Here is a 72,089-nt window from a genome sequence, read left to right as displayed (position 1 = left end):
TGAATAATGAATGAAATGGAGGAATGAAGAAAGTGGGAGGAAACGGGAGAACCCCGAGGAAACCCACGCACACGGTGTTTGTCCACCACAAAGTTCACTTGGCGGGGATTGGAATCGAACCAGGGACCTCAAGCACCTACCACTGAGCCACCGCGGCCCCATACACCGCTGAAAACTCAGGAATAAGCTTAATCTATGTTACGGCACTGGATATATGCTTATATAATACATTACGACCTTATAAACTTGTATAAGAAACAGAATGTACTTAAAGTGAGACGCGAACTATACGAAACATAAAACTTTGAATCTAACTTGTTTGGTGATCCAACCCGAGACCACAGATAGCAAAGATAAGTGCAGTAGCTCGCACCATAAGGTTAAGGAAGTGCCTGTTTTAAAGTGTCAATTAAACACTTACTAGGGATGATTCCATACCGGGACCAAGTACTTAGATAAAACCATATATCGTCTGAAAGTTCTTGCCATGAGAAGTACGAAACCGTTTACAAATCACGGGCAAACCCACAACCTAATCTTATAAGGAGCCAGTTTGTTGGTGTTTGCGACCCTATCTATGTATGACATATTCGACAGAAGTAAAAATGGATGTTACGATGCATCACGAGTAAGTGCCTGAGTGCATCACGATCCTTTTTAACTCATTACTAGAACAGACTCTGGCAAGAGTTTGGTAATATCGTTCTGCACCCAGACGTACCCATTTGGTCAGTGTTGCCAACAAATTGTGAATATAATGTGGTAAATGGTTTCTCTACTACTGGATGTATATCCATGTAACGTGGCATAAACAACATTCGTCACTAGAGAAAATTTACTGTGGACGTATTCCTCTCTCAACGATCCTAGTTTGTCAGTGTTGCCTACCAACTGTAAAAATGAGAAGGTGTAAAACAGGTTCTGTACGATAAGACGTTTACACAAAAAGCTTGACGAAATATCACACGATACTATAGCACAATGACGTTGAGTGTGACCATCTCCCAAACATTCTAGGCTGTCAGTGTTGCCAAACAAGTGTAAACATCACAATGTTGCAAATGGCGTGCGTGAAATGGAACGAATATAAAACGAATGTGACAGAAGCAGCAATGGATAATGGAAAACATAATGTGAGTGTCCCTGCCTCCCAAGCACCCCAGTTTAGTAGTGTTGCCAACTAATGCGAACATTCAAAATTATTGCATGAAGTCTACAGCATTGGCAAACATAATTAGACTGTGACCCATCTAGGTTTTCCATTGTCCAATGTTGCTTATGTCACATTTGTTATACAAGGCTCACTACGAAAGTTTTGAGATAGGCATTGTTGTGGCACAGTATTTGAATTCCAACAATTGCGTTCGGTAGTGGTATCCAGAGCGAAAAAGCGAAGCAAGTTTCAACTCGCCTCGCTTATCGGCGTAGCCGTATCGCCTAAACTTGTTGTTGATGTGAGCAGTATTCGGCTGTCTAGAATGGAGCTCGAAAGAGAACATTTTCGGGCAATGATCCTTTACGATTTCAAAAGTGGTTTGAACGAGACGCAAAGCCTTGACCGTTTGCAGGGGGCATTTGGGGACCTTGCTCCTTCCCGTGCTACAATATTTCGGTGGTTTGGTGAATTCAGAAGAGGCCGGACATCGCTTAAAGATGAAGAGAGAGCTGGACGTCCGGTAACAGCTGTGTCAGATGAAAACATTGCCGCTGTGAAACAAATGATTCGAGAAAATCCTCGAACAACTTTCAAGGACAATGTATGTACAGTGAACATTGGATCGCCACCAGCAACAAAAATTCTTCATGATCATCTTCGGCTCAGGAAGGTTTCATCTCGTTGGGTGCCTCACAGTTTGACTGAATAGCAGAAGCGCATGCATGTAGAATGGTGTGAAGAAATGCTTGCAAGATTTGATGCAGGCAATTCTCGACGCGTCTCTGACATTGTTACTGGTGATGATACTTCAATCTATCAATTTGACCCTGAAAATAAACGCCAGTCTACTGTTTGGATCTTTCCAGACAAAAATCCACCCACGGAAGTGAAGCGACCGCGAAGTGTGGAGAAGAGATTGTCGCAACTTTCTTCTTTAAATCTGGCCATGTTGTAACTGTTCCACTTGAAGAACAAAGGACTGTTACTGCTCAATGGTACACCAAAAATGATACAAAAGTGCTCCAGAAGCTTCGGGAACGGCGTCCAAGAACAGGATTGCGTGGGATCCTGCTTCATCACGACAACGCATCCGCACACACGGCCAACATCACAATTCAGTTTTTAGAATCTACAGAGGTCAAAATTATGACTCATCCTCCCTATAGCCCTGACCTGGCCCCGTGTGTTTTTTCTGTTCCCCAGGATCAAAGATCGCATGCGTGGGAAGAGATTTAGCAACCCTGAAGAAGCTGTAGTGGCTTACGAGAATGAACTGAAGAACTGAAGAAAGACTGGCAACACTTGAAGAAAAAGACTGGCAACACTGCTTCCAAAAGTAGTTTTCGAGGATGCAAAAGTGTGTACACTGTAATACTGAATACTTTGAGAAAATGTAAGTGTTAAATTGAGTTTAAGTATGTAAGTTATTTCACTTTCGTAGTATCCCTCGTATATTGGTTCAATTGAAAGCACATCATTTGCAACATCGTGATATAAACATTTGGTTGGCAACACTGACAACCTAGAACGATTCGGAAATGGTCACACTCAATGTCTCTTTGCTATATGATGTGATGTTTTGTGTGATCTTGTGATGTTTCTACCAAGGTTGGTGTATAAATTTCTCATCATACGAACCTGTTTTACACCTTTTCATTTTTACAATTGGTTGGCAACACACACATACTGAGGTCCTTGAGAAAGGAATACGTCCACAAAATATTTTCTCTAGTGACGAATGATGTTTATTGCACGTTACATGGATATACGTCCAGTGGTAGAGGAACCATTTACCACCTTATATTTACAATTCGTTGGCAACACTGACCAAATGGGTGCAAAGTGATATTACCAAACCCTTGCCGGAGCCATGTTCTAACAACGAGCCAAAAAGGAACATAATGGGTTCAGATGCTTACGTGTTATGGGTCGTAACATTCAGTTTTACTTCTGTCGAATATATCGTACATAGGGTCACAAACACCAACAAACTGGTCCCTTGTAGGGTGAAGTTGTGGGTTTGCCCGTGACTTGAAAACGGTTTTGTACTTCTCATGGCAAGAGCTTTCAGACGATCTATAGGTTGTATCCAGGTACTTGGTCCCGATATGGAATCATCCCTAGAGAGATGTGAAACGGTAACAAACGAATTGATCAATTTGAAACAAAATATATGGTTGTAATAATTTACTCTATTTGTTAAGATAATGAACGTTATATTCTGTTTTTAAAATGACAATCAAAGCAGAGTATTTTGGATAATAACTGAGAAATTGTAAAATTTCAATTTCGGTACGATTAAATACATTCGTACTGCTATGTGTTGCGTTATCCGTTAGGAGGTATTGAACAATTCTGATTCAAAGGAAATAAATAAACTACTGTATAGTACTGGAGTTAATTTAATAGAGTTTAATTGTATAGGCAGTACTGAGGCTACTTGAGACAAAGTCTATTGCTGAAAATGAAATATGGGTTACCATTATGGTTTTATCCCAAGTATGTTATACCCACTGATGATTGAACACGGAACACACGCATGGAAAGCATTAGCGCTAGCAAATAAGCTACGAAGAAGTACATCATATCATAATTCTGTCAAGAATGAAGGCAAAAAGTAAGAACCGGAAACGACAGACTGTACGATAATAATACTTTCACAAATTCAATTTCATGCTATTTATTTCGAGACTTTCTAGACTAGATCCGAGACGAGACCGAGACATGGCCTTCGAGATCGAGACAAGCATCTGTTGACCCAGACGAAAACGAGACGGCGATTTTTGACTCGAGACAAGATGGAGACCGAGAAGGCGATTTTTGACTCGAGACGAGATCGAGACTGAGACCGCTACTTATCAACCGAGACGAGACCGAGACTGTACAAAGTCTCGTCTCGTCTCGATACCACCCCTAGTTTTTGGACTTAACGTACAGCAGACGTATAACTGAAAACGTATGTTTTATAATAATTTCTGTATAAATGTTCCATCTATAAGTACTTTTCGTAGGAAACAATGTTTACATACAACTGGACGTATATAACATATAGCTGACGAAGATAACATAAATATATGTATGTGATATACGGAAAACTGTTAGATGTGAGACATCCTGCAACGGCATGATGTAACTTCTAAGGGCAGTGCCTATTTAGCATATGGACAACGTATGTTCCGTATCTGACATACTGACAAGCGAGGGGACTCACTATAAATAAGCACGCCGAATAGTGAGAGGTGTAGATATGCACTTTAATTAAGCATCTCGTTAAAATAAGTACAGAAAGGTATTTCAAATCGTTCTGCAACCTTCTCGCAGTAACCCCTGCCAACTATAAATGTTCTTGGCTAATTGCAGACCACTTCAAACCAGAAGACTTTTGTAATTGTAAGCACCATACTGGATCTGCCATTTTGAATTTTCAGTTTCTGTCTATGCTTAAAGATCACCCCTAACATTCAAAGGGTTGTTTCTACTTTTAAACCCACACCATTACCGGAATAAAAAATAAGTGTCGATTATTTTACGATGTTCTACAAGTCTACAAACTTTTATTCAAAACGGTAAGTTTCACTTCTGTAAGTCTCCTTGTGAGATAAACATCTTAACCATAAATGTTTAATCTGTCTCTGGAATTAACTTTTTAGATTAACATTTATCTAAAACATGCATTTTATATAATGTTTGATATAACGCTTTTCTCAATATTCACTATCTCTTCCGTGCTCTAGAAAAAATAAGTTGTTTAACGTAATCTCTTGTTGTGCGGAACGTACATGGACATCTCATGTGCCTCTGCAGCTTGATTGTTTGGTTGGTTCGGATTTTAACATGCCTTTTGAGCACTGAATCATTTGAGACGAACTTCTGGCTTACCATCATGTCCAAACCCCTTCAATTCCCACCGGGAATGTTGTTGGTTTCAGTTGAGTGTCCCTATATGAGACGTGGACTTACTGATTAACATGGCAATCGAATCATATAAGCTTCCGCCGGGAATCAAACCCGCGTCTTGCGCCGAACGTGCATATGCCTACTATATAACAATATGGGAAGTGTGTGTATATGCAGCGTTTCTCTTGGAAAATTGTGAGGTGAAAGTGGTCGAATCAGAGTCACATTCTAAATCGGTTTTTGAATTTGTATCCGAGATCTGGAATTGAATCTAAATTGGAGATATAGTTCTTTTGATTCAGCGTGTTAGTAGAGAATTAATTTCCCTCTCTTTCCTGCATTTGAATCATATCAATATTGGTAAATGAAAAGTATAGGTAACATAGCGAAATAGAATATTTATATTTCGTCACAGGTAATTTCAGTGAAATTAGGGTTGCCATCCTTTCGGCGTTTGCCGAGCATGTCCGACATTTTATGATTTTTCAATGTCCAGACGTCATTTCAATTATTTTTGAACAGTCTAACATTTAATCATATTTCTATTTGTTCAATATTTTGCTTTAAAAATTAGTATTTCTCAATTGCGTTAGGAAACTGTCCTTCATTGGTTTTTAATCAAATCTTTATTAAAATTGATACTCGAAAATGTGTCGAAGTCCAAACTTCAAATTTGATCTCCTCTAACTCGGGAACTAAAAGCCTGCACATCATAGTATTTCATATGAGTACAATGTTGTCAAGATTTACAATCTTGCCAAGTTTGATTCAGATCAATTAGTTGGTTTGAAATCGTACTGTATAACTCCCCTTGATCTTTCAGAAAGTAATCAATCAAAGACGAAACCATAAATGATAGAAGTTTTTAAACGGTTTGCATTATGTAAGTAGTTAAGCATATAGCCTAGGCCTAATAACTCATTATGTGTCCCTTATTTATATGAGTTCTAGTTTAGAATGAAAATTTATCTCTTGCTGAAGTGCTGATGGACATTTTTTAGAAGTAACAATAGCATTGAAATTTCCAGTCAACTTTATCAACTTTATTTTGTGATTTTAGCAGTACTGAAATGCTGCGAGTAAAGAGTGTTTTCTCTAATCAATGCTTAGTGAAAAAAAGGCTCATTGATACAGTCAATTACGGGATCGGTCATTGTACCAAAATGTACGTAGTTTCATACACATGAATTATGAAGCATTTTACAAATACTTGTTGCAACAGCATAATACATCATACTTCGGTCAAAAAATGCTGGCTGGGGCAACTACAATTCTGATCCAAGAACAATGCAGATTCAACATCATCCACACAATTATACGGTAAAATGTTTTCAAATTTACATTTAAAAATGTTCAGCTTTTTAATAAGAAGTCAGCTATTTTCTGAAAGAATGTCCACTGTTCGACGACTTCGATGTAATAATCTTACAAACTCAAAGAAGAAAGAATGAAATGAGAACAAATATTGACCAGTTGGTAACTGTATTTATATCCTTTAGCCCAATCAAAACATCAAATGCAGACTTCACTATCACATCAGTACAACAAATATCATATTAATAAATCACAGTATGAGGGTAGATAATAAGTAACAAGAATTGAAAACTTTGGGGCAAAACCCCGTCAAGCCCAAAACGTAAAAGTGTAAAGGATATGATAGCTTTACAAGGGTTTCTCATGATCAGATTTTCTTCAAACGTGGCACCTATATACTAGACCGAAAATAAACCGACACGTATTCTTTTTCTTTTTGTCAGAAAATAGGTTAAGGGGAGCAAAGGTCCCCGTAATTAAAATGGGCACAATAAAGAAACGAAACTCTGCCGATGGAACGATGACTTCAAAGTAGGAAATACGGGTTTTGTCGGTTTTGCGAGAAAAGGGTTACGGGTGGCAACGGGCCCCTTCGAAATCACCAAGGACTCCGCAGGACATTCCTTATGGAAATTGGATTTCGGTGGAATTGCTTGAAACCGTGATATGTTGTAGATATGGTGTTCCTGAGAAAAAGGCTCAGTGAGCACAACCACAAATCAATGACCATTTGTCTATTGCAGGGCCATTTTTTTGAAAATAGCCGAAGAGAACGACGTTTTGGATTCCGGTAAAAATGATTAAAACCGTGCTATGTTGTACCTATTGTGATTCTGAGAAAAAGTCTTAATGGGCACAACCACCAATCACTGATAGTTCGGCCATACGAGGCCATTTTTTCGAAAGCAGCCGAAGATAGTGATATTTTGGATATCGATGAAAATGACTGAAACTGTGATATGTTGTAGATATTGTGGTTAGGGATGCGCACGAGTCGAGTCGAGTCGAGATGTAAGGCTGTCTCGACTCGTCTCGAGAACACATTGTCTCGACTTGAAAATGTTTGTCTCGACTCGTGTCTTGACAGTTTCTGTCTCGACTCGACCCTGAATTCGAAACGAGACGTCTCGAATTTCAACTCGAGACAAAATATACGAGTTAAAATATACGCACACATCGGCCAGAACACTATGACTACCTACCTAATTGTCAGTATGTCTACCTTTGGCACGGATAACAACGGCGACGCGTCTTGGCATGGACGCAATGATCCTTGTAGGTCGCTGGAGAGAGTTGGTACCATATGTGCACAGACAGGTCACCTAATTCCCGGAAATTCTGGGGAGGGAGCGATGCGCTCTGACGTCACGTTAAATTACATCCCAGATGTGTTCGATTGGGTTCAGATCCGGCTAGTTGGGAGGCCAAGCATACAGGCCCGTATCCACGGCAGGCTATTGAGTCCGGGCTCCCTCTAAACTTTGGCTAGCCCCCTAAAAGTTTCACGGTAGGCTTGCAAATGAACTATAATATGGTGATAAAGTATAATATGATTGGATCAGCCCCCGTACCTTCTATCCCCCCTAAATTTTGGGCCTGGCTATGAGCCTGCAAGCACATCACTTGGAGCTCGCCCTTGTGTTTCTCGAACCACTCCATCACACTCCTGACCTTGTGACATGGTGCATTATTTTGTCAAAAAATGCCAATGCAGTTGGGAAACATGGTCGTCATGAAGAGGTGTACGTATTTTGCAATCAGTGTGCGATACGCCTCGGCCGTCACGGTGCCTTGCTCGAGCTCCACTAGAGCGTGGATGCTCATGTGAATGTTCCCTAGAGCATAATTAAGCCCCCGCTAGCTTGTCTCCGTCCCGCAGTACAGGTGTCAAGGTGCTGTTCCCTTGGAACAGAGCGGATTCGCACCCTCCCATCGTCATAATGAAGGTATCGGAATCATCTAACAATGCAACACTGCCACTGCGCCAAGGTCCAGTGGCGATGGTCACGTGTTCATTTCAGTCGTAGCTGCCTATGTCATGGTGTTAACATTCGCTCCTGGATGGATCGTCGGCTGAGGCCCATTGTTAGGAGTATTCGATGCACTGTGTGTTCAGACACACTTGTACTTTGCCCAATATTGAAGTTTTGTGTTAGTTCCACCACAGTTCGCTGCCTGTCCTTTTTTACCAGTCTGCTCAGCCTACGACATCCGACATTTGTAATTAGGTGGGGGCGCCCAACCCCTCGTCCTTTGGACGTCATTTCTTCTTGGTTTCGCCACTTGTTGATAGCACTCACCACAGCACTCCTCGAAAATTCGACAAGTCCAGCAGTTTCCGAAATTCTCGTGCCGAGTCTTCGGGTCATTACAACCTGCCCTCGGTCAAACTCAGATAGATCGCGCGCTTTCCCCATTCAACACACGATCAGCACTCTCACTGATACTACATGCACCGTACCTGTGTCTGACTAGCAGGCATTCCTCGGCAGGTGACTCTGCTATCGCCTGGACGGGTTTATATGGATAGTAGGTAGGTGATCATAATGTTGTTTCTGATCGACTCGAATTCGAAATTATAGAAAGATTTCCAAGACATTCGAGTATAGTCGAGATTTTTACAAGCAGTTTCGACTCGACTCGAAAATTCGAGTCTTTATCTCGACTCGTCTCGAATTTGACAAAGTGTGTCTCGACTTGAATCTCAGTCGAATTCAAGTAGAGATTCGAGACACGTCTCGACTCGTGCGCATCCCTAATTGTGATCCTGAGGGAAAGCACAATCACCAATCATTGACCGTTTGGCCACTACAGGGCATTTTTTTAGAACAGCAGAAGGTAACGTTATTCTGGATTTCGGTGTAATTGCTTGAAACCGTCATATGTTGTAGATCATGAGAAAAAGTTTCAATTTGCACAACCATCCAGCACTGACCGTTTGGCCACTACATGATCACTTGTTTTCTTTTTTAAAAAAGAAAAAAGCTGAAGGTAACGGCATTCTGCATTTTGCTGGAATTGCTTGAAACCGTCATATGTTGTAGATATGGTAATTCTAAAAAAAAAAAAAAAGTCTCAACAGGCTAAGCCACCAATCAGTAACCGTTTGGCCACTACAGGGCCACTTAAAAAACAGAAGGTAACGGTATTCTGGATTTCGGTTTAATTGATGAAACTGCCATATGTTGTAGACATTGTGATCCTGCGAAATAGTCTCAATGGACACAACCACCAATCAGTGACTATTTGGCAACTACGGGGCCACATTTTTTAAAAACAGCAGAAGGTAAGGATACTCTGGAATTTTGGTAGAATTGTCTGAAACTCTGAAATGTCCTATCCGACAGCCTGGAAAAGGAATGAGTAGAGTAGCGGCCAACATAATTAAAGCATAGACAACATTCAGATGTTGATCTAGAAAAAAAGGAAAACCCTGGAAAGCCTAGACAATTTTTCAAAGGTTCACTACATCTACAATGTATCACAGTTTCATTAATTTACACCGACATCAAAAATATTGTTATACCCGGCTGTTTTAAAAAGTCTGGACCTGAAGTGGCCAAACGGTCATAACTCGATAATTTGATGGTTGTGTTCATTAAGACTTTTTCTCATGATGAGAAGATCTTCAACACATCTTAGTTTTACTCAATCGTACCGAAATCCAGAACATCATTGTACTCGGCTGTTTTTAAGAAAGTAGCCATGTAGTGACCAAACGATTAGTGATTTGAGGTTGTGTTCATTGAGATGTTTTCTCAGGATGACAATATCTACAACATATCACGGTTTCTGTCATTTTGACGGAAATCCAGAATATCAGTATTTACGGCTCGGCTGCATTCGAAAAAGTTGCCTCATAGGGACCAAAAGGTCAGTGATTAGTGGCTGTGCTCATTAACAACTTTTCTCAGGATCACAATATCTACAACATATCACAGTTTCAGTCATATTCACCGAAATCGAAAACATCATTATTTTCGGTTGCTTTCAAAAAAAGTGACCTCGTAGTAGCTAAACGGTCTGTGAGCAGTACTTGTGTCCTTTAAGACTTTTCTTCAGGATCATAATATCTACAACATATCACTCTTTCAAGCAATTACACCGAATTCCAGAATACCATTATCTTCTGTTTTTTTTTAAGTGGCCCTGTAGTGGCCAAACGGTCATTGGTTGGTGGCTGCACCTGTTGAGAATTTTTTTCAGAATTATTGCAATATCTGCAAAAAATCACGGTTTCAACAATTCCACCGAAATCCAGAATACCGTTACCTTCAGCTTTTTTCTTTAAAGTGGTCGTATAGTGGCCAAACGGTCAGAGATGGATGGTTGTGCAAATTGAGACTTTTACTCAGGATCAGAATATCTAAAAGATATCACGGTTTCAAGCAATTCCATGGAAATCCAGAATAACGTCACTTTCAGCTGTTTTCAAAAATGTGGCCCTGTAGTGGCCAAACAGTCAGTGATTGGTAGTTGTGCTTATTAAAACTTTTCTCAGTATCACAGCATCTACAACAAATCACAGTTTCAATCATTTTCATCGAAATCCAGAATATCTCTATCTTCGGCTGCTTTCAAAAAAGCGGCCTCGTAGTGGCTAAATGATCAGTGATTGGTGATTATGCCCATTAAGACTTTCTCTCAGAATCACAATAGCTACAACATATCACGGCTTCAGTCATTTTACCGAAATCTAGAATTTCGTTATCTTCGGCTGTTTTCAAAAAAAAGTGGCCCTGTAGTGGTCAAACGGTCAGTGATGGCTGGCTGGTTGTGCCCATTGGGTCTTTTTCTTAGAAACACAATATCTACAACATATCATTTGGTCTGAGTTTTTGTGACCGACCAAATCGTCACAGACAGCATTGATCGAGATTTTTTGTGAGTCGGTGTAGAGTTTCATCGCAAGTTCTTCTGCACGTGCTATCGTCTCATTCACATTACCAGATCCTATGTTACTTAGCAAGTATGACTTTTTACAATATACATTCCATGCTTTCTGTTTCCCAATGTCTGGGAACTGACTATTGGTGATTTGGCGGATATTTTTGTAAAATGTGTGATAAAGTTTCTAAACAGGGCGTGCAAACGAATTTGACTATTACAGTCCATGTTCTATTAAAGGAGATACAAGATTTATACGAACAGCAAGTATTTACTGATGACAAATCAGGAGAAATAATGAAGGTCGAGATTGGTCCTATTCCTCAACATTGGAAATGTTTTATTGATTTGCCTGAAAACAAATCTGACCTAGCAGCATTTCTTTTTTTTTTTTTTAGAGCTGATTAGGTCCTGTAGTCAAACAGTTAGTTATCACATCGGGTGGATTTACAGACTTACTTTCATCACAGGGAGAAGTCCTACCGTTTCTGAAATATAATCAAGAATAGGATGATACGAGGATAATACATCGCGCATACCATACTTTCAGCTGCGGTTATAAGCAGCTGCTCATTGACTCCAAAGACACCGATGTTCTTGTTCTCCTTATACATTTTTTAAAACAATTAAGTCGGAGGAATATGTGTGTCTATTATAACAGCAATAAAGTCACAATTTATTCCAATGCACACAATTGTGAATGAGCCCAACGATGCCATTCCTTGCCGGCATTCCTTGTACTGATTGGAAGCGACACCACCAGTCAGTTCGCAGGAATTGAAAAATAAACTTGGAATGTATATTGTAAAAAAATCATACTTGCTAATAGGATCTGGTAATGTGGATGAGGCGATAGTACGTGCAGAAGAATTTGCGATGAAACTCTACACCGACTCACAAAAAATCTCGATCATTGCTGTCTGTGACGATTTGGTCGGTTACAAAAACTCAGACCAACTTCCAATGAAGGATGTTCTAATGCCCAACATCAAGTGAGCACACCTTCAAACATACAGTTAGCGATACGTCAGCGACTCGAATATTGATTTCCTTAAAGTCGTACTTTTGGGTTGGCAAACTACGAATGGAAAATTGGAGTCCAAATGGACCATTCAGGAGTCTATGGCTAAAAGTTGCCCAGAATTAGTCTTGTACATGTAAACATGCATTGGACATAAATAATTGCAAGTGTGTGCAGGCTTCAGTGGAGTGCATGAAAACCTGTAGTTGTAATGGTAACAAGTGTTATAACTTACTTATAAACACTTATGTACCAGAAAATGATTCATCTGATGAGGATTTAAAAAACTAAAGAAACATGTAATTTTGCGCAGATTTGATACGATAATGTAGAATATTTTAATAGTTTTGCTTGTTTCTAGTAATTAGTAAGTATTTAACGAAGTTCGATGTAATATTCTCATAAATTACATACAAATAGAGTTATTGAGGTTTCTGCAAAAACATTTTTTTAGTGACCATTGAGAAAATACAGATCATTCTTGATTTTAGAAATACCCTTTAGGTGTAGAACGATGTTATCAATCACCCTATATATCACCTGTAAATGGTGTTTGCCCTCACTTAAGACATCTTTACATATGTTCTTACCTTATATTTTCTGCTTTTTTCATTATGGTAAGATAAACAATTTTGTTAAACAAATAAGGAATTATTTTCAAAGACCGGTGGAAATACTGCACACAAATAAAGTTGAAAAATCTGAATCAACCTGAATATGAGCTGTAAATGGATTTTAACACTATAAAAGATATCTCTACTTACCTCAAAATCTTGTGATCCTTAACACACGGTCGTATCAAATGACCGGAGACCTAGAAACGATCATGAGAGTGCAGGAGAGCTCAAGGGAGAAGGGTTTGAACTGTTCTTCAAATATTGGGGAAAAATCAGCTTTTATCTCGGAAACAAAACCTTTATTGACTGACGTGAGGTGAAATTCAGTGGTGCCATTCGGAGCATCAGCATTCCAATCAAAGTGCACTGTCCTTCAAAATTACCTCGCTGTACGGCTGTTTTTGTAAGTAAACCTAACAATATAGGTACCGTTGGAAAGATTATTTAATGCTCTACACAGTTAATTAGGGATGTTTGTTTTCATACTACAACTCATTGGGGAGATACTGAGCAAGAAAGAAAATATTACAAAATATGTCAGTTTTTAATGTTTAAGTTATATTTTCCGAAAACCCGTTGGGTCTCTCCAATACATGAATAGACAAAAGCGTAATGCACACCTTAGAGATGAAACTGGAAAAAGAAATTCATTAATATCTTGATTAGTTTCGGAGATATGAGTTTTTTTTTGAAATGCTGAATTTTTTAGCTTCAGTAGAGGAGGGTAGGGGTATATGGGGGACCTTCCGCTCACATCAAGCGACCGACGGTCTAGAAATGATAAGGGTAGGGGACTTGATAATTTAGGACCACCGGTTGCTTTTACTCTCTCGGGTTGATTCAACTTCTTATTTTGGAGACTTTTCCAGAATCTTGATCGCGACTAATACGATTTATTAAATGGTATGTATTTGTAAAAACAAAAGGTGACAATTACCGTCTATGCCCTCCAAAAATGTCGTTGCTGGTGGTGAAGATTTTTGCCTTCTAAATCCACGATTTTTTGGACGAAGCTTAAATTTTAATGAAGTAACTTAAAATTTTGATACCGTTTATTATTACCTAATAGATACCGTTTATTATTATTTTCGTTTCATGTTATTAATGACTAGAGTAGCCTTCTAGCCTTCTAGAGTGTGTCTATACACTGTCATCAGCCCCAAAATGACGTCGCTTTACTGCTATTGAAGGAGCAGGAAACCTTCTCAAAGCAATGTAACTTGTCATTTGAAAAGAGCTATTATTCCGGTTTCAATATCGATCTCAATACAGGGAGAAAACCGTAAGAGATATCAAGAACCGGTTTTCTGGAATTGATTCGCCATCTCAAGAATCGGTCCCATTTCCTCTGTTAACGCTTTTCTGAAACCGGAAGTAGTAGAAATCAACATTTTACGGTTTTAACACTGATTACCATAGTAACAGATAGCGACAGGCAGTTTTCTAGAATTAATTGAGCATCTGAAGAAAGTATACCCACTTCACACTCTCTCTATTAAACCTTAAATGATAAAGAAATTACTACTGCTTTTAGTGTGAATATTGATCCCCATTGAGATAAAACTGAAAAATATTTATGAGAATTGGTTTTCTGTGATCGATTCAAGGTCCCAAGGATCCATCCCATCTTTGACCAATTTAAATAGGAAGTGGTCAAAGTAGAGAGTTTCTGATTTTAACGATAATCTCCAAAGAGCAAAAATGGATATAGATATATTTTTTAACTCTTATCTCGGCACTAAAAGCGAAAGTGGTAAAACCGGGTCTAGGAAAATTCGGTGTAGGAAAATTCGGTGTAAGAAAATTCGCTGTAAGAAAACTCGGTGTAGGAAAATTCGGTGTACAGAAAATTCGGTGTACGGAAAACTCGGTGTGGGGAAATTTTGGTGTAAGGTAGATTCGGTGTAATACATATTGAATATTACCACTTACGATAATTTACGACACTTCATATTGTGAAAACGAAAACCATATAATGTAACGAATAAAATGTTATTACCTATTTCAAGAAAAGCAAATTTATTTTTCTGCCTTGAGTCCAATACCTCTTGCATGTCTTTTGCAGGGTATTACTATAAATTACTTTTCATCACACAATGAAGCTAACACTTTTTGTCAGAAATAAAACAATTACAAGTATAAGTTCAGAGAATAGTTATAGGAACAACTAAAAACACCTTTCCTATAGTACATCATAGAACATATACAAGGTGATTATTTTAAAACTCATGGGTCTAGAATTTCTAACTGAAGTTCGATTTTCATGCGGTTTGTGGCAAATGATCAAGGAACGTTGGAAGATTCATGGAACTATGCTTACTGGTTTAAATTCATTTGGGGTAATATCGGCCACGCCTCTAGAAAAGGAGCAAATATTCTCCACTGTACCGAATTGGAATTAGGTGAGGTGCGGTGTGGAGATTTGAGTTTCTTCGTTAGACGACAACCTCGCGACGGTCAATAACAAACAAGAAACTGAACCGTTGTGTTGAGAATTATGCTGTGCTACTATACCAATATGATCAGGACACAGTTACAATAATGTACTCGTGGAGCAATGTGATTTTTATCGTTAAAAATATTTTGGAGGCCGGGATCTGTTGTTGCTACGCAAGGGGCAGTTACACGTAACTTTGCCTCACGTTCTGCCCCAAAGGGGAACATAATATGATCGCTAGTGAATAAATTGCAGGAAACAGGATCGCTTCTGAGTAAGGCAGGGAAGCATCGGACCCTGCTGGCGGATATTGTGGGACATAAAACTTAAAGATTTCATTACATTTCACTAGCACTTAATTTCTATTCTCACTAACACTTATTTTGTATTCTTCAATTTCGCTTCAAATATCCAATATCTCATTCGAACTGTAACGTACAATGGCGAATATTTGCTGTTTTTCTTGCGGCCTGCTCGATATTACCCCGGATGAATTTAAACCAATAAACATAGTCCCATAAATCTCCCATTCTCCCTTGATGATTTGCAACAAATCGCATGGAAACCGGACTTCAGTTAGAAATTCTAGAGCCAATGAATCCGTGTGTTTTGAAAGAATCACTCTACATATACATATGTAAGATGCAAAAATATATTGATCAAAAAAGTCTTAGTGGAAAGGGCAATATAAAGCAGGATGGTTTTATCAGATAATATTTGTACAAATAATTTACTTCTCCTCCAATCAGACACTTTAGTTTGTTTGCCTTAAGTTAAGGTAAACAAGTACTGCAACCCTATTGACTCCTTATTGACTTCTCCTCCAATCATGCGTAGATACTTTAGTTGAGGCATTTATTTTTACACCTTTGAGTAACATAAATAAACTATGTCGTTTTTGAAGAATTTAGATTTAAATATTTATTTATAAAATAGACATAAAATCGTCAGAACATTTTTGAAAAATCTACAATTTTCAACTTTACCCGTCTAGTAACCTACATTTTTTTTGAAGTAGAAAATTCTAGGAGACATCCTCCAAACAGCATAAAAACTTAAGTTTTAAATAAAATGTCGATTGGTAGCGATGGTCGCTTAGCTAAATCACACAAACGGATATCAAAAAAACAAATTTCTCGTCATGTAAGGGTCATGAAATGTTAAAATCAGTCGAAATCTAGAATTCAAATTATTTCACAATCACAATTTTTCAAAATTTGGTATAGCAGACAGTAAAAGTACGTTCTACACAAAGTTTGAACTTAAAACTAATACGCTCATTTATCCTCAAAGTTGAGTTTTTAATAAATCCTACGGTCTACTACAACGAATCTTTCTTTACACCGAACATTCCCCACACCGAGTTTTCCGTACACCGAATTTTCTGTACACCGAATTTTCCTACACCGAGTTTTCTTACACCGAATTTTCCTACACCGAATTTTCCTGCTCCCGGTAAAACCAAATACTACTTCCGGTTCCATTGTTGATTTCCATAGAGTAAAAACGATAATATATAGTAAACTTTTTGTTGTGGATTCAACGTCCGAAGAACATGTTATATCTAGCTTTATTCCTCTATTGTAATCGAAAGCAATATATCTCCTGCAGCCGGTTTTAATATTGAATGTGCATAGGTTCGAAGACTACTGTATTCACATTGTGAACGAAGTACAGTTGTTCTCTCTACTACAGTATTATAAAATTCATTGTAGCTCATTGCCATCGCAAGTAGACCTCTTAAAACGAATTTTGATCGTTGCGATTCTCAGCAATTTTATCGTCCAGATATGCGAATTGTCAGCTTTAAGAACACCATAAATTGTAGTATTTGTCTCTTTTCCTCTCCCATGTATTACCGCTTCTCCTACAATACAATGTTCTCAGTAGTGATGCCCTATTTTGTCTCCAGTTATGTTCTTTTCTATTCTATTATTCTCTATGGGTTCTGGTGAGTGAGGTCCCTGGTTCTATTACGCCAAATGAACTTTGTGGTGGACAAACACCGTGTGCATGGGTTTCCTCGGGGTTCTTCAGTTTCCTCCCATTTTCTTCATTACTCACATTGTCTCCTTTAGCCTAGCCGGCCTAACCATGGTACGTAAAAGTGAAAGCTTTCGTTTCATTCGCTATGGGCTCTTTGGTTTTACGTTTTGCACAGCTACAGTCGCATTTTTAACAACACAAATATTTTGGATAATTTTAGTTTTCTTTTTTAGCTCTCTTGTAGCTAAATCACTGTCGTTACTGTCTTCCATGTGGAAAACCTGGATTCTAAAAACATGACTCATATAACTCAATAAACTAAATTAACCAAGGCAATTATTACGTATAAGCGCTACCTACAAATAGCTTTATAGCACCATCATACAAAGACAATCAGACGGCAAGGCAGTTCGAGAAGAAATACTGTCACTCATGGCACAAACATAGGTCGAATGCATAGGTCCCAGGTATACTTATCATTTGCATGACCTTGTATAGGACTACTGAGTAGTATCTTCTTAAATTGTTATAAATGAAGAGTCCATGGGAAAAGAGGGGATGTCCATTTTTACTATTTTTTCAGGAAACAATTTTTAAAGTTCAAAACGTTTTATTTCCGAAACTAATCATGAAAAATGCTTCAAATTTGATTTACAAGTTCTTTATTATATGAAAACAATCTTACAAAATCTTTTGTTCGACGTATATTATTGTGAGTAAAAGAATACAAGAAAACTGTCATGCGGTCGGTATATATGGAAAAAAAGGGTCTATTTCAGACAAAACAATGGATGAAAGAGGCGATTGTTTTTTAAATTATAAACAATATTATTAAAAATAGATTGCTTTCTACGTTTGTCATTTTTATTCTCCTTTACTCCGCTAATTACTTCTTTAGGAGTTACATATAGAAGGCTTGAGCATATGGGCTGCATAAGACATTCAAAGCTTGCAGATCCTGCCATTTTTCTTCGAGATAAGCAACTTCCCTTTAAGAAAGGGAAAAATCTAAATCAAACCAATAATTATGATGTTTTTCATAGCATTCTCTTCAAACTCTTCTCAACCGATTTATCTCAGTTCTTTAATGCACAACGTAAATTTTGGAAATGTACTTTTTGTCCTCTAATCAGTATCAATTATGGGAGAGTGAGGCAAGGAGAACAAGTGTGGTACAAACGTTCATTGACTTTGTTAACCCGATAATCAAGGTCGCAAAAACGACTAGTTGACATTGTTTAGGGAAAGGTGCAGTTGCTTAAGCAAGTTTGTCGACATTAAAATTTGAAATATCAGGTTCTGGGGCAAGAGTTATATATTTTTAAATCATTTAATATACAGGGTGGTCCAAAAGTATTAGTACAGTATATTCTTTTGGAAACAAACATGATTAAAACAAATCTGAGTAGCGGAGGTCGGACTTGAGTAAAGGAGCTACCGATTGATGCATGCGTTGTGAATGGCCGCCAAATTGGATCCAGATTATTTTTTTCAAGTGGGAAGGTAGCCATGTGATACATCAGATAACACTGTTTTTTGTAGGGAAATGCAGTCCCGCAAGCAGAAATGCGGCATCGTGTCCTTCGAAAGTTATGACGCCCCAAAGTCCCACTTACAGGATGTTCTACACGTTGCCCATCCATTGTAAAACAACCGGAGTCTCTTAATCCAGTCCTCCTGAACCCTAACAACACAGCGGAGGTGATGCTATCACAGGCATTCTGAATACGTCCCTGTAGGTGTGCAACATCCCGAATCTTCTGATACACCAGATGTTTTAAGTGCACCCATAAAAACCTTAAGGGAGTGAGGTCCGGCGACCGTGCTGGCCACTCTACAGGGCCTAGGCGGCGACCAATCCAACATCCTGAATAATGAAGATCCAAGCATTCCCGCACAAGCAGCGCATAGTAAGGTGGGGCACCATCTTGCTGAAAATATCGCGTCAAGGTGGCATCAGGGCGGAAAAGCAACGCAAAACCAACTCCTGTAACATGTCCAGATACCTGACACCATTTAGGGTCTGGATTATCCTCTGAAAGGTTGTGGACAAGCTGTAGCCTGAAGAGATGCCACTTGTTCGTATGGAGAATCCTCATCACGGGAGCACGTGGTACAGCTGTTATCGCTGAGAGTTGTCTTATGCTGCGCTTCTTTTCACACTCGCAGCAAGTACCATTTTGGATGTTTCCTCATCTGTCGAGGTTCGTGGGAGACCTGACCGTGGTCTGTAGGCAACATTACCAGTTACACTGAGTTTCCTAATGAGGTAGCTAACGATGTGTGGCTTATTGCAGATCTTTCGGAGTGGCGCGCGTTGAAGTCCTGAGCAATCACACGACGGCTTCTTTCCCCAGACATTAGGATGATCTCAATTCTTTCCTGCTCCGTTAGTGCCATCTCGCTCTACCCACAACGAGAAGAAAACCTCTCAAATTTGAGGTGTCACGACTTTCTTGCAGCGTTTGTGTCATGTCGCTCTCCCTGCAAGTAAACAGAAAACAGTCAATTTTGGGGCATCATGACTTTGGAACAGAATATGATAACGTATTTCTGCTTCCAGGACTGTATTCCTCTACAAAAACAGTGTTAATTGATGTGTCACATGCCTACTTTCTTATTTAAAAAATAATCTGGATCCAAGATGGCCGTCAATCACCACACATGCATCAATCGGTAGCTCCTTTACCCAAGTTCGCCCTCTACTACTCAGATTAGCTTTAGTCATGTTTGTTTCCAAAATAATTTACTGTACTAAGACTTATGGACCACCCTGTATAATAATTCATGAATATACCTGTATTGCACGCATGCCCGTGACAGAACAATATCACGGATGTATAATATGATTTTTACAATCCGGGCCTACTTTTCACTCGATTTTTCGTCAAATTTGATTGTAATATATATGCAGGCCTTTACGCTTTATTGTAAAGTGTTATTGTAGTAAATTACAGCATTCATAGAATTTGTAGTATAAGCGTCCAGCTTTCCGACGCGATTCATTTCTGGATGTAAGAATTATTCCTCCAATAAATCTGGTTGTGGTGGGCCTTTTCTTAATAGTAGGTTAATCACAGAAGAAAACCGAAGTACATTATAAGTGTCCCTACGTATCATAAATCTTGGGTCACTTTTCTCTATTCGAAGCTCCATGATTGGTCTAGAGTGAAATGAACATTTTCTCAAGTACAGTGGTTATAAGAATGATATCCAATCTCGAATCATGAAGCTGTCATATTCACTTACTTGATATGGTGTAGTTTTCACTCTGCTGCCTTTGACCACATTATTCCAATACTCTGCTATTTCTGCTCTTGATTATGCTCACCAGTCTCATGTTCTTATCACGTTCAAGGTAGGAATAACAAGAACTGGAAATGTTAGTTAAATGGAAATGAACCTCTGCCTTTCATGTGCAATGTAATGAGGGCATCGGAATAATCCTTATTTTGACCACTGCAGGAGTCACAGAAGAGCTCAAGATGATGGATGTTGGGAGATATTTTGTTTTACTAATTTTTAAAGAAATAGATTGTCGAAGCTATATTTAGATGTATCACCAATCAACACTAGAACATAAACAGTTGAATGTTATTGACAAAAGAGGCAAAAAATAAGAGTAAAATGAATGCCCCTTTCTTCCACTGTAAGTAATGGCGATACTTCTTCCATTTTAGAAGAATTTTTTAAACTGCTATAGCAAGCTAACCGTAAGCCTTTTCCCCATTATTGATATATTTTAACTTTATTTTATAAATTTCGCCCAAAAGTGGACATTCCCCCATTTTTCCTGGACTCTTCAAATGTTAATTAGACGGTTGCTATCTTTTCTTTAATCGAATTTATTTATTTCTTCGTTTCTAAATTTCTCAGCTGTGAAGAAATCGTTTTGAAAAATCATGACCTTCGTTGATAGTCGAGAATCGGAATACTTGGGTTTTAATTTTGGTACAAGTTCTCAAAGAAATTATTCATTTTCTCTTAGTTTTCATGCGAAGATTTGTAATAGCGGGTTAATGTCACTTTGCTCTGTTTGCAGGATATTGATGGGGTAAGCTTTTGCATTGCCCACCCATATTACAGGTGCTGGGAAACGTTTGTATTTCATGGATTTTCTGAGTGTTCTTCTGTTTCCTAACGGAGATAGCTAGACCAGAAAGTAGATGATTCTCAAAATTGACGACACAATCACGGGCACTCGTATGCATCAGCACAGAACCTACTGAAAGCAGGATATTTGAGCCCACAACGGCAGAGCCGTCGACATGTTTCATTGTTGACATAGTGCTAAAGCGTCATGGTCTATTATGAAAGCCATCTATGTCAGGTCATATTCATGTCATGTAACTTGGCAGACTATGATTGTCGACGCCGGTTGAGGAAGGTGCTACTTATGTTTCTCCATTATTTGCGGAGCAGTCATACGAGAACTCTGAGTAACAAACGCCGCAATGCCTGGCGGTTTCTTCCACCTACTGTTTCACTTCGCTTATGAGGACTTGCCGTCAGTTTTGTAGGTTGTAATCACTTTGGACACTATCCTTTGCGGCACACCTAACTGACCTGCAAGTTTTATCGCGCTTGACGGAGCAACAATTTTTCTTCCTTAAAAACTAGATAGAACGCTCATTTTACACTATCACTGTCTGCTCAGCTCATTGTCCATTCATGTTCTACTACTCCTCTCGCAGTGCGGAGTTGGCCATAACACGCCGCTGCCATCGGCTCAGATCTGCGGTGGTCGCGTGGTCCTTGGTAATCTATATATATCTGACGTGTTTCCAGCTCCATGTGTTAAATATGTAAGCATTTGTAGATATGGGAGAACAAATATTTGTACGTTGGGTATATGGGCATTGAGTGGAAGTGTATTTAGTGAATTCGTTGATAGTCCATACATAGAAAATACAATTTTAATTTCGGATACTCTTAGAAAGACATACTGGATTTCCGTTTTCATATCCCTAGTGGCTACATGGTTAGCATGCGCGCCTTAAGTGCGTGAAACCCAGATTCGATTTCTGTTGGGAGCTCATGTTGTTAGGATTCCGCATTAAACTGTATTTCACGTTTCCTATAGCCTCGGTGGTGTACGAGACGCTAAGAACTGAACCAACCAACAACTCTTACGTAAGGAGCTGAAAATACTGATGAATGTGATGCAGATATGTAAAGAAAGAAATGAAAAGCTGAAGACAAAATTTACCGAAGATGGAGTAAGGTTGAGTGTTCGCAATGAAAAGGTTTCAAGTGCGCTAATTGAAATGTTTTTGTGTATTCAGAAAAATAGAAACTGTCCTGATGATTTGCATGCAAAGTAAAACAGACAGGAAATACAGAAAGAGAAAGAAGGGGCATAACAATAATAAATATTATCATGTAGACGCCAGATTCGGCTCGAGAGAGAAGTCATGTCCGTAAAAATTAAGTTTTGTTGCATCAAACTGAAAGAAGAAATGTTGCTTACTTTTCTTTATTTTTGTTCTCAACAGTCAGAAGCCGAGAAAATTTTACGTCTGTTTGTTTGAAGCATAACCACTTTAGTTTTTACTGTCATAATTTACCTTAGGAGCCGCTTTGGTAGACACCTTTGACATAATGTGCTCGTATTTTGATAGTTGAACAACTCTAATATACATAGTGCACTAGATAATGAATATGCTGAAATTTACAAGTTTTCTTTATTTTTAATATTATCCAGCTTCGGGTTATAAACACAAATATACTCGGTACTCTCTTACAAAACGTCTTTTGTATGTTTTATAGCACTCCAATTTAAAAATATACAAATTTGCTTTTTCTACTATTACTGATAAATACCTGGGATTGGAGAGGTTAAATAGAAAGTATCGACATACTACGAAACGTGAACATATTGAAATATCAAAAGAATTGAAGAATCGAAATATGGTAATACTGCAAAATAAAGAAATATTGAAAAATATTAAAATATCGAAATATTAAAAAACATCGATCTTATAATATTTTATATTTTAAAATATATATCGATCGATATATCGAAATATCGAACAGCTGTAGGTGAGACCGGTCACCGAGGATTTTCTTTTAACCATTGTTTCTCTTCGAGAATGTGGTTTCCCCGTAATTTTGTAGAATTTCATCACTTTGACCGTCACCTAAATGTTCATCGCGTCTCACTGAGCCCAATTACCACTTTCACTAGGCTTACATCACACACCTGAACATTAATAATTTGGCCTCTTTGGAAATTAGAGTTAATTTATTTTACCTTATGACCACTTACTCGATACAAGCACACTACCATTCTACTGAGCATCAAAGAATAACGAGTTAGCCCTATCACCCCCACCAACAATCACGGTCTGCGGTCGCTGACTGTTTTTTGCCAATCCAGTTATCTTACGTGTTTCAGACTCCATATGTTTGAATTAATTTAATGAATATGTATACTACATATTGGTAAACTACGATTGAGAGTTTTTTATATGTTAAAGGTTAAAATAAATATTTAGTTTATTATTATGTTTAAACAAACGGGTTTTATTTGACAAAAGAAGGAAATAAAATAGTGTGAAAGTTGGAACATATTTTATGCAGATATGTATGAATCTGTGATTTGCAAATGTGCTTGTGAATCTTCAATCTTAGACTATTCTAGTGTACTTCTAAGCATACATTTGTTTCGCTCTTGTTCAAATGGATTAATCGGTCCCAGACCTTGTTATCCGGAGCAACAGAAAGTCGAACTACGTACGCAGATAGAAACAATAATTGTGTCCCGATAAGATCATGCGCTGTGTATATGTTTTACGCTAGCCTCTCCTATTCATTTATCACAATCTTTGCTTCTGTTCCCATCGTTTCTGGAAGCACGAGTTGTGAATATATGCATATACGTTTTTCCAATTGTGAGCAACACCTCCCCTGATTTCAACCCATTTTCTGCTCTTTAATTATGTCATGTGACAGGCAGGCTACTGGAAGTTGACGCGACTGCGCAAACGAAAATTTCAAGGTTGTATCGGTACCAACAAGTACTGTGCAAATTTACTTGTGTTTATTCCCCCGCACGACTCACCTCCTCTTTCCACTCCCCTTACGTTTCTCCATCCCGTAAGCAGGGCAGTGCCAATAGATGCAGTGTGCGTCATATTTACACACCGTTTCTTAGTTAAAGTGTGAGACCACCAGGAGGCAGCTAATTCGGCAGAGCTTACACACGGTTTATACAGATTCTCACATTTTCTATAATTATTGGGACCTTCCCGAAATTCAGCCAGGAGGCCCAGGGGGTCGCCACGAAGCCCCTGTAGGCTTAAAAATTATTGGCACCGGAAAATGTCCTAAAAATTTTTCCGGTCCCAACTGGTAAGGGGTTAAACCATATTCATGTACCAACAAGAATAGGAATGCGGGAACACACACACACACAAAAATAGTTTCATATTCCTTCATTTTCATTAATCATCCGTCTCTTCTAGTACAAAGCATAAAACAGTGAGACGTTAAGCTCAGAAAAAAATATTTTCAACGTCATCACTAAATGAATTACACTTAAGCCCTTTGTAGTATTACAGAATTGCTTTGATCTTCTTCTGTACATGTAATGAACAAGATGTTACGTGTACATGATTTAAGTGTTGTCAGTCACCACAGCTGATGGTGAGTTTAGAGTTTGGCGCACCTTTTCTAGGGATGCGCACGAGACGAGTCGAGATAGGATTTTCCTGACAAAATTCGAGTCGAGACACGGCTCTTCCAATAGAGAAATATACATTTTTCGAGTCGAGACATCACTTTTACAGCATATTTACGAGACGAGATAGCCACAAATCTTGTCTCGTGCGCATCCCTATCCTTTTCAGCAGGGAGAGTATGGCATGTTTACATACAGCTTAACGTGGGATCCGAGTCACATGAGCTTTCATTGAGAATCGAATCTGGGTCTCCTTCATCAAAGGTAGGTATTCATAGTTGTTCTAAGATCACTGAAATACGCCATAATCCGAAGTTACCGTGTTAGAGTATTCATAAGTATCGTTTTCACTTTAATTGGGAGTATAGGAGGCTCAGTGGTAGAGCGTTTGCTTACCTCTAGTACGTGATGTCTTTGGTTCGATCCCGACGAAGTAAGTTTGTGGTGGACAACATCGTGAATCTGTTTTTTCTCAGGACACTCCTATTTCCTCCCTTATTCTCATTCCATCACCATTTATTTGCCTTAATCTTTCGTCTCCCTTAGCTTAAAGGGCATAAACATGGGACGTTTAACCGAAAGATTTCACTTTAAGCAAACATTTTGCAAATCACAGAATGGAAATAGGTCGTGATTAAACTGCCTAATGGTATATTACCGATATTGCTAGAAGAAAGGAAAAAATCTGATGCTTCCTCCAATTAAGTTTTAGTTTTTATGTTTCATTTCATGTAGTATTTAACAATTTCATTTTCGTACTAAGATCTAACAATTAATAATAATAATGGCTAAAGGCACATGCTTCTTTCATAGTTACCTTGCTGAGAATACTTACTGATTGACAGATAACAACAGCTGTTGAGTAACCTTCAAAGAAAATCCGTTAGATGTCAGAACCTGTCGCTACAGAGAAACGAAGAGCAGGCGACATGAACTGGACGTTTGAATGTTAAGTGCTGTAACTTCAAAGTTAATAAATCATATTTCTTTTATGGTTGCAACCAAAAAATAGTATTATGAAGTTTATTTTCTAATGCTAATACTGAATATCATTCTCTTGAGCGAAGCGATTTACTTGAGATGTAAAAGTTCAAAGTTATCTTCTGGTAAGTTTCAATTTTGGTATCCAAGCGGTCCAGTTATTACTGTTGCTTGATGAGTGAAGATAGGAAAAGTTTATCGATCTTCAGATCCCATATCCTTACACAGAGGTATAGCTACTGTCGTAAAATAAGGACGGGAAATAGAGACCTGGGCCCCCTAAAATGGGTTCGTGTGTTATATGCTTATTAAACTTGTTTAATACTTACAACATATTATGAAAAATGTTTATAACAGAATAGAAAAAAAGTTTAAAATAATTAAAACCAGACACGCATCCAAGGGGGATCCGAAGCTCCCCTTCGAAACCAAAAATGAAGTACATTTAAAGAAGGATGAAACAAAAAGAAACGAGAAAAGAAGAATTAGAGTTAAAAGTAAAAGGCTAAAAATAAAAATAATTTTTCGTCATCCCTCCTCTACAGTATCAAACATTTTATTTCACAAACAGTTTTCTACTGTTCTTTTAACTTGTCATTTGGAACAGACAGTAGTTGATGGAATAATAATAATAATAATAACTGTGAAAAGAAAATTCTGTTAACATTTGGTTCAACTGAAAAAGGAACCTAGATATTCTAAAATATTTACAAGACATTATTGGATATGTACTTTTTATAATAGTCGAAGTCATAATGAAAGGAAAATTTTTATATTTGAATGAACAAAGGAAGTAACGTACAGATTGTGAAACCTTTTTCAATACTTTTTTAAATATTCTTTTACTCCAGATTTCTTCATAGTTTGTTATTAAAATACTTACAACATATCCTTATTTTATTGTCCTAACAAACCATTATATGTTGTCAATAGAATAGTTTAGAATGATCAATTCCCTGGTGTGATAACCACAGTATTTCATGTCACGAACACCCCCACCCCCATTACGAAATCCTGGTTACGTGCCTGTTAAAACAATGGACGTTAACAATCTACAGTTATTTTCATTTGCCTATCTGAATGCACACAGTTAACAACTTATTACTATATAGGCTGCTATTCCACAACAGTCATTGTCTGAGTGTGATTTTTTTCTTTTCTTAACCATTTCTACCAGTATAAATGTGAAGAAAAACAATGGACTTCCATAAACAAGTTCTTTCTTTCCACAAATATTTTACCATTTCAGTGTGGTAGCATACTGGAATAATAATAATATGTGGTCGATGTGAGACGGTATGTGGTGGTATACCATCCTGTCCCTGGTTTCTCCGTGATGAAGACATACCGCCTTTGGTTTTCAGTGATCAAGACATACCCTCATTGGAAAGTAGATGTCAAATACCTTTAATAAATCCATTTTTATACACAGTTATTGAGACATAGCTTTCCACGTATAAAAGATTTTATTTCTTATATAGAAATAATTTCTAAGTTGATAACACCGTCATTTTTATCTTTCTCCTACTTTTGTTTATAAAATGTGTCTTCAAAGAAGTTCAACTAGTTTATATTTCGATGTGCCATATTGGATTGTTTCTTTCTGATATGTGTGCGTGTCTTGTTGCCTTAATGCACATAAATGTCGTGCTTGAAGCATGGGTAGATTTAGGGGTTGCCTGCTGCGGGGATGGATCTTCTGGGGTTTGGAATACCCCTCAGTCGAGTGGGGGTCTGGGAGATTTCCCGCAGAAAATTGTTAATATAAAAACTCGGTTTTTGAGCAGTTTCATGTATTATTCTCCATAACACAATATAAGTGTATATTTTTTTATTTTTTCAGAACGTGTGTTGGCGGGAGGGTCAAAATCTGTTCATGCTCCCTCCCCCCGCAACTCAAGAGAAGCTCTACAATGAGTTTCAGTCTTTATATAAATTGAGATGCAATCTTTTAGGCAACATACCCTCACTGTATTTCAACATTTAGATTGCCGGTATGACGAGTCAAAATCGTAATAAAAGATACCATCTCTGCTCTTTTTCCGCTTCGAACACTGGTCATGAAGGATGAATTCTGTTTTGATTCACATAATGTCTATATATCTCGTAAGATGTGGAACTATATAATAATGAAATAAAGTTTTTGACGTCATAACTTATGTTTTGTAGATTCAAGGAGACAGATATTGAGTTTAGATGAAAGACGAGTAACAATGGGTAAAAGGAAGTGTGGATGGATTACCCTTTACAGGACGAACGGCTCATTTGCTGAGCGAGTAGTTTAAACCTCCATCGCTCCGCTCCTAATTAACCTAGAAAGATGATTTAGGTGTCTCTCTCTTTAGAAAGAATGAAAAGTTACATTTTGCTCACATCGAGGGTCCAGCAGTGGAAGGGTGGGGAAAAGTTGGATGTTTTTGTTTCCCCTCCCCCTCAGCATTTTGGGGAGGCAAACTCTCCCCCCAAAGGAGATACAAACATGAAAAAGTGGTGTCAATAAGAGAAATAAACATCATAACTAATGATACCCTGTGAATAGCCATTCTTGCGCACGACAAATAACACGTTACTAACTTCGAGAAAATGAGGTGCATTTTGCCAGCCCCCCCTCCCACCTTGGAGTTTCGAAACAAAATATATGCCAGTCGTTTGTGCTACGGTTGTGCCGGAATGTACCGCAAAAAAATTTCGAAACTCCAAGGTGAGGGGTCTGGCGAAATGCACCTGAGAAAATGTTTTTTTTTTTTTTTTGTAATTTCTTCTTCTTTTACGGATTAGGCACGGGGGGACAAAAGTTACCTCGTTAGAATATGTCCCATAAACGTTCCAAGGAGGTATGGATTATATCTTTGTGACGATTAGAGGCGTCAGGGTAGACCAACGTATTTCGAAAAATATGCACAGGGTGATTTTCATGGGAAACACGTCTGGAGTTTTTTTTTCCTCGTTTGGTATTGAACTTTCGCCCTTCATGTTTTTATGTCATTGTACCCAATGTATGGCATACAAGTGATTTTTTGTCCCTGCGTACAAGTAACAGTGTTGCCAGCTTTTCACAAATTTCCAAAAACAAAAAATCTCATTTTTTACAAAACAAATATTCTTCTTCTACGGGTTTGGCACAGGGGGCACAAAAGTTAGCTCGTTGGAATTTGTGTTCCATAATCTTTACAACAAGGTATGGTTCATCTCCCTGTGACAATTAGAAGGGGTACTTGGGGCGCCAACGTAAAGGTCTTGAAATTCTTGAAATTCCTATTCGTCCTGTAAAGCCTACGGGAGCAATGTGTCTAGTGCAAAAATATTTGGTCTTAGGTCGAACCAGGGACTCTTAATACTTTGGATACGCATTCCACTGAGTCACCAATTCATTTGTTGAGGTATTTAATGAAAATCAGGAGAAAATCTATGGCCGACACATGTTCCTCGTAAAATGACTCGAAAACCTGAATTCCCTATTATTACAACCTAGAAAAACTATGTCTTTCCAGACAGCTTTCAGTAGAGTAATATATGATCAGCTCATCGACCACATCTCGATTTCTGAACTAAATCCCGCAGCTCTTAACTAAGTTGTCTACAATTTGTTCTCAATGCAGGGTCAATACTAAACATTCTACGGTAGCGCTAGGAACGGAACCAGGAACCTTGTGTATTAAACACCCGTAAGCGTTTTTGGTCGGGCCGGGTTCGAATCGAGGATCTGTGGTTTTATAATAATTAATTAGTTTCGTTAAACGATAATTGGAATAAAACCAAACCTTTAAGTATATGTGCACGAAGGTATAGTGAAAGGTATTACAAACATTGCAATATTTACCGTTGTGCTACTTAGCGGCATCTAACTTATTGGGCCGGGCCTGCCTTGGGTTAGAAATCTCCAAAACTTTCCAGGCAATAGCTGGGCTGGACCAAGGTACATTCAGGATGGCTTGAGCTTGGGCCCAAAATTCTGCTCGTTCAGGTCTCGAATAAAGAGCCCATTCCCACGATGATATTAACAAACTCACTAACAGATTTCGAGAGACGGGATCTGTGTCCGATATACCTTGCAATGTTAGTCCGAAATCGTCTACAGATAAGACAAGCACTCCTACTGTCCTCGCACACCTCAGCAAAAACTCTCAACGTAGCACATGAGGCTACTTTCTGTTAACAAGTGAAATCCAGATGCACCAACATCTGACAGAGAACAATCCAGACCTTCAAATGCAGTTTACCGAACGGGCGAAAGATGAACTACCATCGAACTCGGATCTCCTCTTGAACATATTGCTCTTCTACGAGGCATATTTTTACGTGAACGGAGAAGTAAACAAAGAAAACTACTGTTACTGGAGTAACAGCCCACATTGGACTTAAATCTCAGAGACAACTTGTGGACAAAAAGGTATGGTCCAGCGTAGTAATTTTGATACAAGAATCGTTAGACCATTTCTCACGGCACACGCTGTCAATTTTGTAGGACTCATACCCATCATCTTCTAGCACGATGGATACCCTCCCCATTTCGAACATGGTGCACGAAATTACCTGTATCAGCAGTTTCCTAGGAGGTGGATCGGGAGTTTCACACTGCGGAACTCATCACGCTTTAGAATCTCACGCAACTGTACTTCTACTTGTGGGTCTATCTTATTTAAAGCCTTGATATACAGTCAAAATCAGGAATTTACAGCATTTGGTGCTATGGATGGAAGATGCATGTACTACTGTGAGTCCAGAGACATTGCTAGCCGCCATGCATGGGGAATGGAAGAGACGTATGGCACACAACATACTTACAAAAGATTGTTGTTTCAAGCGTATGTTATGGGGAATCCACATAAGAAACATAATGAACAAAGACCAAAGGGTCAGCGACATTACCCTGCTTCGAAAATATTTCATATAAAACATGGCCTCGCATAACGACTTTCGTATTTTTTTTTTAAAAAAAATGTGATATTTAAGATGGCAGCCTCCAACATGGCGGCCACAATGGTCACTTGTGTATCTGAGCTTGCTAGATCCATAAAACGTTACCTATGACCAATGTGGACCCCAATCTAGAACTCTTTCCTGTGTTAGGGGTATAATGTGACTTTTGGCCCACACAGTACAACTCATACTTTTATGTGGATATTTCAGATTGTAATGAAGGTGATTTTGCAGAAGGTGGTTTGCTAAAAATCAACTCAAATTTGGTATTCGATCAAAGTACTGATTGCTAATTTATATTTTATATTCAGAATAGTTCACTTTGTCCTTATATGTCAGAAAGATTAACATCGATTTTCTCGAATTGCTTTTTGAGTTTCGAGCTAAGCTTTTTTGGATTTAATAGTTAGTATGATGAGGACTAATTGTTCTTCGGTACTTGATGGCGGCTCGTATTAGTTACTTCTCTCAGAATGACGTCGATGTATTGAGAATGGGGATTTAAGGAAGATCAATTTATACATAATTAATTTATAACATAGTAACTGTTTAAAAGTACCTTTACATTCGAAAGGTTTTGATTTAACCGGAATTTATGCAGTCTTTCTAGTTATGAGTTAGGTCATTTTCATCGAAATCTAGAATATCACTTCTTCAGCTGCTTAAAAAAATGGCCTCGTAGTGGCCAAACGATCAGTAATTGGTGGTTATGCCCATTAAGACTTTTTTTTCTCAGGATCACAATATCTACAATATATATCACGGTTTTAGTCAGTTTTCCGAAATCCAGAATGTCGTTATCTTCAGTGGTTTCAAAAAAATGGCCCTGTAGTGGCCAAACGGTCAGTGATTTGTGGTTGTGTTTATTGAGACTTTTCCTCAGGTACACCATATCTACAACATATCACGGTTTCAAGCAATTTTACCATAATCCAATTTCCGTAAGGATTGTGTAGGATTCTTTGTCATTTCGAAGTGGACCATTGCCCTGCAACCCTTTTCTCGCAAAAAAAGAAAAAAAACGGCAAAACTCGTATTTCCTACTTTCAAGTCATCTTTGAACCGGCAGAGTTCCGTTTTTTTAAAGTGGTCTTTTTAATCAAGGGGAGCCTATTTTCAAAAGGGCTCCTTTTGCCCCTTAACCTATTTTCCGAAAAACAAAACAAAACAAAAAGTGTCGATTCATTTTTAGTATATATGTGACAAGTTTGAAGAAAATCGGATGAAGAGAAACCCTTGTGAAGCTATGTCCTTTACACTTTTACTTTTTGGACTCGACTGATTTTTACCCCAAAGTCTTCAATTATAATTTTATATATAAATACATTTCCAGTTTTATTTCCATTGTTACTAATAAATAGCGATTGTCCTAGAAACAATAAGATATTATTCAATTTATTTAACTTCATTAATTTGCTTATTATAAGGAAGTTACAAACTGGAAATAACCCAAGAACAGCATTTGCATAAAAGAAGTTTCATATAATTGAAATTTGTTTCAGTGAAAGAATAACAAACCTTAAAAAAGGAAATACATTGTGTGAACCAAAGCAAAAGTCATTAATTCTAAAAGGTAAGATTTTCAACTCCTAATATTCACATTTAAGGGGAAGAAGAAACAATGAACAATAATAACTATATAGGGAATAATTCATTTATATAAAGACTGTGTCGTATGTGAAAAATAGTCCGTAAATAATTTTGAGTCTGGTAGGTAAATATCTTATCTACATTTGATGATAAGCAGATTTTCTCTCAGAAAACAATCAAGAGAAAAATACAAAAAATAACCAAATAGTTAAGGCACACAACTCTGGTGCCAGACAAAGTTCCGTTGCTAGATTTTGGTGCTCGGGACGAAGTAGAATTCGGCTCCCTTACACTCAGCTTATCAAGATTTAAAAAAAAAAAAAAAAAAAAAAAAAAAAGGTACAGAGAAGCAGCTTTTGTTGTTACGCTACGATGAATTTTTTTTATCAAGCTACTTGGACAGACCATCGCAACAGCTAAAAACAATCATTATGTATTCTTGTATATACAAATAATAGCTCTCTGCAAGAAGCGTATCTTGGACTTTTTGTTAAATTTGACAATACTATCTTTGGTTCTATAAAAATCCACATGGAGAACAGTTATGGAAATTTACAACTATTTACAACATATTATACTATCGATAGGAAATGAATTTTCAATACAGTAGAATATGACCATACAGATATCATTTTAATTTCGATTCTTTCAAAGTAAAAAAAGAAATATATTTTGTGAAATGTAACGGAAATTCAGTATTATTTGCGAATTTCTCGATATTGATCGAGGGAGGTAAAGAATATGTTTAACATTTGTATTTAAAATCCAAAATATAGTTTGGCTACTACGTATCTTTGAAATTATAGAAATTACTGAATTTCTTAATGACTGAAAGTTCTGAATTTAATATTACTTATTACTAATAAAAATATTACAAACACAGTTACACACGCACACATTCAGGTGCTCTAAAAATGGGGCACACGGACTCTAGAGGCCAAAATAAAGCGAAAATGTTATATGATGTTATTCCCTCCGGGGCCTCCTTCATCCGCTATGGTGAATCAAAATTTCACAATGTGGCAACGTCGCAAATTAACTTGGAGCCATTAGCATTACTCTTGGCCTACTTAGACAGGTGGCCAACTTTCAGAGATTAAGTGTGATTGGTATAGTTTTAGAATAGGATTTCTAGTATCACGTGATTGTAAAATTTTAATAAGCAATGGCAGACAGCTGCTTTTAAGTATTGCATATAGAGTAATCATAAAAATATACGTAATTAACTACCTCATATTAATGAGTTATAAGTGTTTCCCTCGGAGCGAAAGATGTTTTAAGAATATTTTAAGTGAATATATATCTGAAAAAGTCCGCTACCTTTCGACAACCGTCAGTTGCCAGTAGGTGACAACTGAGAGAGTTAGCTTCAACCTTGAGAATTTTCCGGAATTACTGAAGCTTCCCACTGATGAAAGGAATCGATATAGCTAGCGATTTACAAAAACAGATAGGATAAACAAATACGTACAACCATTTCCTGAAATCCTGTATGTGCTTTTTCTTATTCACATCTTTCTTCACCACTCCTTTATCAGGGTACTGTTCTGTCCATTGACCTACAAGAACAAATCGTGGGAAACCATGTTCTCTTGTTTCCAGCCACAAATACGGAACATGTGCCTCTCATATGGGAATACAAAAGAAGTAAGAAAAATAACAAAACGATATTTTGCGTGGCCAAGATACACAGGTAAATAAATTATTATCATAGGATAAACATTGCTTCAACGCGACCAACTTTCAAGAGAGACAGGTGGCCAACTTACAGAATAATAAGTAACGAATGTCTTATGGGGAAATGCAGGTTCAAGACGAACAAGGCCAAGATAAGCAAGCGGCCAACTTAGAGAGGTGGCCAAGTTGACAGGTTTTACTTTACTAAGTATTTTATAACATTTTAGGTATCTATGTAAGACTCAGAACCTAAAGGCATACATGAGTAAGTCTAAAATTACCTTATTAAGTAGTTTATAATAATTAATGGTACTTTTCTTTAGAAATAAACATTTTAGACATCAGAGAAGGGTTATTTATTTTTTTTAATAGAAGTAGATCATTGCATCGCTATAAGTTTCGTTCCTATTAGAAATACACTCTGTCAACTAATAGATACACATGCAAATGACAATTTTTCAGCATACTTTAATTTACATTTTGAGCCTCGATGGATTCTAGATGCGTTCGGCTCACCTAAAAATATTCCTGTCTTTTCCAGATTATATTACATCCTTTCAGCTACTTCGTTCACTTGTACTTCAGTCTAAATATTTATTTATTTATTGAGATGATTTCTATGAATTAATATATATGGTCGTAATTTATAAATAAATTTCCTTTTTCAGAATATTAGTCAGGATGAGATTATACTGATAATAAAGGATATTCTTCTTAAGTTCATGCTACGGAAAATACCAAACGCAGAATATCTTGTAACATTAAATATTAAATATGGTAAATCGAAACGCAAACAAGACAAGGTAAGAATAATTTCTTACTCACAGGTATAGAACATTAGAAGTTACTTCAGGATTTTATATGTAATAACGTAAAATTGAATGGAGTCTTCAGTCTGTAGTTGCTCATTAGGTTAAGAAAAACGGATGATTAATAAAAGAATTTGATAATAAAAGTGGAGCGGAGACAATGAGAAATGTCGGAAGAATTCCAAAAGAAACCACGGACACCATGTTATCTATTACAAGCTTACGTCCCCTGCGTTTAAAGCAGCAACTCTTCACCATCTTATACGTACGCGCTCTACTATTGAAACTAGTGGCTTCCAAGGGAAAACATAGAAATTAGCTATCAGAAACCACAATTTGTTAATGACCAAGGTTGACTTAGTACATTCAGATTGTGCAATGTATTTGGACAGTTTTATTTATTTATTTATTACATTTAATTACTTTTTCAATTATACGTAGTAGGAACGTAAGCATGTAGCTAGTTTGGTTCATACTCTTAAATAGGCTATCTGCTTTACGATTATTTTCCGCCGGGCACCGAAATCTAACTATTTAACTCGGGACATTCAATGCCGCGTTCACAAAAGCTCTCTATTGACTTCTATCCTTAGCCAACTGTATCCAGTTTCTACTTTTCGTATTTTTGTGAGATCCATCTTAATATTGTCCTTTCATCTGCCCCAGATCTTCGTAATGGTCGTTTCCCGATTGGATTTCCAGTTGAAACTTTGAAAGCGTTCCAACTTTCTTCCATTCTGGCTACACGACCTGCCCATCTGAACCTTCTAGACGTGATGACCCATGGTAAACGGATCTGTTCCAGTGTTTTTGTTTATTACTTGGAAAATAATTTGTAGAACTGACATAAAATGTTCTTGAGTATAAAGTACCACTAGGAATTGTTTCCGAAGCTCAACGTGGAATTTAGTTTTAAAATTCCATTCCATTGTTTCGTTCTCTTTTCTTTACTTTCCTTTTCTTCCATTCCCCTTCGTCTATTTGTCTTTTAAATCTTCTCTTTCTCTTGTTTCATCTTCTTTCTTTGATTTCCTTTCTTTTATTTCTTTAGTTTCCTCCTGGCTTTCTCTTTCGTTTTCACTTTGAAGAAGGTTAATGTAGTAGTCAAGCAGTTTTCACTGATCACAAGGAATGACACTTAATTTAGATAACACAACACGTTTATTCAACCTTAACAAAATATATACATAATTGTTAGGAAGACATAGGTATTCGTCAGTTGCATCATCATTTATTTGCCCACAAACACGCATAACCAAATTTTGAACACCTCAAAATGCCTGTTTGACTTCTTGCATTTTCAGTCACTCTGTTTATAGTGACCAAATATATGATTTTTTAAAAATTGATGTGTCTAAGAGCTGGATCACGATGTTCAATCACTGTGCTTATCAAAAGTGAAGCTTATTTTTCACATGCATTAAATATAGATTTATTATTTGTTTGTCCATGTGTCCCATGATTTTAAGAACTGATGTCGTAGTGCATGCAGTTACTACAAGATTTGAAAAAATATTCTTCCAGTTACCCTCGTGTTTTCCCTCTCTTACATAAATTTTAATGTTAGGATTATACCATAACAGTTACTGTGACACTAGCAACACCAACCTAGATGGAAATGTAGGTAACGAAGGTAAGTAGGAGAAGTATGACCTAGAAGTTGTCGTGATCCATGACGGAACATCGTGTTTTCAGCCTTAAAGAAGTGCCAGAATTCGATGTAAAACAGCCAAGAATCTACAAAACCTGAGAAAGTTCTCCTGCAGAAGTCCCACATCAAGAAGATGCTTCTCACAATCTTTGATTCTAGTAGTAGCCTATAAATCATAAAAGAGTTTGTTCCAAATATACAGACGGTCGATTGAAAATCTCGAAGCATCTGTGGGCACAAATTCGACGGTTCCATCCACTATACCGACAACACGGTACATATGGGCCCTTTTGATTGACAATGCGCCAAGTCACCGGTATCTGCTTGTCCACCACTTTTCTTGATAATTTCCTAATCTTTTAATCTCTTCAGTACTTCCACTTCACGAAATTCAAATTGACCAAGTTTTATTTGATGTTTTTGCAAACATTGAAACAGTTTCAACATCAAGGCGTCAAGAATGTTCAGAGGTGTTTTGACAAGCTATACGAGCATCGCTTTCGTTGTGTTGAACCCCTAGAGATAAATGTTGGATAATATACACCAAAGTTTCATTGCGTATACGGTTCCAATTTTATCGTCCTAGTCTGGAAAATTATAGGACACTTCCGTCTAAATAAAAATCCATAACCTATAAATATTGGTATTCCGTATTAATCTCCGCGATGGAGAAGAGATCACCTGTTCTTTTATTATTATTATTATTATTATTATTATTATTATTATTATTATTATTATTATTATTATTATTATTATTATTATTATTATTATTCTGCCTTTGGGTTGCCCTCCGATTAATTATTATTATTATTATTATTATTATTATTATTATTTTTTTTTTTTTTTTTTTTTTAAGTTTGGGCTTAAGCCTGTGACAAACATTTTGGCATTTCAGCTAAAGGAATAAGACGCAAGCTCTGGAGCGACGTTGCTGAGTGCTAAGGGGTGTGGCTATGGCTAAGCAGACAAACTACAGCGCGGTCAGGTGATAGATGTGGATGTGTACAAAATAAACGTGGCAATACCGCTGGCCTCTCATTTGCTAGCAGCATTTAAAGGGAACTTGCAGCGCCGCCTTCAAATACCAAGATGTTTGTCACGCCGTTTAGTAATGTTGAGATGTTAGTAATGTTTCTTCCACGTTTCTCGATCCTCAGTTTTCTCTTTTAACTCCCAATATTATCTTTTATTTTTCAAATCGCCAATAATCTGTGTTCTTCTTCTTCCTACTTCTCCTTTTTCTTCTATATTTCGATCTATGGTGGTATGAAGAAACAAATCCTTCGCAAGATATCTCCAATCCAATTTGCCTTTCTACGAAGGATGCTGGCTAAAAGCATCCTCTTCTCTCCTATCCGTTTTATAACATCTTCGTTTGTTTCCCTCTGTCCATCTTCCTCCGACATCACATTCTCGCCCAAATGTGACTTAGAGCTCAGACCAAATTCTATAAAATGGGTATCTGAGAGGTAAAAGTATTCAGAGCTGAAGATATCACCTATTATAATAGTGTAGTATTAAGTATAGTGTAATATTGCATATTTTTTCGGCAACTCAACTTTACAGTGTACTATTCTACATGTTATTTCAATACAACAGTCCAACTCAACTTTACAGTGTATATTCTAATCACTGTTCGTTTATCATTGCTATATTACGAACCATAGCACTCAATGCACAGGGTAGCTCATAATTACATATATATATGGTGTTTCAAAGACTGTGGTAAAGAAACTAGCAACATAACGTAAACATAAAATTAAACATAAATACATTACTCTCATATCTTTCCTTGCAAGAATTTTAATCTTTATTCTTCATGGCATGGTCCACCAATACACTATATCTGTGGAACTCTTCTGTGATAGCTTCCCGTATTTCGGTCAAATTGAATATGTGATGTTGATATACTTTGTCCTTTAAAATACCCGTTAAGAAAAAATTAGTTGGCGACAAATTGGAAGATCGAACTGGCCACTCCACAGTCCCACGTCGACCGGTCCAGCGGTTCGAGAATGTTTCATCCGTTCCGCCATTCCGTCTGGCACACACTAACGGTTCTAAGTACAGTGACCTTTATCCCTACAATCCGGCTACACAGTGTTGCCATATCGAGACTTTTTGTCCAGAATTACAAATACTATAGTCAGTCAAATATCATATACATTATTATGGGACAACCGGTAGGTTCGATAATAAGGCACGTAAAGAATAACACATTAAAGCATCTGCGTCTATCGTACGAAATGTACGTTGGAGGTTCTCGTGGTCATGGGCAGAGTATAACATAGAAATTCTGAAGCTCGTGAACAAATACGATAAATGTTTAAATGAAAGTGGTGATTATGTAGAGAAGTGAAGGAAGCTTCAGGTATGTAACAGAATAGCTTCCTCCAATGAATATTGTATTTTTCCTTATGTACAGGCCTAATTATGTATATGTAATCAAACGGTCTTCATTTTCCGGATGACAATCGTAGATTACATACAATATTAATTTTTTCGAAATGCAGGTTCCGAATGTGTTTTCCGGTTTCTTAAATGGTAGACACTAATATTAAGTCAATGTTGAAAAGATCAGTTAGTTAATAAGGTCCCGGCCGGCTCAGAACATCGCCCCCTTCCAAAAAAAAAAAAAAAAAAAAAAAAAAAACAGTTAGGACGTCAAAGAATAAACAATCGAACAACATCATCCACTATTTTGTCAGAGAATCAACCTCAAAAAACTACAAGAAAGTCATAAAATTGCAGAATTGGACACAAGTGAAAACTTGTCCATTTCTGAAAGAGAAACAATACCATGTGATTCTTTCTCTGCAAATACAGAAGCAATTTCTATTTTTAAATCCAATGTGAAGGAGAGAAATTTCACTGGAAGCGAAACATACTTCGCCTGCCATCTCATGGGAATATAGGATCTATAGAAATTTTAACATTTTTCAAATTTAGGCTACTAATAATACAGTATTAAGGAAAATCGGGAAAGGAATTGCATTTTATAATAATAATAATGTTTCCTTTATCAATATACTTTGAACATTTTAGTTGCTGATGAAAACAGCTCCCAACAAAATGAAATGAAATGAAAGGCTAGGCTAAAGGAGACTGTGATGATGAGAAGTTAGTAGAATGAAGAAAGTGGGAGGAAACGGGAGAACTCATGCACACCGTGTTTGTACACCACAAAGTTCAATTGGCATGAGCGGGAATCAAACCAGGGACCCCGCGCAATAGAGGTGAACGCTCTACCATTGAGCCATCGCGGCCCTAGCTCCCAACGATAGGAAGCCTTCTTACGAATAACTTCAATTTTTGTTAATTTGCCTTCTTCAGTCTCTTTTCTTTCTTTCTTTCTTCTCACTTCTTTTTTTTAAAAAAATCCAGTGCCATGCCACTCTCTTAACTGCCTCTCTTTGTTAAAGTTTAGCCTGTTTTACAGCACCGAGGCTATAAAAAACAGGCTCTACAAACAGCCTCAAGAACAGGCTTTTAAAAAAGTGGATCTACAAGTGGTATTCGAAACATCGTAATGCGTTCAATTCTCTCGTACCAAGAATCGAATCTGAGACCACGCTCACCAATGGCACGCATGTTAATCATTATAACTAGCGGGGAAAGTTTTTGATTTTTTTTTTCATTCTTTAATTATTTCTTCTTTCTAGCTATAACACAATTTCAATATTTAATGCAGAGCTGTGTAAAATCAAGGTAGTAGCACCCCAAACATTTTTTGTTCTGTTAATTGGTGTACTATAAATCTAATCAACACGTTCTACGTAGAATTGAACAAAATTCACAATCATGTACCACTAATGGTCAAATCACTAACACATGAGTAGTTATATCTACTTAAGGATTTCCTGGATTCTGAAAATTCAAAATCTAAGACAATAAAACGACAATGGTACAATTAAAATTTAGAGAGATAAAACACTGGGTTATGAAGAACAATTTATTGTTTCTGGGATATTCTTCATGGTTCCATTTGAAAGTTGATCAAATGTTAAGTCATACAAGAGCACATATTATTGTTATTTCACCTTACTCTTAGTGAAACTGATACGTAAGTTAAGTGAGTGTTTTCAGGCCTGAGAATTTTATTTCTGATCCATAAGGTTTTTTTTTTTTTTTATACTTCCAAACTATGCTATGCATAAGTGAAGTCTTCTAAAACAACTTCGTCCGTCTGAAGACAGATATCAGCAAAAACGGTAAAGGACATAGAGAAGTTGTTTCTTGTAATCAATTCAGCGTCCCAACAATAGGTTTCATCTCCTCCGTTAGCCCTCTATTCAAGCCGGAAGTGGTTCAAAATAATTTCAGTTTCAACTCTTATCAACATAGAACGAAAATGGCAATAAAAAGCCTCAAGCAGTTTTCTGTAATCGATTCTGATCTCAATCGATTCTGCAATCGATTGTGGAAGCATATATTCACAACACACAAAACTGTACGGAAACCGAGAGTGGTTATAATTTACTACCACATCCGATTTCAATACTGATTTCCATAAAGCCAAAACTCAGAGATATCGACATTTTTTTCAATCGATTCAGCGTCCCCAAAATAGGTTCCCATCTCCTCTGTTAACTCTCTATACAAATCAAAAATAGCTCAAATAAACTATTTCCGGTTTCAACATTTATCGCCATAGAACATAAATAATAAGAGAGCGAGCGAGCTGTTTCTTGCAAACGGTGCAGCGCCTCATCACAAAATACCATTACTACCCGCACATTCATTCAAAATCAAAAGTTGTTCAATTTAACTATTACTTCCGGTTTCAATACTGATTTCTATAGGGGAAACACATTAAGAGATAGAGTTTTTTCTTCAATCGATTCAGCTTCCCAAGAATAAGTTCCATTCCTTATGTACAGCCTTTATATAGATCCGGAAATGACTGAAATTAACCATTTCCGGTTTCAACATTTATCGCTATAGAACAAAAATAATAAGAGAGCGAGCGAGCTGTTTCTTGCAAATGGTGCAGCGCCTCATCATAAAATACCATTACTACCCGCACATTCATTCAAAATCAAAAGTTGTTCAATTTAACTATTAATTCCGGTTTCAATACTGATTTCTATAGGGGAAACACATTAAGAGATAGAGTTTTTTCTTCAATCGATTCAGCTTCCCAAGAATAAGTTCCATTCCTTATGTACAGCCTTTATATAGATCCGGAAATGACTGAAATTAACCATTTCCGGTTTCAACATTTATCGCTATAGAACAAAAATAATAAGAGAGCGAGCGAGCTGTTTCTTGCAAATGGTGCAGCGCCTCATCATAAAATACCATTACTACCCGCACATTCATTCAAAATCAAAAGTTGTTCAATTTAACTATTAATTCCGGTTTCAATACTGATTTCTATAGGGGAAACACATTAAGAGATCGAGTTTTTCTTCAATCGATTCAGCTTCCCAAGAATAAGTTCCATTCCTTATGTACAGCCTTTATATAGATCCGGAAATGACTGAAATTAACCATTTCCGGTTTCAACATTTATCGCTATAGAACAAAAATAATAAGAGAGCGAGCGAGCTGTTTCTTGCAAATGGTGCAGCGCCTCATCATAAAATACCATTACTACCCGCACATTCATTCAAAATCAAAAGTTGTTCAATTTAACTATTAATTCCGGTTTCAATACTGATTTCTATAGGGGAAACACATTAAGAGATCGAGTTTTTCTTCAATCGATTCAGCTTCCCAAGAATAAGTTCCATTCCTTATGTACAGCCTTTATATAGATCCGGAAATGACTGAAATTAACCATTTCCGGTTTCAACATTTATCGCTATAGAACAAAAATAATAAGAGAGCGAGCGAGCTGTTTCTTGCAAATGGTGCAGCGCCTCATCATAAAATACCATTACTACCCGCACATTCATTCAAAATCAAAAGTTGTTCAATTTAACTATTACTTCCGGTTTCAATACTGATTTCTATAGGGGAAACACATTAAGAGATAGAGTTTTTTCTTCAATCGATTCAGCTTCCCAAGAATAAGTTCCATTCCTTATGTACAGCCTTTATATAGATCCGGAAATGACTGAAATTAACCATTTCCGGTTTCAACATTTATCGCTATAGAACAAAAATAATAAGAGAGCGAGCGAGCTGTTTCTTGCAAATGGTGCAGCGCCTCATCATAAAATACCATTACTACCCGCACATTCATTCAAAATCAAAAGTTGTTCAATTTAACTATTACTTCCGGTTTCAATACTGATTTCTATAGGGGAAACACATTAAGAGATAGAGTTTTTTCTTCAATCGATTCAGCTTCCCAAGAATAAGTTCCATTCCTTATGTACAGCCTTTATATAGATCCGGAAATGACTGAAATTAACCATTTCCGGTTTCAACATTTATCGCTATAGAACAAAAATAATAAGAGAGCGAGCGAGCTGTTTCTTGCAAACGGTGCAGCGCCTCATCATAAAATACCATTACTACCCGCACATTCATTCAAAATCGAAAGTTGTTCAATTTAACTATTACTTCCGGTTTCAATACTGATTTCTATAGGGGAAACACATTAAGAGATAGAGTTTTTTCTTCAATCGATTCAGCTTCCCAAGAATAAGTTCCATTCCTTATGTACAGCCTTTATATAGATCCGGAAATGACTGAAATTAACCATTTCCGGTTTCAACATTTATCGCTATAGAACAAAAATAATAAGAGAGCGAGCGAGCTGTTTCTTGCAAATGGTGCAGCGCCTCATCATAAAATACCATTACTACCCGCACATTCATTCAAAATCAAAAGTTGTTCAATTTAACTATTACTTCCGGTTTCAATACTGATTTCTATAGGGGAAACACATTAAGAGATAGAGTTTTTTCTTCAATCGATTCAGCTTCCCAAGAATAAGTTCCATTCCTTATGTACAGCCTTTATATAGATCCGGAAATGACTGAAATTAACCATTTCCGGTTTCAACATTTATCGCTATAGAACAAAAATAATAAGAGAGCGAGCGAGCTGTTTCTTGCAAATGGTGCAGCGCCTCATCATAAAATACCATTACTACCCGCACATTCATTCAAAATCAAAAGTTGTTCAATTTAACTATTAATTCCGGTTTCAATACTGATTTCTATAGGGGAAACACATTAAGAGATCGAGTTTTTCTTCAATCGATTCAGCTTCCCAAGAATAAGTTCCATTCCTTATGTACAGCCTTTATATAGATCCGGAAATGACTGAAATTAACCATTTCCGGTTTCAACATTTATCGCTATAGAACAAAAATAATAAGAGAGCGAGCGAGCTGTTTCTTGCAAATGGTGCAGCGCCTCATCATAAAATACCATTACTACCCGCACATTCATTCAAAATCAAAAGTTGTTCAATTTAACTATTAATTCCGGTTTCAATACTGATTTCTATAGGGGAAACACATTAAGAGATAGAGTTTTTCTTCAATCGATTCAGCTTCCCAAGAATAAGTTCCATTCCTTATGTACAGCCTTTATATAGATCCGGAAATGACTGAAATTAACCATTTCCGGTTTCAACATTTATCGCTATAGAACAAAAATAATAAGAGAGCGAGCGAGCTGTTTCTTGCAAATGGTGCAGCGCCTCATCATAAAATACCATTACTACCCGCACATTCATTCAAAATCAAAAGTTGTTCAATTTAACTATTAATTCCGGTTTCAATACTGATTTCTATAGGGGAAACACATTAAGAGATCGAGTTTTTCTTCAATCGATTCAGCTTCCCAAGAATAAGTTCCATTCCTTATGTACAGCCTTTATATAGATCCGGAAATGACTGAAATTAACCATTTCCGGTTTCAACATTTATCGCTATAGAACAAAAATAATAAGAGAGCGAGCGAGCTGTTTCTTGCAAATGGTGCAGCGCCTCATCATAAAATACCATTACTACCCGCACATTCATTCAAAATCAAAAGTTGTTCAATTTAACTATTAATTCCGGTTTCAATACTGATTTCTATAGGGGAAACACATTAAGAGATAGAGTTTTTCTTCAATCGATTCAGCTTCCCAAGAATAAGTTCCATTCCTTATGTACAGCCTTTATATAGATCCGGAAATGACTGAAATTAACCATTTCCGGTTTCAACATTTATCGCTATAGAACAAAAATAATAAGAGAGCGAGCGAGCTGTTTCTTGCAAATGGTGCAGCGCCTCATCATAAAATACCATTACTACCCGCACATTCATTCAAAATCAAAAGTTGTTCAATTTAACTATTAATTCCGGTTTCAATACTGATTTCTATAGGGGAAACACATTAAGAGATCGAGTTTTTCTTCAATCGATTCAGCTTCCCAAGAATAAGTTCCATTCCTTATGTACAGCCTTTATATAGATCCGGAAATGACTGAAATTAACCATTTCCGGTTTCAACATTTATCGCTATAGAACAAAAATAATAAGAGAGCGAGCGAGCTGTTTCTTGCAAATGGTGCAGCGCCTCATCATAAAATACCATTACTACCCGCACATTCATTCAAAATCAAAAGTTGTTCAATTTAACTATTAATTCCGGTTTCAATACTGATTTCTATAGGGGAAACACATTAAGAGATAGAGTTTTTCTTCAATCGATTCAGCTTCCCAAGAATAAGTTCCATTCCTTATGTACAGCCTTTATATAGATCCGGAAATGACTGAAATTAACCATTTCCGGTTTCAACATTTATCGCTATAGAACAAAAATAATAAGAGAGCGAGCGAGCTGTTTCTTGCAAATGGTGCAGCGCCTCATCATAAAATACCATTACTACCCGCACATTCATTCAAAATCAAAAGTTGTTCAATTTAACTATTAATTCCGGTTTCAATACTGATTTCTATAGGGGAAACACATTAAGAGATCGAGTTTTTCTTCAATCGATTCAGCTTCCCAAGAATAAGTTCCATTCCTTATGTACAGCCTTTATATAGATCCGGAAATGACTGAAATTAACCATTTCCGGTTTCAACATTTATCGCTATAGAACAAAAATAATAAGAGAGCGAGCGAGCTGTTTCTTGCAAATGGTGCAGCGCCTCATCATAAAATACCATTACTACCCGCACATTCATTCAAAATCAAAAGTTGTTCAATTTAACTATTAATTCCGGTTTCAATACTGATTTCTATAGGGGAAACACATTAAGAGATAGAGTTTTTCTTCAATCGATTCAGCTTCCCAAGAATAAGTTCCATTCCTTATGTACAGCCTTTATATAGATCCGGAAATGACTGAAATTAACCATTTCCGGTTTCAACATTTATCGCTATAGAACAAAAATAATAAGAGAGCGAGCGAGCTGTTTCTTGCAAATGGTGCAGCGCCTCATCATAAAATACCATTACTACCCGCACATTCATTCAAAATCAAAAGTTGTTCAATTTAACTATTAATTCCGGTTTCAATACTGATTTCTATAGGGGAAACACATTAAGAGATCGAGTTTTTCTTCAATCGATTCAGCTTCCCAAGAATAAGTTCCATTCCTTATGTACAGCCTTTATATAGATCCGGAAATGACTGAAATTAACCATTTCCGGTTTCAACATTTATCGCTATAGAACAAAAATAATAAGAGAGCGAGCGAGCTGTTTCTTGCAAATGGTGCAGCGCCTCATCATAAAATACCATTACTACCCGCACATTCATTCAAAATCAAAAGTTGTTCAATTTAACTATTAATTCCGGTTTCAATACTTATTTCTATAGGGGAAACACATTAAGAGATCGAGTTTTTCTTCAATCGATTCAGCTTCTCAAGAATAAGTTCCATTCCTTATTTACAGCCTCTGTAAAAATCCGGAAATGACTGAAATTAATAATTTCCGGTTCGGAACATTTATCGCCATAGAACAGAAACGATGATAGATAACGACATTGGTTTTGTCCAACCAACACAGTGTCTGAAAAGTATGTATCATTGTAAACATTAACACTTTACTACTTCCGATTTAAAATTGATTTCCATAGAATCAAAACTAGAAGATATATCGCGAAGCAGTTCCTTGCAAATGATTCAGCGTCTTAAGAATAGGCTCCATATTCTCCCTTACCCTTTTAATCAACCGAAAGTGGTTCAAATTAACGATTTTCGGTTTCAACGTTTATTGCCATAAGGGAAAACAGTAAAAGATTACGAGTAGACCTAATGGCTTTTACGGATTCAGTGTCTGAGGAACAGGTTCTATCTTTGATATTATTTCGTTGGAACCAATAGTTATAGTTTGAGAATTGAATTCGGGTAGTTAGGAAATCTACCGTAGTTTCACATAATGAAACGAAACTCACTTGTTTTGTCTTTTCCCATACTCACTTGTATGCAACAAAATTTTATGACTAAATAATTAAAATATGTTACTAAAAACCTAAATAAAGCGTTGTGAGTTTGAGAGCGATGAAATTCTGCATATTTTAATCTTTACTTAAAGAGGATTATTGGTAATGAAATTCTTATGCATGTCTTCGAACAATAATAATTTATAAATTATTTTGAAATTCACTAATAAAGATAGAAAAAAAAATACTTTCCTTTTTAAAGAAACTGAACCCTTATTTTTACTGAACACAATTTAGAATTTCTGATAACAATAATTCATTATGCTATGGAAATCAATACATTGGAAGTTAAAAGATACTGAAAAAAGTAGCTGTAACTAAACTAATAGTTTGTCTAATTTTATATTAGAGATTAGTAGTAGCTTAGTTTACTTTTAATTTTCTGAAAGTAACTTGTTTTGTTCATATACTGTGAGGTGTGTTTTATTTTAACACCCAGGTGGAGCGAATCTCAAGATTTGATCATCAAATGACAACTTCGATTTGTGTTGGGAAATGTTAATTCCGTTATGTAATATCTGTTACATCGAGAGGTGATAACTCATTTTTTCCACATGACTGTATTTTCCTGATGATGTACTTTTCTTTCATTTAATAAAGAAGAGGCATATGATTTGACTTGTTTATGTTTTAATATTATTTGTCTGTTGGTTGATTAGTTAATAGTTTAGAACTTAAGCATGTCTTTCAACAGTCAAACTATGAGACGTGGACCTGTAGCTGAACGCGGAATCCAAACCACATGATCTTCCACCAGGAATCTCGAGTCTCCCACGCTTACTATACAGCTACGATAAAGCTCATATTATTTTTCTATGTATAGGCGAATACTGTTATATGCCTTACATGAAAATTCTTTTTTCTCAGGAAACAGCCTACTAGATCATTTTTTAAAAATATACTACCTAGACCTTCGCAATTCCGACAGGTCTACCAACAATAAAAAGTAACTTATTTGCCATATTTATGAATTACAGTGATTACAGTAATTACATTTATATTTTATGCACAAAATATAAAAGTAGACTTCTTGCACGTTGCCATTAAACAATTATTTACACTTTTCTCGAACATTTATGTAGATATCGGAAAATTCCCTCATATTTATAAACAACAGCATGTGCTTTTTGACGAGAATCATCAAGCAGCCGACACAAGCCACCTACGAAGGAGTACAAAAAAATACGAGGAAAGACACGGAGAACCACGGAGGACTCCGACAGCCCCTCCACGGGCTCTCCCTCCAAAGGACGGCAAGAAACACTAAACAATCAGGAAGAAGACATGACACTACACCTCTGTTGTGAAGGGTGTCCCCGTCAATCTAGAAGCATAAGAAGTAAAAGCAGAACTAAAGAGAAACTGTCTTTCCTGTCTTCTTATTTATCTTTCTTTCTTCCTCTCAACACATTATAACAGACAAGCGTGTAAATGTCTTTCGTTAGAGATAGAAGCCGCGACACACACATTTCCGTTGAATACTAACTGCATATGAGGAGTCAAATGGTTGATACCTTACTCTCTGTCAGGACGTGGGCTTTCCTGAGGGGCGTCCTTATTTATAACTTTTCTCTGTCTCTTGTAATCATCAGTTCCAGCTGATAACTCTTACCTTTCTCTTCGCGCTGGTCTGCACAGGAGAGACACTTTAACCTCACCTCTGCAAGAAGCATCAACCCTCCTCTGCGCTGCACTGGGCAGGAAACACCAACCCACCTCCACGCTGCTTAAGGGAAGGAGGTTCATCTCCGCGCTGCACTGGACAGGAGACACCAACCTACCTTCACGCTACTTCGGGATAGAGGTTCATCCCCGCGCTGCACTGAGCAGAAGACACCAACCCACCTTCACGCTGCCTAAGGGAAGGAGGTCCATCTCCGCGCTGCACTGGACAGGAGACACCAACCTACATTCACGCTGCTTGGGAAAGAGGTTCATCTCCGCGCTGCACTGTGCAGGAGACACCAACCTACCTTCACGCTACTTCGGGACAGAGATTCATCTCCGCGCTGCACTGAGCAGAAGACACCAACCTACCTTCACGCTGCTTAAGGGAAGGAGGTCCATCTCCGCACTGCACTGGGCAGGAGACACCAACCTACCTTCACGCTGCTTGGGAAAGAGGTTCATCTTCTCGCTGCACTGAGCAGGAGACACCAACCCACCTTCACGCTGTTTCGGGCAGGAAGTATAACTTCTTAGAGAAAAGAACTGTTATAAAGAGGAAACTACTTATTTGTAGCACATGACTTGTATAGAACTTTTGTAAAAAAAGGGTTAGAGAATAAACAAACCCATGTACCGTCTCTACCATTATATTACAATATTCTTTTCAACATGCACTCCTATATCTGAAACCGCAATATTTCAGCTGTAAGGAATGCGCAGTTTATTGGAAATAATAACCCTGCACAAAAATTATAAGGTAGATTTAAGAACAGTATAAAATATGTATCACGGCTATGCAACAGAGTAAATTACAGGGGCCGCGGTGGCTCAGTGGTAGAGCGTTCACCTCTGGTGTTTGGGGTCCCGGGTACGATCCCAGCCCCCGCCAAGTGAACTTTGTGGTGAACAAACACCGTGTGCTTGGGTTTTCTCGGGATTCTCCCGTTTCCTCCCACTTTCTTCATTCCACCATTTCATTCATCACTCATCATAACCATCTCCTTTAGCCTAACCGGCATAACCGTGGGACGTAAAACTCAAAGAGTAAATTACATGTACAAAAGCTTATCAGAATGATGGAAACACCTGGAGCTGGAAACATGCCAGATACGTATCTGGATTGGCAACGATTAAGGGTCGATCGCAGCGTCGTGCTGTTGTTGATGGTGTGTTAGGGCAAGCTCGTTACTACGTGAGGAGGTGTAGAACGGCAGTGTGTAGTAAACTCAGCAGACGCCGATAATGTTAAGTGGTCGATTTCGCTGATATAAAGAGGGTAAATTGTTGGCACTGTACTGCGTGATGAGAGCGAGACGAAATTTGTCTTGAGAAACAGTATCGAACGTGATGACGGCTTACAAAACTTACGGCAAAACTACATAGGTAAATAGGAACAATTGAGGCGGTCTACGTAAAAAGGACACATAGGCTTATGTGCCCTTTTTATGTTGATTACATATTCTTGTTTTCCTGTACTAAAGGTTCAGTGCTGAAGTTTTACGTCAATATCCCCCCCCCCCCAAAATGACGGTTGTACACCTTTTTGATTCGACAGGCCATATGCAGAGATCGTATTGTAACGAAATGTGTTTCTTGAGCCTGCTGCAAATTAAAGCAGCCGACTCTGCACTGCGTTGTTCTTCACTGTGGTCGAACTCGCTAAGAAGTACACGAAAATTTAGCCACTAGCTACTCGCACAGCGATATGTCAATACTTTTACTTTTTGGTGATCATTGCACAGGAAACACACCAAAGTACACAGCAGAGTTTGACTATTCCCAAAACTATCCCATTTCAAAACTACGTACATATGAATAACTGATTTTATAAAAGGATGTTCTGGCCGTATTGCTGTATGTATGTAATGACGACTCGAGTTACTGTCATACATTTACTGAACTTGACGGTTTTAAAAAGTAAACTCTGTTGTTTGTTTATTACATGGTTATCTGGAAAAGCAACTTCAGAAATGTCCTGATATTTTCACGATTGTTTTGCTTTCTGACCGCCACAGGTGGTCAAATAGAACTTTTCTGATGACTAAGTTTAATTTTTGGTTTGCGAAAGTTTATTTTAAAAAATGTGCTTAACTGTTTCCGGTGAGCTCCTAGTGCGACAAAACTTTTTGGTCTGATCAAAAAGAAAATTTTATAAAAGAATCTGATAGGTAATCCAAAGCCTTATTAAATTGCAATGGTGTTGTGTAAGGAAACCCATCACTTTCTGAAGTTCTAATGAACGCAGAGCTATTACATTACCGGAGGCCATTTCTGAATAATTTCTTTCTTTAAAAAAAAGCTGTCTCAAAAAATTAACATTTCTTTTATTTTAGTGAAATATTTTATCATCGAATCATTACAAAATGCTGCGTTGCTGTGTCCAAAAACTTATTTTGGATAGTATGATGTGTTTACTTAATGGCGACTATTCAGGAAATTGGAGATTTTTGCAATGTGAGAATTACAAGATGTCCTTACCCGAATTGAATGAATTGAAAGTTAATGATATTAAAAGTTTGCATCGCTTTTTACAGAAGAATGATATTGACTTATCGAACATATGATTTCACGATCTCCATAACTTTCAGTTTCAATCCAGTTTGAGAAATAAAGGTAGTTTCCGAAACATTAATATTACTTTCAATTATCCGTTCTGTACTGCAAAGAGGGCATCCTGCAAACCATGTTGCACATATATATGTATTCCTCATTAGTAGACAAGTGCAATACAGCGTTAACCGAAATTACGTTTCACAAAGTATGTATAATTTATGTGATTTGTTGCAAACTCAGTAACCATTACAGGTTGCTGCGAACTCTTGCCAGTTACAGGTAGTAATGGATCTATGAATAGCGTACATGCAAACTCACCTATGATGATCTCTACTACTTCTTTATTGTTAACGTCAGGCTTCTCGAACAGCTGTTTATGACTGTTCATCCGGTTTACTGAGAAAGAGAGACAAACTACGACGTTACAGAGCACCAAGATTGAATTGACTGTTCATCTAGTTTACTGAGAATGAGAGATAACTACGACGTCAAGGTGCACCAAGATTGAACTGACTGCTCTGATGGACGCTGACCAATTATAGAAAGCAATAAAGAAAGATTTTCATATACTTCACAAACCAGTACTCCAGTTTCTTTTCAGCGTGGGTTCTTATGTAAGAGAATAATTCACCATTAATGGACATTTCCATTGATTATTTTATGTTGTAAATAAAACATCAGACCTACCTGATTGCGTAGAATACTTTCTTTTCCTCGTTAGATGATTGTAAGTAGTCGAAATTTGCGATTGAATTCCGGTCTGCTACTCGGGCGCTTAAAACAATGACGACTATGTTTGTATATATAACATGTTAATAATGCACAAGATAATGATAATACAAAAATTTGCAAAATATTGTTATTGCAAGTATGTGGGTGTTTTCTTACAGGAAATTGAGATTGATGCCGTTATATTTGTTCACCATTTCAGCCAAGCAGGAAACTGCCTGAGCCAATTGATAGGAACCTCTAAAAAAGAATTTTTAAGTCTCTCTCTGTCATCTTCCGGAAGTTTGTTTTCCGTAAAATTCTCTGTTTTCGTTTTACCGGAAAATTTCTCGTCTTCCTTTTCTATTTTCCGGTTTCCTGAAAATGTGGCCATCCCTAGTCAATACTCCACTGGATTTACGGCTGCCACACGTTTTCTTTTCTTCCTAAATATCTGTAGGCTCTGATTCTATCTTTATGTCTTAAGTAAACACGCTGGCTTTCCAGATGTGTGGATGACTGCAGGTACTGTACCGTTGTTTACAAGAAGAGAGGATAATGTGTTATCTGCCAACTAAGTATTGGATGTGTTTTTTGGCGCAATTTGGACGCATCTGTCTTACCAGTCCATGTCCAAAGTATCTGGTATACCTTAATTTATATTAACGCTTTACATGTTAGACTGTATCGTGTTCAGGTTCAGCTAAATCCATATTGCAAATATTGTGAAGCATTAGAGAGCATAATGCGTCGTTTCCTTGCTGATGTCATATTCGTTCTACGATGGACATTATAACGAATCTACCAACGGCCTTCTCCAATATTCCCTAGTATTATTTTAACGTATCCTGGATTTCATTGGACCTCTCGGCCACAGAATTCACTTATTGTTTGAATTACAGGACATATGTTGGGGTATATTTATTATAATTATCCTGGATGTTCAATTCAACATTACAAGATCTATCTTCGATCTCACACGGGAGGCTCCCACAAGTTGTCGCTAAAATCTGATTGCTACACAGCACATCTGATAGAGCATCATGAGAAATAAACATGAGCAAAATTAAAGGTGCTATGAACCAGAAGGATATAAGTGGATGGCTTCCTTTACTTTTTGTCATTTATTATATCCCCCAAGATTTCGTCTCATATGGAATGATGCTCTTGAGTTGCAGCGCAGAATTTTCGTTAACAGCACTTTTCTTGGTAGCACAACAGCACTCTTTCTCGTAGCACCAAGCAGAGAGAATTAAGTAGGCGTTGCCCTATCACACCCGAAACAAAGACAGTATGGTGACGTGAGTAAGAGTAAGAAATTAATCCCTAAAGATCAATCATCATTTTAAGTGAATTGAAGATTTTATGTTATGACAATTTCTTAAATAAGTGAAAAACCGTAGTTAAATTGGATTATATCCATATTAACAGTTTTTATTGGTAATTTAATATGAATAGGAATTACGTACTGGTGTAGGAGTACAAAAGGCGACATAAGCTAGCCCGCGAGAAGAAGCGTGGTTCACTCCCAAACAATGGTGTCGTACGACGATTTTCAACGAGTTCTCAGATACCTAGTTAAATAATACATTGAAAATATGAATCCAACGTAGTAATGATAAAATATTAAGTACAGATGTTATGAAATAAACTTCCAAATAGAATCATCCAACGATTATGTGAAATTGTCCCAAAGTGAACGCCAAAAGCTTCAACTTATGAACGTTTGAGCATAATATCATGAGAAAACATTGAATAGAAGAAAATTCTCATTATGTCGTTTTGAAAATAATAGTGCTGCAACAATATATTAATCTATAAAGTGGATATTATTATCTAAAATTCCCCTATTCCCCGAATAGTTATTTCTGCGTGTGAATTAGTGAAGTAAAAATATAAAAATATAAAAAGGGCAAAAGCCAAAGTGAAATGTGTGCAAGTGCTATATACGTGTCAAAATAAAATAAGGCGGTACTTCGATAAAATATCCTTTTTGTTATTGAGCATTGGTTTCTTTTATAATATGGGCTATCGTAAACATAACAGTTTCAATATTCATAAATATGATAACGTAAGTATTTCATAAATATGTTAATTAAAGCTTTTGAAAAATAAAATATATCAATTTATCCCACGTGTACGCATTTGATTCAAACAGAGCAAAATCTCATTTCAATAAATATATTTTGAGGGAAATCATTATACATATGTGTTAAAGGTAAATATTGAGTGATTAATTTTATATTAGTGCTTTCGTAAATTATTTCTCTCTTCAATCACAAAGTCGGACATTATTCATACAACTGTGCAATGGTTCAAGTCCTGAATTTCATATGCAGCATGCGCAGATTTACGTTAAGCGAACCATCAGTGGTAAGTAACTAGTGCATAGTATAATGTTGGATTAAGCTGTTTAATGCTATATTCCGAACCCACTCTGGTTAAAGAAATGCTGCACTAAACAGGAATCGAACCGAATAAGTTTAAGAGAAAAGCGTACCGAACAAGACACGAACCCGTACCGGTTAAACAAATAGCGCCCGAACAGGGACATACAAAATAGAACCGTTCGGTTAAAGAAATGGCGCACCGAACACGAACAGAATTTCCAAACCGTAAATTTTGAAGTTGGTTAATGGTTTTGAAGCGTGATGGTGAAATACAAAAGAGATTCACTACCATAGTAGTTTTATTTTTTGGTGTAAAGTGTTCTCTTTAATTGTAACAAAATGGATAAAAGCGATGTGAAGTTATTGTTGGATGCAATTAGGGCAAATAAAGAAAAAATGCAAACCTTGCGTGAATCATTGGAAAGTAAAATAGTAGAGATAAGTGAGTGTAAAACATAAAAGTTACTTGTTGCCATTATAATGTTTTGGTTATAAAACTTTGAAATTTGTAGGTAATTTTTTTAATGTGATAATTTAGTTTAAAATGTCGTTAAATTTGGAAAAAGTAGGTGAACGCGGAAAGGTGTTCCGAGAAATGCAAGAAATCCGGAAAGAAACGAAATATTTAATAGCAGAAAAATTGTTTAAATGGAAAAAACAAGGTTTTCTATGATGTCCTGAATTCGTTAGGCATTCACAATGAAACTTGTATGTATCGGAGAAAAGCTATACGAGCACTTGCAGAAAGTGTCTTTAACCAAAATCTAGAATGTAGAAATAAAATCGAAAATTAAATCAGGTCAAAGATGTTTGAAATCAGTAAGACTGAAAATTTCCGAAAAATTGAAAAGAAATTTATTCATAAACAAAAACCTGTTTCGTTAAGCTACATTGAAGATAAATTCGAAGTATATTTGGAAAAATCTGAAGTTGAGCGTGAAGCAAAGGAACGATTAGCCCGGCAAATTTATCAAACGAATTTACGAGTTCAAGCCAAGAGTAGTAATGAAACTTTAAACACTAGTCACAAAGTGAATAGTAGCCCATGTAATGTAAATGAAAGTAAAATTGTAGGTCAGGAAGGCAGTCCTGTAAACACTTTAAATAGTAAAAATGTGGGAAAATTGGGGACAAGAGTAAACAAAAATGTAGAGTGAAAGAGAAATTACGTTCTGCAGACTTCAGAATACGTTAAATGTGAGTATTTGCTTCCACTTAGGGTTAAAAGTCCAGGATTTGAAAAAAGGCGATAGTTAAAGTAGTTACAAAACAGTGTGTAGAGCAATGTAAAGTCAATGTATCTATAGTCGCACAAGCGCCAGCCATTAATGTAAAGCAGGGTGAAATTAAGTACGTTAATTTTATGTATGAGCAAATTGAGAACATGTTTGTCGATGAATTTATTCATAATATATCAATATTAAATATAATAGTGCATAGTAAATATCGAAGAGCTAATTGAAAATTTTTGTAATGAAGATATAGAACAAGGGTGCCAAGAAGTTGTACACGATTCAATTCTTGTTAGCGCTTGCACTGTTAAACAAATGAGTAGTCAGCTAGTGTCAGACAAAGGTAAAAGTTCAGTCAGTCAAACAGTTATATCATGTATGCCTAATGTTCATTTGAAGTCTAAACACCAGATAGTCGTGTTGAAAACAAAGTATTTGTATGTCATGGAAAAAGGTGCACTGATAGGGTTTGTGCGTGCTATTGTACTAATGTAGTAAAATTAAGTAATGGAGGCAAGAAAGTGCGCTCTTTACTCATTAGTCACATTTTGAATTTAATGGAGCTAGAATGCGTTGCGAGCACGTTACAAACACATAGGTTAGCATGTATTCCAATAATGACATTTTTTCGTATTTCGTGAACATAGTTATGGTTCAGATAGACAATAGGCAAAACAGCGGTAACAGTTGTAAGTTGGGAGTAACGAATGTGTGTGTGACGAAAATAAAGCGAATAAACTTTTATTGTTTTCTATGTACCCAAGTATGTGTAATGAATGATAAAATCAGTTCAGGCACATGTAGGATTAATGAGAATAATGTTGGTGAATCATCATGGCGCAAACAAATTGAAATTTGTCAAAATAGTTTTGGGAGGCTGGAATACATATTGAATAAATGTGTTAGGAAGTATAAATATTGGTCTCGGCGCGGTAAACAAAAGCACTGCAAGAAACAAAAGTTGTGTAAACTGAAACGAAAGATAAGAAACATGTACTACTGTGAGCAAAATAAATGACGCATCTCTTTATTCTGAAATATTTTGAAAATATCTCCGTTTTCATTATATGTTCGAAATTTTGGAAGGTTTCCCCAGCAGGACAGGGTAATAACAAACCCGTTTTTAATATTTGTGTTAGATATTAGCTTAAAATAAATAAATTAGAAGCAAAAACATTAAATCGACAGAAATCTCGAGAATTACCAACTCTGCTGAAGTGGGAATTTTCAAGAACGCGAGGGAATTCTGCAGTTCAACACGAAGCAGCGACATCTATGTCATTGAGAGGGACGTGGATTAGATCTACAAACGAAAATTTTAACGAAATATTTCTAATATGTCGTATTACATGCATTATCAGCGAACTCCAAATATGTGAATCTATGCTAAGTAATAACGTATAGATAGAGCAAATAGTGAAAACTACCAATGGAAAAAGACGAATTCTTAGCACAATCGTAATGAAAAATCGTCTTTACCGTAGAACAGATTCAGTTCACATTAGAAAACAAATAGCTCAGTCAGTTAAAGCAACTAGTCTTTATGCCGAAGGTAGTGGGTTTGAGCCCCATGGAAGTGCCGTTGTCAATTTTATTAGTATGGCTATTATATTTATTTTTTATGTGGGAAAGAATCAAATTGTAACATGTGTAAAACTCATGACGATACCAAAAAGAGAGAGAAAATGTCGTCGCACTTGCATTAGTGTCTGTAATTTTTGTTTGCAAACAGTTTCGTAATTATTTCCCCTGTGCTCACTGCTCACTACATGCTAGGTAAGTAACCCGAAGGAGGAGAACTGAAGTAACTCATATTCTACGTGAAAGCAACCTATTGTAGAATGATTATGCTTCTTACCTGCAGCACATAATCTTTACGTTAGAAAGTCTGACAGAGAAAAATCCTGTTTTCTCTTCCCCTATGACCACTCATCTTAAAGGTCTACATGTAATGTTTCGTGTAACATAATTTCGGCTCTCCAAAGACATTCATATTTATTATTATTATTATTATTTCTGAATATGCCACCCTTACATAAAGTAGTAACTTTAGACATCTTAGTTTAAAGTGCATTCTTTAGTAATAATTTGAGCAACCACGTAACAAAATTTAAAATGTATGAGGGGGCACGACGTTTTATTTCCCCCTATCTTTTCAGCACCGTCCCAACAGAAAGTACATAATTTCTGACAAGCAGGGCAGACAAAATGATTAAGAAATATATTTAGAGTCCTTTCCTCCTTCGTGAATGGAATATCACGTAGCATTTTTATTCTACTGAAGACGACCCTAGGCCGTTATGGTTAGGTAACAAAAGAAATACCTAATATATTTATTGCGCCCATTGACTGTAATATTACCTCTTCTTTATTTGTTCGAGGCCGTCCTACACAACCAGGGGTGACAAAAAGAATAGGAAAAGTGTCTAAAGATTACAAAGCAATTTATATTTTGTCAGAAACAAGGTAGCGTATACACATCATTGATTTCGTTAACAAATGTTTCACTCTTGAGTCGCTTATAAAATTAGGCAGAATAAATTTTGCCTATGATTGTTGTAAAGGGATTTGTCCAGAATGGTTTGGTGTCGGGCTAATAACGATGAGTATGTTTATTTACATCACCGTTAAAGAAATAGCAAACTTTCTGAAAGGAACTTACTTAGGAAACATCAGATCCTCTTTCTGGCTTTCTGAGTGGAAGTTCTATGGGACTGTTAGAAAAATATATATTTCCGTTTCCACGCTGTTGGTAGAATTTCTTAAGCAGTTATTGAATTACGTTCGAAGCATAGGCGTAAGTAGCGCCCCCGCAACCCTGTGGCGTGGGGACCGCACAAGCTGCAAGGCCAAAAATATACAGAAAGTACGCAGGGGCGGACCAGGCCAAATTTTCACCCGGGCAAAGTGACTTTTTGGCTCCCTCCCCAGTACTAGCTTATATTTTACATTTTATCATAGTGTTTTTAATATTTTAAACCCATTTTCAAAAAGACATTCATTACCTAAGAAAACTTCACAAAGAATATGGCCCGCTATAAACAATACGAACTCCGCCCCCTTCGCTTGATCTAGTGGCTAGCACGCCTGCCTTCTGTGGTACCGGGTCCAATTCCCGGTGGATTACTGTTGAACGATAAAAGTGAATCGGATTCCACTATAATTAGTATCCACATCTCCTTTGGCCATTAAGGCATAACCGTCGAACGCTAAACTCAAGCAAACAAACAAACAATACTTACACCCCCGCCACTCTTTATTCTACACGCGATTTCTCCGTTTTTCGATACAGCCCCCTTAGTACTATGAAACTCTCCTCTTCCATGGTTATGTAATTGCCACTACTTTACAAGAATATAAACAAAAAAGCCAGTAGAAAACATTATAAAATTTACTTTTTGAGGCTCTTTGGCGCCCCTCTTTCTCTGGCACCCCGGGCAGGTGCCCGGCCCTTGGTACGCCCCTGAAAGTACGGAGGTATAACTAAGAGCTGGGGAGATGTTTACCTTCATGTTATGCCACTGGTTTGACGTGTTTGAAATGTTCAGGGACTGATCGGTTAGTGAAATAATTTCGATGGTTACTGATGTTTAAAGTTTAGCTAAGACAAAGTTACCTAACCAAATACATTTGATATCGCGATGTCACAAATTGATTTTTCCTCCAATAAAAAAGATAAAACACAATAGTAATAAAAACCCTTGCTCGTACTGGGCTCGAACTAACAACCTAATTCGTACAGACTAGTTGCTCTAACCAACTGAGTTTCGATTTCTTACGCGAAAGAAGTCTGTTATATTGCGAGGCATGCCTTTCATTATCAAAACTGTTCGAAGTAATACGAGCATGGCTTAAGAACAGAGACGGAACTGAATTACCACTCAATTGACCTTGAGGGCAAATCACCAAACGGTAGCTATAACCGCAAGTTCAGCATGAATTTCTGTGGAGTTCTGTTCAGTATTCCTATCTGCCAATCACGGTTGTTAGTAGGAGTAATATTTTATAAACCTAACCTTTCGATAAAGCACAATGACAGAGAACCAAAGGGAAGGAATTCTTGCCCTTGTGAAAGTGAGATACCACCATGTGCAATAAAACTGTCGCGTCTCCTTGAAGTGATATTTTATCGAAAATAACTGGTTTTCCTTTATATCTCCGAAGTTATTGAGAGTTTCAAAATGAGGAAACGTTACTGATGAACAAGGTCGCATATAGGGGTGAGTCTAGGGGGTCCGGACCCCTCTGAAATCCCAACTTTTCAGTAAATTTAGCCTAATTTTGGGGATTATCATTTAAAATTTTATTATAACTTATCCTAATATTGAAGTCGGACCCCTCCCGAAATAAATTCTTGCATACGTGCCTGCTGACCAATACATTTTCAATATATTCGTTAAATAATCAAGTAAAATAACTAAATTAGGTGCAAAAAGCTTCAACACGGGCTAACTTTTGTCCACTGCCAATATTATTAGAAGGGATATTAATAGCAAAAACTGCTAGTCAATGCTGAATCTTGGAACTTCACTCCGAACAGCAAGCCTATTATTGAGAATTACATATGAAACATTTTATCAAAACTTATCTAGCTTTTACCTGGTATGAATTTTTTATATACACCAAAATGCACTCTCCTAAAATATGTATCTAAACATTGCTCTACGTATCTACGAAGCAATGAAAATTTTTTATCGAAATATGTGAGCAGGAAACTCTAGCAGCCAGCCATTTTATTTAAATCGTAATAAACCCTGTAACCGTGCATTAACGTGAAGACAAAGCCTGGTCCATTGGTAAAGTGTTGGAAGAATGAAAACTCAATTTTCGTAGGTTCGAATCTATCCACTCTCCACAACATTTTATTCTTATGTGTAACGAAGAAATAAGAAAGAAAATGATATAGGCTATAACCGTTAAGACAAAACTTCAACCAAGTCTGAAGAGAACAATACTAAAATAGTAACACAATGACGTCAACCAAGAATTATTTCATGTAGCGTTTGGACGAAATTACAGTTGTCAACAATTGCAGAAGTAAAAACAGGCTGATAGGCGTAATGCAGTCTAGACTTCTGAATGCATTTACTTCCTGAAAACTTCCGTTTCGTCATTGGTATACCGTTAGTCATTGTAAACCCTTTCAATTGGAAGTTAAATGACGGTGAAATGACACAAACTAAAACAGTTTTAAATCAATAAATATCTATGTGTAAAAGTAGGTGTCCCTTATCTGTAGTTCTGAGTTCCTTTTACTATGAAGTGACAAATGAGAGAAGGAAGTATGGTGATCGAAAAAAAATCAAGTTTGAGATTTCAACGAATTTACACGTATTATAGCCCCTAATACCGAAAAAGTTATTTTTCGATACATCCATCTGTTTGTCAGTCCGTTCGCTACACTTTTCTGTGCACTCGCCTAGAAGCCATACCGTTCAACTTATCTGCACCAAATTTTAGTTTAAGATTTTCATAGTATTTCCTATAGTTTTTTTTATTTCCCTCCTACTCCCAAAACAAGGGTAGTTTCCTGTACGATGAAAATAGAAAAAAGATATTTTCTCATAACTGGCTATATCGATCTTGATTTCTTTCTCTTTTTATAAATCAATATTTAGTTAGCCTATTTTGTGGTATAAGACATTTATCTGAGAAAAATCTACAAGGAGTAGTTTATACTTAGGGGTGAGTTTTTTGTCAGTGATTTTCTCAATATGGACTCAAGTGTTTTCGTTCGTATTTTATAAATAAATATTTCATTAATAACTTAACAATATGGCATAACTCGTTTGTCCTAAAAAAATTCGAGGGGCAGTTTATTCTTAGTGGAGTGTGTTGTCTGGGCGATTTTCTGAAAAACGAATCAACAGAGTTCACTCATATTTCAAAAATACATATTTCGTAATAACCGAACAATATGGCAAAACTCGTTTGTCCTAAAAAAATATGCGAGGAGTAGTTTACTCTTGGGGGTGTTTTTCCTCCACGGTTTTCTCAAAAATGAGTCAAGCAATTTTGTTCGTACTCAGAAATAAATATTTCATTTAAAACCTAATAATATGGAATAACTCGCTTACCCTGAAAGAATCGTCTAGAGAGAGTTTATTCGGGGAGTTATTTTTCTCTCACGATATTCTCAAAAATTACTCGGACAATTTTATTGATAATTCATAAATAAGTATTTCATTAATAACCCTATATTTTAGTATAAGTCATTTCTATGAAAAACAATTACGACTTATAATTTATTTTGGGGGCCAAGGTTATTCCCGACAATTTTTGGAACGACAGGCGATTTTGTTCAAATTTCGCAAATAAATATTTCATTAATAACCAAAAGTATATCTTAACTCATTGTTCGAAACAATTCACAAGAGGTAGGTTACACCTGACGCGTTCTTTCTGAATGACTTTCTAAAAAAATTACCCATTTGATTTTTTCATATTTCATAAACAATTATTTCATTAATTGCTCTATTATATGTCTAATGAAAATGTGCTCAAAGTGTGAGTTAGTTTTGTAGTGTGGATTTTCTTCAATCGAAATTTTTTATTTGATAATCTGACATTCGATATATTTGAATAATACGATAATTTTCCAAATATAATAGGCAGAGAGCTACTTCTTAGAGAATAGATCTTGAAAAATAATTTTAAAAATTGGACTTTTGTTTTAGAGACATTCCAGACAAGACGAGACATTTTAAAAGCTATCCAAATACACACTTCAGTAACAACTGCGTCCTAACACAGTTAAGAAATTGAATTGAAAAAGTTTAGTGCGGTGGCCCTGTAATTGAATATTGTTTGGTAAACTCCCTAGCTTTTTGTGGTAAACTCAGGCTTTTCTTTTCGAGCGAGAAAAGAGAGAATAAAATATGGTGATTGTGAAAATAGTACATCAAGTTCAGATTTCAACGGATTTACATACTTCATGGCGTCTACATACCGAAAATATGATTTTTCGATGCCCGTCTTTCCGGTCCGTCCATTGGGTTCACTTTTTTGTGCACTCGCCTAGAGGCCATACCGTTCAACGTATTTACACCAAATTTTAAACTTAGGGTTTACATAGTATCTCTACAGGAGATTTTCCAATTTTTTCTACCGCCTAAAATAACTGGTCTACTAACAGCCGAAAATCGAAAAAAGCTATTTTCTCCAAAATAGTTTTAACAATTTTGTTTATTTTTCATTAATCAATATTTAATTAACAACCCTATATTGCAGTATCAGATATTTCTCTTAGAAAAATTTACGAGGGGTAGTTTATTCTTGGAGGTGACTTTTTCTCGACGATTTTCTCACAAAAAATACTGGCAAATTTTGTACACACTTCATAAATAAATATTTAACCTTGCAACATTGTATAAGTCAATTGACCTGGAAAATATATGAGTAGTAGTTTATTCTTGGAGTTGAATTTATTTCCAGTGAGTTTCTCAAACACGACCAGTTGGCAACCCTGTATCTCGACAAATTCGAAAACTGTAAGATGACCATTTGTCTCCTTTTGATGTCACGAATCATCTTCCGAAGTTTGTGGACATCTTTCATGTTCACCCTTAATGAAGCTTCTTTTCGAAAAGTTAACTATTATCTTTAGGCATTGTTTATCTTTTTTAAATCACAAATGCCGTTATTAATTTTAAGGCAGAGAGCTACTTTTGAAAGAATAGATCTTGAAAAATAATTTTAAAACGTAGACTTTTGTTTTCGAGACTTTCCAAACAAAATGAGACATTTTAAATGTTATCTCGTGTCCAAAACATTTGTCACGTCTTATTTTGGATGTCACAAAGCGCGTTTCGTCTCTTTCTCTTGAGAAGTCTTATCTCATGCGCATTCGTTAACACTTGGATAGGATTCTACTCAAAGCATTGTTTTTTATAATGGTTGCATATTTATGATAATTGCTGTCAACATAAATTACAGTCCTTTCAGTTGAATTAATTGTTTATTATTATTATTGAAATTAAAATTAAATGGAATATCTAGTTTAACGTTGCACGATTATGCACCTACGCTAAGGGAGAATGATGATGAATGAAATGGTGAAATGAAGAAAGTCGGAGGAAAAAGGAAAATCCTAAGAAAACCCATGTCACGGTATTTGTCCACCTCAAATTTCACTTGGCGCGAAGTGGAATCGAGCCACGGACCCCATGCACCTAAGCTGAATGCTCTATTATTATTATTATTATTATTATTATTATTATTATTATTATTATTATTATTATTATTATTATTATTATTACTACTACTACTACTAATAATAATAATAATAATAATAATAATAATTATTATTATTATTATTATTATAATAATAATTGAAGCAAGCTTAACGAGTTTCAACCGTCCGACTCAATCAGTGTTTGGATGCTTGTTCGTTCGTCTGCTCCATGACAACTCATAAAAGACATTTCATTTTAATGAAACTAGTAAGTGCCTTCTTTTAGCTTTGAGAAGTAACTATTGCCTGGAATTTGAATCTGTAAAATATAAGAGGTAAAATTAACCAAATGGTGCAAGTTTCCACTCATGTATACAAAACAATTTTGCAATATCAACTACGTGAATCTTGTCCCATAAAGAGGCCGAAACCCCTACACCGAAGAGCCCTCCGAGATTTGATCATTGTCCACTCGGACTGAAATTGTCATTTGGAACCAACACTTTAATACGAAGCCAAACATTTCTTTAAAATAGACGAAAAATTCGAAAGCTATAAACATTTTACAACACCGCATTTACAACATTTTTAAACACAACAATTACAACACCGTTATCAAAAACAAGAGAAGGGAGCCTCATGTACATCACGTCGTGTGTCTTCGGCTTCTTCGGAAGTATTCGTGAGTTCTGAGCTGCTGGGAGTGCAGCTCTAGTAAATCCTATCTAAGAGACAAGGGAAACGTAATACAGTGCGGCTGGTGAAGATTTTGGTTTCAATGCTAAAGAATAGGGCAATCCGTGCACAGCTCTTGCAATATTATTAAGCTTCAGAAGGTGTTTCCAGTAATACTACGATATGTAGCATATCCAGCAGTACAATTTCAGGACACCGTTAGACCAAATATCACCATTACATGTTATTACCTTGATTAAATTAAACACAATTCAACTCAATTGAAAATACATTTATGCCACTAAAATAACTGGGAGTTCTGCAGCTCTGCAGCACTTATAGGAAAGCCGCCCCTGATATGAAGCCAATAATTACTTTAAAATAGACGAACAATTCGAAAGTTATAAGCATTTTCATATTTTTGCCTTTTCCCATAAGGGAGCCGTAGCCCCCTATACTGAAGAGACCCCACCAGGGTTTGATCATTGTCCACTCGGACTGAAATTGTCATTTGGAACCAACACTTTAATACGAAGCCAAACATTTCTTTAAAATAGACCAAAAATTCGAAAGTTATAAGCATTTTAATATTTTTGCCTTTTCTCATAAGGGCGCCGTATTAGCCTACACTGAAGAGCCCCACGAGATTTGATCATTGACTACTTGGACTGAAATTCTCATTTGAAACCAAAATTTTAATATGAAGCCAAAAATTAAACTTTTACATCAATTTAAACTGACTGGGTTCCGGTTCACCCCACTATTATATTTAGTTTAGTTAAATGGTAATTTGTGACAGCTTCACATCATCAAAAGAATCTTTCACTTCCCCGCCCTCCCAGGAATTCGTGCTGGATCCACCACTGGAATCAATAGACACTTTTCCTATTCTTTTTGTCATCCTTGATTGTGTAGGGGCTCTCTCGTACAAATAAAGAAGCGGTAATATTACAATCAAGGGGCGCTATATATTAGGTATTTCTTTAGTTACCTACCCCTAACCGCACAGTGCCATCTTTGGTAGAATAAAAAAGCTACTTGATATTCCAGTCATAAAAGGGGAGAGGATGCTGTAAATATATTTCTTATTCATTTTGTCTGCCCTGCTTATCAGAAATTACTTTCTGTTGGAAGGGTACTGAAATGAGAGGGGTAAAACAAAACGTCGTACCCCCTCCTACATGGTTACTCAAATAATTACTAAAGAAAGCATTTTAAACTAAGATATCTAAGATTTAAACTAAGAAACTAAGATATCCTTACATTATGTAAGGATGGCATATTCAGGATTATTATTATTATTATTATTATTATTATTATTATTATTATTATTATTATTATTATTATTACATGAATGTTTTTTGAGCACCGAAATTTTGTGAGACGAACAATGGTATGTAGAAGTTTAAAATGGGTGGTCATAGTGGAGGAAAAAACAGGATTTTTTTCTGTCTGACTCTCTAGCGTAAAGATTATGTGCTGAAGGTAAGAAGTATCATCATTCTACAATAGGTTGCTTTTACGTAAAATATCAATTACTTGAGTTTTTCTCCTTCGAGCTACTTATCTCACGCGGTAAATTCAAAACAATTTCAATTCAATACAAATACATTGTAAAACTTTTCCGTAATTAAACACCTAGGGAAAATTAAACATTTAATAGGAAAATCTGTTATCTAAACATCCAAACAAGTAGATAGAAGACTATCTAGTGAGAAATATTGTGAAACTTTATAATATTCTTCAAATTAAAATTAACATTTACTGGGAAACATTCGTTATGCGCCAGCGAGCATAACTTATAGTGAGCAGTGAGCACAGGGGAAATAATTACGAAACTGTTTGCAAACAAAATTAGGAACGCTAATGCAAGTGCGACAACATTTTTTTCCTTTTTTTGGTATCGTCATGAGTTTTACACATATGTTACAATTTGATTCTTTCCCACATAAAAAATAACCATAGTAATAAAATTAACGACGTGATTTCCGTGGGGGTTCGAACCCACTACCTTCGGCACACTCACCCGTTGCCTTAACTAACTGAGCTATTTATTTTCTTACGTGAACTAAGCCTGTTATACAGTAAAGACGATTTTTCATTACGGTCGTGCTATCAATTCGTCCTTTTCCATAGATAATTTCCACTTTTTGCTCTATCTTTTCGTTAATAGTTGGGATATATTCATATATTTGGAGTTTGCAGATAATGCACGTAGTAAGACATATTAGAAATATTTCGTTAAAATTTTCGTTTGTAGATCTAATCGACATTTCTCTCAGTGGCATAGATGTCGCTGCTTCGTGTTGAACTGCAGAATTCCCTCGCGTTCTTGAAAATTTCCCACTTTAGCAGAATTGGTAATTCTCGAGATTTCTGTCAATTTAATGTTTTTAGCTTCTAATTTATTTATTTTAAGCTCTTATCTAACACAAATATTAAAAACGGGTCTATTATTACCCTGTCCTGCTGCGGAAACCTTCAGAAATTTCGAACATATGAAGAAAATGGAGATATTTTCAAAAAAAACTTCAGAATAAAGAGACGCGTCATTTATTTTGCTCATAATAGTACAGAATATTGCGATCTTTTAAAAAACTTCAAAATTTATTCGTAGGAATTTTAAGAAAAGCCAATGTCAGCGGAAATGTGATCGCATGGTGGCAAGCATTAATGAAAAGATGAATGTAATCGTTGTAGAGAAACCACAGTCAGAAAATTTATTTGAAAAAGAAAGTGAGAAGTCACCATTTAGTAAGCGTCGTGAGTTGTTCAAAAAGTTAAAAGGAAACCACACGCGGACATTAGCGGTTAAAAATCACGAAAGTTTCCGTGAAAGATATAATCAGGTGAGAAAACCGTGTTGTAGCAAAGCGTTGAAAATTCAAAACAAATCTGACAGAAAAGCTAAAGCTAGGTTAGTCAAACGCATTTGTGCTAGATGGTCCAAACATCTGGTTACAGTACCAACGTGTAATCATACAGGGAAAATGAAAAAAAAAAAAAAAACAATTTGATCAGGCAAATGATTCTGTGTTTCATTCAAAATCAGGCAGAAAATTTCCTGCAATAAAATTTTGAAAGGAAAGAAATACAGTGAACGACATTACAAAATACGTGGAAATCGCAAGATAGTGAAGCAATGCGGTAAGTCGAAAGCTAAAGTGTCTGCCAGCATACAATTTGTTGTCGTTATTGTTGACGGTGAAAAATCATATGAGTATGCAAAGTTGATGTGTATCAAAGTAAATATATGTAGCAGAAACCACACAGTTAATTACAAGGAAATGTTCAGTAAGTATTTTGGAATAAAATTCAAAATTCCTGTTGCGCTCGAGAAACCAAGAATGGGAATAGGATAAAAAATGTTTTCAAAAAACCGGCCTATGTACATTTTGAAACTTTGACCATAGCCAAGTTTAAAATTTTCGAATATTATTAGAAAATTAAAATTTGTTTTTGAATCGTATAAAAGTTTGACAAAATTTTTAAGTTGTTAGATTCATTAACTAGAAAATTTGGCTTAACTTAGCAGTTAAACATATTTCAGAAAAGTATCACAATGTAATTTCAAATGAGCTTAAAGATTCAGATGTACAAAGTACTGTTGAAACTGTTACTTGCAATGCATTAACTGCAATACCTGTATGTTTGTCCCAAAACGTAAAGTCACGTGTCAATGATAGTAGAGTAATTGAAATTTTAGAAAAGCTGTTAGATATCAATCAATATTTGAATTTCTTGTATTGTAAAAATTTATGTTCATCTGATGTGTTGGAATTTGCATTGATTAATCTGCAAAATCCTTATATTTTGTTGAATAAGTATATTTAGGCCAAATAACATCATGGTAAAAAAGACAATATGTCAAGTTTTAAAGGTTATTTGGGCAGGCTTCTGTGACCAGCTATGCGACATCCAGATGGCCGTTGATATTGTTTTCCTAAGGAAATGGAAAAACCAGCCAAGCTGTATGCTAAGACATTGCGATGAGGTTCCCTCCAACTATTGGGTAATATTATATTTTCTAAAGCTCGGTGCAGGCTATTTTCTTAAAATTCCCATCTTTATTATTCTAAGTTTTTAACCTTATGCTCTGTCATTCACCCTCATCTCGGGAAGGGAATAAATAATTTTAATGTGGATAGGTATCTTCAAATTTAGCAAGACAGACCCTATCGAGTGGTGAGAGAGAAGCACAACTGAATTATTACTTTGTAAATGTTTAGCTGTGAAGCTCGAATGTGCTGAAAATTTTTAATTATATCTCTACAAATTATATTATAAAATGCTACTCTAATAATATGTTTGATATGCAATGTGTTATAATGTCTTTATTTAGTTGTAAGAAGAATTATTTTCGTAATTCTTGTGTTATTATGGATTTGTATGTTATATGATGTTTATAAATATGATAATGTTTATGAATATGAGTAATATAACTCTAATTGAAAGATTTTTTTAAAAAATTATTAAATGTCAATAATATCTAAGAGAAAATTTGCTTGATAAGTTTTTAATTATAAACATGCATATACATATATATACTTGTTGAATGTCGTATTTTTATTTTGTATACACAACTCCAAAAGTGCATTACCACCTGCAATTCTCGTTTTCCTGCAATAGCAGGCAACCCAAAAAGCTCGGCGGTTGGGTTGGTTCCGAATTCGAAAGGCGTTGGACCAAACCTCAATTCTCTTAAAAATATATCAGTGTGGCAAACTGAAAAATAAGGAAATAAAACAAATTGTTAAGAATGACAATTTTATTATCGTAACGGAGTTGGATGACATCAAAAGTTACAAAATGATCTTACTTAAGCACCTCAGAAAAGATGAATGGCAAAAGACACATATCAGAAAAAACATTTCTCTCCTTCTCCCCCCCCAAAAAAAAAGAATTTTAAAAAAGAAAAAGTTACATAAAGGAAAGCTTTAATATAAAAGCCTCACCCAAAATTTTGAAAACTGACACGCGAAAGGCAAGAATAACTGAACCGAAGTGAATAAAATTGTGCACAGATATTGCAGACGTAAAATGGCTTCATATTTTCCTGAAAAAAAACGGTAGGGTGGGGCACGCACCCCCTCCAAACCCTTGATCACGAGATATAAAAAATGCTAGTAACAGTATGTCAGATGTGTATAAAGGACATGAAGAATTGTAACGAAACTTTTTCTATGGACAACTCGCAAAAAATAAAGGAATACGAGTTTTTACTGTTCTGCGGAAAACAGTTTTAGGGGACAAAAGCCCCCACGAAAAGTTTTGAAATTTGACGCCCGAAAGGTAAGAAGAAGTGAGCCGAACTGAATGAAATTCTGCACAGATATTATAAACAAAAAATGAGGGAATACGGGTTTCTTATTTTCCTTTAAAAAACGGCGGGGTAGGGCACGGACCTCTCCAAACATTTGATCACGAAATACCAAAAGTGCTAGTAACAATGTGTGAGATGTGTGTAAAGAACATGAAAAATTGCAACGAAACTTAGTGTATGGATAATATACAAAAACATACGGATACTGTTTTTTATTTTCTGCGTAAAAATGGTTTTACGGGGAAAAGCACCCACCGAAAATTTTGAAAGTTGACGAACGAAAAGCAAAGTCAAGTGAATCGAAATGAATGAACTTGTGTACACATATTGTAGGCTTAAAATGAGTGAATACGGGTTTCGTATTTTCCTGAAAAAAAACTGTTGGAAAGGTCACGGACCCCTCCAAACTTTTGATCACGAAATATCAAAAAGTACTAGTAACAGTATGTGAGGTGTCTGTAAAGGAAATGAAGAATTGCAACGAAACATTTTGTATGGAAAATAACCATAAAATAAATAAATACGAGATTCTTATTTCCTGCGGAAAAACTGTTTTAGGGGTCAAAAGCTCCCACCCAAAATTTTGAAAGTTGACACCCGAAAGACAAGAAGAAATGAGCCGAAGTGAATGAAATTTGCATAAGAACTGCAGACGTAAAATGAGGATAAGGGTTTCGTATTTTCCTAGAGAAAACAGTTAGCTGGGGCGACGACCCCTGCAAACGTTTGATAACGAAAAATCAAAAATACTATTAATAGTATGTGAGATGTGTGTAAGGAAATGAAGACTTTCAACGAAATTTTTTGTAAATACGGGTTTTTCATTTTTACGGAAAAACGGTTTTATGGGGCAAATGACCCCATCCCAAAATTTTGAAATTTGGCGCCGAAAGGGAAGAAAAAGTGAACCAAAGTGAATAAAGTTTTGCGCAAATATTGTAGACATAAAATGAGCGTATACGGATTTCGCATTTACCTAAAAAAACGGTTAAGTGTGGCACGGACTCCTCCGAATCTTTGATCACGAAATTTCATAAGCGCTAGTAACAGTATGTCAGATGTCTGTAAAGGACATGACGAATTGCAACGAAACATTGTGTATGGAGAATACGCAAAAAGAAAATGAATACTTGTTTCTCATTTTATGCGGAAAAATTATTTTGCGGGCAAAAGAACCCACCCCAAAATTTTGAAAGTTGACGCCCGAAAGGTAAGAAGAATTGAGCCGAAGTGAACGAAATTGTGCACATATATTGTATGAGGGAGTACGGGTTTCGTATTTTCCTTGAGAAAACGGAAGCGTGGGGCGCCGACCCCTCCAAACCTTTGATCACCAAATATCAAAAGTGCAAGTAACAGTATCTCAGATATGTGTAAAAGACAAGAAGAATTGCAACATATCTTTTTGTATGGACAATACGCAAAAAATAAAGGAATACGGGTTTTTTATTTTCTGCGGAAAGACTGTTTTATGGGGCAAAAGAACCCACCCCAAAATTTTAAATTTGAAGCTGGAAAGGTCAGAACAAGTGAACCGAAGTGAGTGAAATATTGCACAGATATTGAAGGCTTAAAACGAGGGAATACGGGTTTCGTATTTTCGTGGAAAAATGGCTTGGGTGAGGCACGGTCTCCTTCAAACATTTTGATCACGAAATAACAAAAGTACTAGTAACAGTATTTGAGATGTATGTAAAGGACACGAAGAATTGCAACATAACTTTTTGTATGGACAATACGCAAAAAATAAAGGAATATGAGTTTCTAATGTTCTGCGAAAAAAACGGTTTAGGGGACAAAATACCCTATCCAAAATTTTGAAAGTTGACACCCGAAAGGTAAAAAGACATTAGCCGAAGTGAATGAAATTCTGCACAAATATTACAGACGTAAAATGAAGATATAAGTTTCGTATTTTCCTGAAGAAAAATGTTGGGTGAGGCGCCGACCCCTCCAAACCTTTGATCACGGAATATCAAATGCGCTAGTATGTCAGATGTGTGTAAAGAACATGAAGAATTGCAACGAAACATTGTGTATGGAAAATAACCAAAAAATAAATGAATACTGGTTTCTTATTTTCAGTAGAAAATTGTTTTAGGGGTCAAAATCTCCCACCCAAAATTTTGAAGTTGACAGCCGAAAGAAAAGAAGAAATGGACCGAATTGAATGAAATTTGCACAGATATTGCAGACGTAAAATGAGAATACGGGTTTCGTATTTTCCTAGGGAAAACAGTCGGGTGGGGCGCCTACCCCTCCAAACGTTTGATAACGAAAAATCAAAAGTGCTACTAACAGTATGTCAGATGTGTATATAGGACATGAAGAACTGCGCCGAAACTTTTGTATGAATAATGCGCTGAAAACAAAGGAATACGTGTCTTTTATTTTT

General features: G+C 36.5%; 1 long non-coding RNA gene across 1 annotated transcript; it reads left to right on the top strand.

Moving 5' to 3' along the window:
- The first annotated feature begins 32,281 nt into the window (after nt 1-32,281).
- On the top strand, nt 32,282-47,579 carry LOC145669182 (uncharacterized). Its single transcript, XR_014128160.1, has 3 exons — nt 32,282-32,470; nt 34,833-34,967; nt 47,412-47,579. It is a non-coding gene; the product is annotated as an uncharacterized LOC145669182 (long non-coding RNA).
- The last annotated feature ends 24,510 nt before the right edge of the window (nt 47,580-72,089 follow it).

The sequence above is a fragment of the Thermobia domestica genome, chromosome 13 (assembly GCF_964235325.1).
Source record: "Thermobia domestica chromosome 13, izTheDome1.hap1.1, whole genome shotgun sequence".
Taxonomy (NCBI): domain Eukaryota; kingdom Metazoa; phylum Arthropoda; class Insecta; order Zygentoma; family Lepismatidae; genus Thermobia; species Thermobia domestica.
The sequence above is the reverse complement of the archived record's forward strand: the minus strand, read 5'-3'. Positions and strand labels throughout refer to the sequence as shown.